The sequence below is a fragment of the Triturus cristatus genome, chromosome 2_2 (assembly GCF_964204655.1).
Source record: "Triturus cristatus chromosome 2_2, aTriCri1.1, whole genome shotgun sequence".
Taxonomy (NCBI): Eukaryota; Metazoa; Chordata; class Amphibia; order Caudata; family Salamandridae; genus Triturus; species Triturus cristatus.
Genome location: NC_140582.1, coordinates 678237799 through 678309887, shown reverse-complemented (window position 1 = coordinate 678309887; position 72089 = coordinate 678237799).

Sequence of the window (72089 nt, the reverse complement as noted above, 5' to 3'; positions counted from 1 at the left end):
CTGGCCGACCCACTTCCATGGGAGGCGCAACCTTTTGGGGCCGCGAATCGTCCGGTGGAGCTGGTGATGTCCACTCCGGGACTCTGTCGGCCGTGCGGGCCTGCCCGACCTGGCGACGGCTGTCTCCGCCTCCTCCTCGGTGCCCCCGGACGCCGTGTTGGTGGCGTGAGCCAAGGTTGAGACGATCCAACGGGCCCTGGAGACGGGGATCTCCGGCATTCGACCTGAGGCCTAGCACCCGAGGGAGTCATAGCCGGGGCCTGAACTCGGAGGCGCCCGCTCCGAGACCTGCACGGAGAGCGGCCGGCGACATGGGGAAACCTAGAGGAGCCAAGGGGACTGCCCCAGCTGTCTCGGACTCGGAGACCCAGGACAAGGAGGAACGCGGGGGCCCGAGGATGCCGGCGGTGCACCACTGCAGCAGCAATTTGACCGAGTCCTAGAGGCAATAGCGACCACGCGCTCGGCCCTCCAGCAGGACATTGCCCAGGTAGCGACGAGCCTGGGTCTCCTTAGAGCGGACCACAGCAAACTTTCGGACCGGGTCAAGGAAGTGGAGGGCTCGGTGAAAACCTTGGAGCCGGCACAGCGGACCTTGGCCGCGGATATGAAGGATGCCTTATCCCGGATTACGGTCCTGGAGCAGAGGGCGAAGGACGCGGAAGGCCGTAACAGGAGGAACAACATCCGCGTGGTGGGCCTGCCAGAAAAGATTGAGGATGGCGACTTGGTGGCATATCTGGAGGCCTGGCTCCGAGACACGGTGGCCCCGGAGGGTCTATCCTCCTTCTACACCCTGGAGCGGGCCCATCGGGTCCCGGCGAGGCCACCGCAGCAGGGACGTGCCCCACGACCGGTGATGGCGCGATTATTGCACTTCAGGGACAGAGACTTCATCCTCAATGTCGCCAGACATAATGGGCCATTTAAAGTGGCGAACAGCCAGGTGAACATCTTCCCGGATTACACCTATGAAACTCAACGCAGACGGTTTTCCTTCCTGGCGGTCAAGCGCGAGCTCCGGAGCGAGGGTATCCAATACTCGCTCTTCTATCCTGCGAGGCTCCGCATAATTGTCGATGACAAAACTCAGTTCTTCGATACCCCAGAGGACGTTTGTCACTGGCTCGAACTATATAGAGCGGGGAAAGGTGGATCCGGCTCTTCGCCTCGACAGGTGGCGGAGCCGGAGCAGAGACGGAGATCCAGGAGGATTCGGGGTCGCCGTGGCCGCTCGGGGGGTCCCTCAACTGTAGAGACATCGACGGAGCGGAAGGGAGTACTAGAGGTGTTATCAGTGCTGTCTGGTTCACGGGACGCTGCCATTGCGGAGGAAGCGGTCCCTGAGGACGAGGAGGGTCCAACGGACTCCGAGGAATCCGTGCCTGACAGTGACCATACGCCGGTGATCACACCGCAATCGGCGGAGGACCTTCTGGATGGACAGGGGTAACGGGGTGAGCTTCTTCACTTTGGGTGGGGGCCCGGCGAGGGGGTGGCGGGTGTCGATCAGAGATGCTGACTACCGGGGTAGGGAGGGTGGGGTGCCCTGGATTTGCCCCGAGGGGGTTTATTTGTGACACTGTTTTGGGCTTCGGTTAGTCCTGGTGGCCTGAGCGTCGAGGGCCCACTGCCTCCGCCCGGCCTGCACCTGGCCCTTAAGGCCTTCCTGCGGTGGCGACTGCAGGATTAGTAGGGTATAGTTGGAGAATATGGTTTGGATGGGAACTAGATGGTGCTATTTGGGTCCTGTTCTGGGGAGGGTGGATGGGGAGTTGATTCATATTTGGGCTGTTAAGTTATGGTTGGGGAAAATGGCCGCCATCAGTGCTGTGAGGATCGATGTCCTGTTATTGTTGGGACCCGGATGGGGAGACTTTACGAGAACAATATGGGACAATGGCTGAGGTAGCTAATCTGAAATGTGTTACTTGGAACGTACGGGGGCTTCACACTATGTCCAGGCGCCACAAGGTCCACGCTTACTTAGTGCGTAGGGGAATACAAATGGCGCTGCTGCAGGAGACTCATCTGAACAAGGCGGAAGGGGCGGCCTTACAGCGTAGGTGGAGGGGGCAGGTCTTTTGCACTTCGTACTCTGCGTATGCCAGAGGGGCGCTGATCTGGGTTAGGGCTGGGGTTCCCTTCCAGGTCACGAACACAGTGATAGATCCAGAGGGGCGTTATGTGGCTATTTCGGGGACTTTGGGAGGGAGAGACCTAAACGTTTGCTGTGTGTATGCTCCTAATGTAGACCAGACTGCCTTCCTTTCCAGGTTATCGGGCTCGTTGGCCCATTGCCTCTCCGGACCCCTCCTGCTCGGTGGAGATTTCAACTCAGTAGTGGATGTAGATATTGACCGCTCGCATCCACCCCTCCCCGATTCTCCGGTTCGTCGCTTGGCTAGGGATCGTCGGGACTGGCAGACTCACTGGGGTCTAACGGATATTTGGAGGGCGCAACACCCCACAACCAGGGATTACTCCTACTTCTCGAGCCTCCATGAATTGCACGTTCGACTGGACGGATTTCTTGGCTCGCCCGAACTGGTTTCAGCAGCGGTCCGGTCTGAATATTTGACCAGGACCATTTCTGACCATAACCCCCTCCTGTTGGACCTTGGCTGGTTTCCCGGGGTGCCGGCGGTGCCCACCTGGAAATTACGGCCCGAGATCCTTGAGGACAGTGTCTTCAAGGCGGACCTAGGTGATACGATTTCAGAGTACTTTGCGTCCAACCGTGGCACCGCGAGCTCGAGAGCGCTAGAGTGGGACGCTTTTAAGGTGGTGGTGAGGGGGTACTGCATTTCTAAACAGGTCGGCGTGAGGCGAAGTATCCTCGCCGACCTAGAGGCAGCGGATCGAAAACTCCGCGAGTTGGAGTTACGCCGCCCCGGGCGCCCCGAATTGCAGGCGCGCACGGCGGAGGCGAAGGAGGCGGTGGCGGCGGAGGTCGAACGGCTCCGCTGTTTTGACTATAAGGCCTATACGGTTCGGTCCATCGCAGAGGGGGATAGGTCGAGCGCGCTGTTGGCATGGCTGGCCAACCCTACGCGGCAGTCCTCACTGACGACGTCCATGCGCAGGGCAGACGGAACCCAGGTGTACACCCAGCCTGCGATTCTGAGCTGCTACCGCCAATATTACGAGCGCCTATACCGCAGTCGCTCGGTCCGAGACCCTGACCTGCTCGATAACTATTTGCGGCCTTTAGAGATCCGAACAATGGAGCGGGACGTGGCGAAAGCCTTGGGGTCCGACACAGAATTGGGAGAGATCCGTAGCGCCATCAAAAAGATGGCGAGAAATAAGACCCCGGGCCTGGACGGTCTTCCTGTGGAGTTCTATGCGGCCTATGCCGATCTCCTAGCCCCTAGATTGTTGGTAGTATACAGGGAGGCGAAGAGGCTTGGGCGTCTCCCAGGCTCGATGTGTGAGGCATTGGTGGTCCCGCTCCTCAAGCCTGGAAGGGATTCCTCCGATCCGGGGTCGTACCGTCCCTTATCGATGCTGACAGTGGATTATAAAATACTGAGCAGCATCCTGGCCTCGAGGCTGCTCGGCCACATGAGCTCCTTGGTACATGAGGACCAGGCTGGCTTTATCCCCAGGCGTAACACGACCATGAATATTCGCCGGTTGTTCCGCTTGCTAGGGGAACCGCTTGTGGACGCCCCGTGCCCGGTTGTCCTCTCAGTGGATTTAGAGAAGGCTTTTGATAGCCTGGAATGGGACTACCTTTGTACTGTGTTGCGGAGGTTCGGCCTCGGGGAGGGCTTCATCAGCTGGACCAGGGTTCTGTACGCCTCGGCGTCAGCCAGGGTTCGGGCGGGACCGCTGATTTCCTCACAATATCCGGTGGAACGAGGCACGAGGCAGGGATGCTCGTTATCCCCACTGCTCTTTGCGCTGGCGGTGGAACCTCTTGCGCTGCATCTCCGGTCGGGAGCCCATTACACGGGCCTGTGGACTCCTTCGGGCCCGCATTACATCTCACTGTATGCAGACGACCTGTTGCTCTTCCTAGAAGACCCGCTAGATGCCCTACATGGGGCTGCGACGGCGCTCACGGAGTTTGGGGAGGTCTCGGGCCTCCGAGTGAATTGGACTAAGACCTGTCTTTTCCCGGTCCGCAGGGGCACCCCTACCCCTACTCTGAGTAGGGAGATTAGATGGGAACCCGACTGCTTTAAGTATCTAGGGGTGTATGTCTATCATGAACCTTCTGGCCTCCTGGATGGGAACATTGCCCGGGGCATTCGAGCACTTCGAGGCAGTATGAGCTTTTGGGCCACGCTACCGCTCTCGGTGGCTGGGAGGATTGCTTTGCTTAAAATGGTGGCGCTCCCCCGGTTGATATATTATTTCCGGACACTACCGATCTGGGTCCCACCGACCACGTTTCGACTTTTACGATCCATGATTGTCGGATTCCTTTGGGGTTCGGGCCGCCGGCGGGTGGCCCTCAAGACCCTACTGAGGCCGAAGGAGGAGGGTGGGCTTGCGGTGCCGGACTTCGAAAAGTATTATTTAGCGGCGCAGCTCCAGGCCTTCACCTAGGAGATCGCCCGGGAGTTCCGGGGCCCCGAAGAAAAGAGGGGAACGGGCATGGCCAGGCATGTTCTCTCCTTCATAGCGATGAGACAACGGTTGGCCTTGCAGGACTTGTCAATGGAGGAGCGGACTATCCGCCTGTGCTGGAACCGAGCTCACTCCCGGGGCCACCTGCGAACACCGTACGCGCCCGAAATACCGCTGGGGATGCTAACGGCTCTGCCCCATGGGGGTGATTGGTCGCGGCTGGCGACCTGGGAGGACGCCGGTTTGCAGCTAATCGGGGATCTATACGAGGACGGGTCGCTCTTGCCCTTCCAGGAGCTCATCGAGCGCTTCGGGATTCCCCGCGGCGACTTTTTGCTGCACTCGGCCCTTGTTCGAGCGATCCAGGCGCACTGGAGACGCGGGCAGGAGGAACCTCCTTTATCCCCAGTATGCCAATACGTGATGATGTCTGCGGGCACGGTGAAGGCGGTCACTTGCCTTTACGGCAGACTGATCAATGAGGGGATGGCTCCCCTCACCACTTTGAGAAACCGCTGGGAGGAGGACATTGGCAGGGAGATCCCGGAGACGACCTGGGCCCAGCTAGTGCGGAGGGCCTGGAAGGGCACACGCCACGCCCGCTTTCAATTGGTCCACTACTACGTGCTCCATAGAGCCTATTTGACCCCGGTGAAAATCAGGCGATATTTTGGTACGACTTCGGCGGAATGCCCCAGGTGCCCGGCCCAGGAGGCGGACCTCCTCCATATGCTGTGGGCCTGCCCGGGATTGTCATCCTATTGGGAGGAAGTGGGGAAGACCCTGGAGGAGACGACGGGGAGATCTTTATCGCTTGACGCGGCGGTGGGTCTCCTGCACTGGTTCCCTCATACCCCCAAAAATAAAATTTCTAGCAAGTTCATTGATCTGGGGCTACTCCTTGCTAAACGGGAGGTGACCAGGAACTGGAAGGCACGAGCTGGTCCGACGGGAAGCCGGTGGCGCAGCGAATTTGTGAAGTGGGCGGCGGGGGAGAGTACGCTCAGATACCAGCTAACTTGGAGGCAGCGTAATGAGAAGGCACAGGAGGCAGCGCTGGAATGGGAGATGTTGGTGCAGGCCCTTAGGGATTATGGCGCCCCCAGCGACTCTGAGCTTGAGGAAGAGGCTCGCCCTGAGTCCCGATAGACGATTGCACTTTTCAGATCTATTGCTTTCCCCGTGGGTCCTTTTGGAGATCCTGTGGCGATTGGTGCCGCGCGCTGATGGCGGGGGGAGGGGGAGGGTTTACCTGGGTTTGGGGTGTTTTAAGAGTGGGGTGTTATTTTGGGTTTATGGGTTTGTTTGGAAAAGCAGATGACGGACAGCGGGTTCTCCGGGCCAGCTTCGACATCCTCCTGAGCCCCCATTGAATTTCGCCGCCCGACCCTAGGGTTGTGGGCTGAATGGCTGTGTAAGTAACTTACGGTGGGGGAACGGAGGGTTGCGTCTCATTGATCGGGCGTGATATATAATGTTGGCCGGTTATGTAACGATTTACGGATTCCTGCAATAAAAATATTTTAAACAAAAAAAAAAAAATGGAGATATTTCCTCATCGCAACAACAATTACTTCACTCGTATCCTAGCATAAAGTGCGTCGTGCATACTCATAATGACGAAAACCAAAAAGTTTACACACTGGCCTAATCTATGATCTATGTGATGTTCTGTAGGCTGGACAAAAAAAAGACAAAATGTTGAGAGGTTTCCACTGCTTGATTACAGAATATTTTAGAACTGCAGTACTTGGTACCCCATTTACCACAGTAACTATTCAGCGCCAAACCCCATACCTCCATTTTAAAAACAGTTGCAGAGGGATTAGATCTGGAAGAACATTAGAAAACACTTTGTAAGCAGGAGCAAGCTTAATATCTAAAATACGATCGGTTAGACTAGCTGCTTTCAGAGTTCAGTTCCCTCAACCACATGTGGTCTTTTAAATGCTCTTTAACAAGTTAGCGAGGTACTCATGTGGCTGTAGAAGGTGTATCCCAGAGTGAAGGAAGGCCTATCTCATATAATGTTGCCTTGATATAGGGAGACCATGCGATCCTTTCACAACCAGGAGATTTCAAAAGTGCCGTGATCACAATTCTATATGATTCTAGTTCGTCAACGGACCACAGTCTATGCCAGTATAATATGAGATGAGCCATAGTTGAATGATTTATGGGGACAGTCCCTAAATCCAATATTTAAGGGAGGCGCGGGGCACCCTGCCGGAGTTTGAGAATACTCCTTGCAAACCTATTCTCAGTTTTACTAAGATGGCCCAAAAATTCTACACCACACTTAAAAGTGCTCTTAGCTCTAATATTATATATCTCCTGCAGGTTCCAAAGAACCCGTGTGGACTTGCCTGCACAATTTAGCTATTGCACCAGCTTCTTGTTGGAGTTTTATACAACATCTCCTAATCTGCATGGTCCAACTCATTTTACAATTCAAACAGACCCACAAATACACAAACTCATTCACTTTTTATTAGACACGGTCACTACAAAAAGATTGAAAATGGTCAGGAAGAAACTGAAGACCACGCTAGGTTTTGGAGATTAAAATCGTATTGTCTTCAAAAAACAGCACAGCTCTTTTTTCAGGGCCAAGTATAGATGAGCCGTCCTCGGGAAAATCAAGTGCATGAACTAGATCATAATATAAACAGTAAACACTGTTGGTGCCAGTACACAACCCTGGGTCAGTAAGTGAACCATTGTTGCCATAACTGACTCTGATCTTGTTGTATGCTTGCAATCTATTGTGAACCGACAAGATATTACTGGGGACACTCATATTTTCCAGAACTTCCCATAGTTTGCCCTGGGGATAGAATCAAGTGCGGTATTTACATTAACAAAGACCACTTACAAGTTGCCCTTGTCGATTGTTACTGTTTTCCATTATAGAGCACAGAAACAGAGGATTTGATCAACAGTGCTGACCCTACTCCTGAACCCTGCCTTCAGCTTACAGAAGATGGTGTTGTAATTAGCCCACTCAAGCAAAAGATCCAGAATCAGGCTACAGTTGAGTTTCTAGGAAGTATGATAATGCTGCTTTTGCTCAACCTGATGGACACTCTTCATCTCTGCAAATTCAAGTGAAGAATTGGCTGTCCACCTGAATAACTAAATAATCTGTGTAATATTAATGCTGAATCGTCTGTTGCCATTTTCCTTTTTTATTAAGAATTTAACATTTATTTGTCTATATTTTTTTAGGTGAGGGCAAATTTGCCTTAGACTCTGACAGCTACCTAAGTGGTAATATATTTGAAATTATACACTTTTAACCAGCTGTGCTAATATCTTGTAGCCCACGCCCACTAGGGCAGCATTGTAAGCATAAGCTTTTGTGTTAAGAATTCAAGGCATAAACGTTGTCATTTTGTAGGATTTTATTAAATGAGGTATTGAAACATACGCCCACTGGGGCAGGAATGTGGACACTCTGTTTATATTTTATATTATATCAGATTATGTTATTTTATTTAACTATTGAAGAGTCGGCCTGCCCACTGGGACAGTATTTCCTCTATGTTTGTCTACTTGGTGTAGTCGGGTGCAGAACCATTCCAAAATGACGTTTTCATGCTGAAAAATTACATTGGAATATATGTGTGTACTTGCTATCTGGTTTGCGCACCAACAAATTCAATGAATTCGACATTAAGCACCAATGCTACAATCCATTTACAATCGTATATATATTTATGCTTTTTATTTGCTTGCACTTTATTGGTATTATGTTTTTATATAAAGCTGGGCAGCATTAGCTGGTTATTTGTGTTGCATTTGTACTCCGCATTCATTACTGAGAAAATTACAATGTACATTGCACTTTGTTAAAATGGCTGCCATAGTAATCCACAGTTGTATATACCTTATTTGGGTGAAGTCCTTTTTCTATCTTTAAAGCACTGTTTATAATAACTGAAAAGATAACAGTTTGTTATGAGCGTGAGCAAGGCAAAAGCTGCAATGCGTCATTTGTAGCCATTAAAAAAACTTTATTTGGAGCATGCAAGAGTGTTCGAGCATTTTTCTGCTACAACAGAGAAGGAATTTTGCAAGTGTGGGGTTGCCGGTCACCCGTGCTCGAACGGCCCATCTCTGACAGCCTTTAATCTAACCGGGACTGGTGTAACATATATATATATATATATATATATATATATATATATATATATATATATATCATTCAAAGGGGTCCACAAGCGGAGATGCACTCAAACACAGGCAGGAAACCGCAAATCCCAGCAGAGTCCTTTATTTAGACAGCAACCAGCATCAACCCGAACAAAACATAGCCCTACGCGTTTCGGAGCTTAAATGCTCCTTGTTCACGGGCTGTATGCAAATTGGCAGTTTTTGCGCAAGCACTCGTCGTGTAGTTAATTGCTTTTATACCCTCAGGTGCATAGATGACAACGGCCTCCTGGGATTCGTAGTGCTTGCCCCATTACTCTGTCTCGAAGCATACATTATTATTCAACAAGCCCCAATGAGCATTTAAGCTCCGAAATGCGTAGGGCTATGTTTTGTTCTGGTTGATGCCGGTTGCTGTCTAAATAAAGGACTCTGCTGGGATTTGCGGTTTCCTGCCTGTGTTTGAGTGCATCTCCGCTTGTGGACCCCTTTGAATGATGTATTCCGGCCTGTCCAGGTCGAGGACGATGCACCGCCATGCTAATCAAGTGGACTGCTGAATCTAGATACACTGGTGGGATTTGCGGTTTCCTGCCTGTGTTTGAGTGCATCTCCGCTTGTGGACCCTTTGAAATATATATATATATATATATATATATATATATACATATATATATATATATATATATATATATATATATATATATATTCATATATATATATATATATATATATTCATATATATATATACATATATATATATTATCTACTGGCGGTCGCCAGTAGATAGTTATAGTTAGGACCGTGTTACCATAGGAAATCTCAAAATTCTATTTTGAATAACTTTGGCGCCGGTTGACGAATCCTCGCAAAATTTTCAAAACTAATGGGGCGCTCGGTTCAGCTCCTACCCTGAAAGTCTCGGGGTGATTCGTCAAGCAGGGGCCGAGAAAAAGGGGGTGTCCCAAAACACGTTTTCCCCATGCATTTTGCCATAGGACCTTTAGACACAGCTACAGCCCAAATGGCTGAACAGAATTACTTGAAATTTGGTAGAGAGGTAGCCATAAGGTCAAGGAAGTGCCTGGTGTAAATCTGTTCAGTATTTCCTGAGAAAATAGCATTTAAAAGCATATCAATATCTATACGCGCGCAGGGTGCGCGCACTAAGCAAGCCCTGTGCGCGCACCCTGCCGTGTGCGAGCGTAATTCTGATTGGTTGTTAGATGTCAGTAAACATTCAAATCGGTCGAAATCAGGAAGTGTCAGCCGCCATTTTGTCTGTCGCACTGAAAAGGAAAGGTGGAGGCCATGAATAGGGGGCAGGGTAGGGAGTTCTTGACCCCCTAGCCATTGTAAGGGGGTCACAGTAGGACCACGAAGGGCAAAAAAAAGATTTAATTTTTTTTAAAAAACATCGCGAGGTGCGCGCACCCGAAAAAAAACATTAAAAAAATAGAATTAAAAATCACGTTTAAGTGTTTAGATATTAGGTGGCTCTAAAAAGAGCCCTTGTGTTTATTGAGTGTTTTTCGGTACGTACAAGTAAGTACCGATGCAGAGTCTAAAGTTCAAGAGGAAGACTCTGTTCCCTTCATCATTGAAATGTACACCGTCTCCTCTATAAATGTCTTGCATGTTGTAACGCAAGTTGTTGTGGTATATAGAACCCATACCATAGTCTCTGAGGAAAGCAGAAACAGACTTATTGACGTGCTTTCTTGCTTTGTCAATCTGTGGACAATAATGGTTGGACCAGTTCCACTTTTGCCTTTGGCATATATTAGAATATACAAAGGCAGTTTGTGGAAAAAGTGACATCAATTGCAGAAAGGTGTCCTTAATAAGCATTTCCAGACCTACCCCAGTTAAAGTGCCTAGGTCATTTCCACCACAGTGCACAATAATAAGGTTAGGCTGTGGGAGATGTAGAAAGGTTTTCACCAAAGGCATTAATTGATGCCACTTTAACCCTCTCTGACCAATCCATTTAATGTCTACATTTGGCAAAGCAAGGTCTTTGAAAATACCTCTTTTTTCTGCATACTTTTCACTCCAGAAGACATAGCTATGACCTACAATCCACACTGTAAACATCTTCCAAGGAGAACAGGATGCACTCAGGAGGTGTCTTTCAGTAGAATGGCAATATGAAAAGAAAGACAGTTGAAAAATGGAGGCATACATACTTTTTTTTAATAAAAAGAACTCATTGGCTGATTCAAACCATTTTACAGTTAAAACTAGGCTGTATGTTTAAATTTTTAAAAGCATGTTTTGGATTGGTACAGAAAAATGTGTTCTCACTGAACATTACTTTGGATTTGCTGTTAGGTTTGAAAAGTCAAGCTCTCTTGCTCTTTGGATTTGAAACATTGTGTGCTGAACTTCTGACCTCTCTGCTCACACCTGTGTTCCATGAGCTGTTGCTATGGTAGCAGGCAGAAGTCATGTTGGGGGAAGGGATGATTTGGAAAGGGGTTGAAAGTTCCAACCAATAGAAATGTGTGATTCCATTTGAAAAAATGTGGGAAGGACTGTGATTTTACATTAACATGTATATGTGGGAAAAAAGAGAGGGAAAAATTGCCATTTACTGGTTGTGGAGAGAGGAGAGAGGTGTACAGCTCTCAGATTCTGGCTCTGATAATCTGCTGTTTGAGTGCCACATTTCTTTCTCAACTAATTAATTTTAATGGTGAGTTATGAGTTTGAGAGGGGAAGTATGTGGTGTATTTTGATATAAATAATAGAATTGTCATTCTTGTTTTAAAGTTGTGTTTTACATTTTGTGATTTAGGAGAAATTTAACTGTCTTCAACTGGTAAGATATTATGGAGTATGTTTTCACTGTAAGTTAAGGTGTAGTGGTATCACTGAGGAATACTGTTTTGTGCCTAGAATCACATCATGAGTGTGTCTGCACACAGGATTTGTTGTCAGAGATTTAATTTGTGTTGCTGTTGTTCTGTTAGCCTTGCACTCGTAGAAAAGTGGCAGTTTGTTTGCTTAAAGTGTGATGGTTAGTATTCAGCAGAAATTAGTTACTCACAAAAAAGAGGCAAATGCAAACACATTTGAAAATTGCATGGTACATTTTCCTACCACTTTAAAAGTTGTGTTTTACATTTTATGTTAAGGAAGATATTTAAGTGCCTTGAACATGTTAGATATTATGGAGTATGTCTTCACTATAAGTTAAGGTGTACGGCTATCACCCAGGAATACTGTTTTCTGCCTAGAATCACACCATGACACAGTGTGCACACAGTAATTGTTATCAGAGATTTAATTTGTGTTGGTCTTGCTCTATTACCCTTGCACTTGTAGGAAAGGGGCAGCTTGTTTTTTGTAACACATGCTGATGGTCTCAAGTAGCTGTTAGGACATGTGCTCTTTTTTTGCCTCTCTAAAATATATGTGTCAGGCTGTCTCAGTAACTATCACTTGCTCCATCCACAGTACTAAATGTGCTTTCAAATTGCCAAAGGAAATATCGTTTTCTGCCTAGAATCACAGCATGACTCTGTGTGGACACAGGAATTGTTGTCAGAGATTTTATTTGTGTTGCTATTGTTCTGTAAAACTTGCACTTTCAGGAAAGGGCCAGCTTGTTTTGTTCAAATGTTATGGTTAGCACTCAGCAGAAATCACTATCTCACAAATGAGAGGCAAATGTTAACACATTAGAAATCAACAGGGTAGATTGTCCTTCCACTCCTGCAATGGGTGAGGTAGTTCCTACATGTACAAAACTCTAATTAACCTTTACCAAAGATGTACTCTTACTCACATATCTGCAGTCTTCATGCACTTGTAAAAGTCTCCATGCAGATTTCTCTTGCAACTGACAATACACAGTCACCAGAAACACACTGTTTGCACACATGCAGCAGCTTCTCCTATACTCCCATGCATAATACTCAGCTCTGTGTTGTATTTCAGATAGCAGTGTGTAACGCAAACACATTCAACGTCATCAAGGCTCATTTCCTTTGCTCTACTCTAATCACTCACCCTGTAACACATGCTGATGGTCTCAAGTAGCTATTAGGAGATGTGCTCTTTTTTGCCTCTCTAAAATATAAGGGAAATGTGTTAGGCTGTCTCAGTAATTATCACTTGCTCCATCCACAGTACTAAATGTGCTTTCAAATTGCCAAAGGAAATATCGTTTTCTGCCTAGAATCACAGCATGAGTCTGAGTGGACAGAGGAATTGTTGTCAGAGATTTTATTTGTGTTGCTGTTGTTCTGTAAAACTTGCACTTTCAGGAAAGGGCCAGTTTTTTTTGTTCAAATGTGATGGTTAGCAGTCAGCAGAAATCACTATGAGAAAAATGAGAGGCCAATGGTAACACATTTCAAATCAACAGGGTAGATTGTCCTTCCACTCCTGCAATGGGTGAGGTAGTTCCTACATGTACAAAACTCTAATTAACCTTTAGCAAAGATGTACTCTTACACACATATCTGCAGTCTTCATGCACTTGTAAAAGTCTCCATGCAGATCTCTCTTGCAACTGACAATACACAGTCTCCAGAATCACACTCTTTGCACACATGCAGCAGCTTCTCCTACAGTCCCATGCATAATACTCAGCTCTGTGTTGTGTTTCAAATAGCAGTGTGTAACGCAAACAGAATGAACGTGACCGAGGCTCATTTTCTTTGCTCTACTCTAATCACTCACCCTGTAACACATGCTGATGGTCTCAAGTCGTATTAGGACATGTGCTCTTTTTTGCCTCTCTAAAATATAAGGGAAATATGTCAGGCTGTTTCAGTAATTATCACTTGCTCCTCAAAAGAAGTAAATGTGCTTTCAAATTGCCAATCAAATATCATTTTCTGCCTAGAATCACACCATGAGTCTATGTGCACACAGGAATTGTTGTTAGAGATTTAATTCATGTTTCTCTTGTTTTGTAAGACTTGGACTCGTAGGAAAGGATCAGCTCATGTGATAGGATTTGAAAAGTTGAAAAAAAAAATTGTAATGAATTAAAATTACATAAATGCTGAGCAACACTGAAAAAATATAAAGATGCCTATAAAGTCAAGAAAGAGAAAAGAAAAGAAACAACAATTATATTTGAAGACGACTGGTAAAAAAAAAATAGGAGGCGAAGCGTGTGTTGGAAAACAGAAAAAGTCTTCTGGTAAGCAAACTAAAGAAATTTTAAAAAATATCTTCCAAAAAAAAAAAAAATGATCGAAACATAAATTCAAACAGTGTTTCAAGTACAAAACAACAACAGAGTCGACAGCAAAAAGAAAATGCTAATGTAGACTCAGAAGTAAGAAAGAGTAACTTAACATGGAAAATAGATTTTAAAAACATTCGTCGAAAAATGTTTCAGAGAAGAGTGATGTTAAATTTGCTAAAGGATGTGAAAAAGTATAAGAATAAAACCAAATTTTATAAGAAAAAAAATTAATAGAAAATATTGTTACCAAGGCATTGAAATAAAAAAAAACTATTCATTTTAATTTTGAACAGGATGCGTAGATTAGATAAATTAGTCAATGCAATGAAGTCACAAAGCAAAAGGAAAAGAGAAGTAAAAAAAAATTACTTTTGTAAAGTGTTCTTAGGAGAATGGAAGCATAGTTCAAGTACTGAACCATTTTTTAATGAAGAGAGTTATCTTCAAAGTAATAGTTTGTTGCATGCAGTTGACACCAATGGAAGAGCATATGAAGTTAAGGATGGTTGTGTAATGGAAAAGGAGAAAATGGTTCCAAGAAATGAGGAAGAAGTGATGGCTGATGAGGTTATGGGGAGACGTCCTAAAGCCCCAGTGTACACTTGGAATTGTAGTAGTATTTGTACTGTGCGTCAGGAATCTATTGATAAATTACGTGACTTTCTAAGAGAATATAGTAAAAAGAGTGTTAAACAGAAAATTAAGGTGCTTCAAAGACTAGATCCATGCAGAGTGAGAGAGAATACTGGTTTGCAAGGACATTCTCTGGCTTGTCTATCTAGGAAAGTGTGTCAAAGTGTTTTTCACCATTTTAGGATGCTCGCTGTTCATCATACTGAAATGAGAAAGTTTGTGAGAACATTGTATTTTGCTAAAAGTCCAGCACTAAAGTTGAATGAGTTGAATAATGCTCTGTTCCGTGGATCTGTATCAGATGTAGTGAAGGTTACTGATGAGATTCAGTTTTGTTACTTTGGTCCAGAACAAGAAAGTGCAGAAAATGACACAGTTATTGATGAAAATCTAGAAGAGAATGTAGAACTTACTGTTAGTAAAAATTTTGATGATGAAATGACAAAATTTGCTATCATCTCTAATGAAAGACCAAATATTACGTATATTTGTTGCCGGAGAAGCCATTACAAAATTCAAACAAGGAATGTTGATCTGTATAAAAAAAGTGAAAATGAAGATAATTATAAGTGGAAAGATTTTGCAACATATATATTTCTGGAAAATTGTTTTGAATTGGGTGAAGATCAGAGTATTTGTAAATACTGTTATAACAAGTTAGAAGAAAATAGAATGCCAGCAAGAGCTGTACATAATAAATTAGAATTGGTTGAAATTCCTCCAGAGCTTTCGGATTTAAATACGTATGAGTCTATACTTATTCAATGTGTCCATCCGTTTCAGACCATAGTGCGTATGGAGCCAAAAACTGGTAAATTACCACCTTCGGATTTACAAAGAGGTTTAAAAGGAAGAGTTGTCTATTTGCCATTGGATTTGAAAAAAAATATGGAAACAATTGATGCAGATACTTTGGAAACTGAACCATTAGTTATTCTGGTTAATGGTGTACCTACGAAGAATAAGAAAATTTGGCAGGAGCTGGTGGATGTACGAAAAGTGCAAAGAACAAATTTGTATTTGAAAAAAAATAATAAATGGTATGAAGCCATTTATATGTATGAAGATGAAGAAGAAATACTAGAAGACACAGGAATACCAACTGGGCAAATTGAAAAAGTGGATAAGTCAAAAGAAGAAGAAATTTATGAACATTTCAGCATACATCCTCTTCATTCTAAAGAAGTTATGGGAAATGCTATTGATCTGTTTCAGATGAAGAAAGCAAAAGGAACTCCTGTGAGTGTATGGGAGGAGAGCTTGGAAGCTCGTTGTTTTCCCCAACTGTTTCCTACAGGAGAAGGTGGACGATATGATGAACGTCCAGTACATATTTCTGCTTCGGAGTATCGGACTACAAGATTATATGCAGAAGATCCCAGATTTCGTCAAAGTATTCCTTATTTGTTCCATCTTTTATTTGAAAGTGACTTGTCTGCACTATCTTATGCAGTAAATCACATTTTAAAAACTGGAGTACATCTACATAATGTGTCTGCAAAGGATTTTATGAACAAAGTGCAACAGCGAGATGATCATTTGGAATCTCAATTGATCAATCTGATGGCTTGTCAGCGTGGAACTAATGAATATTGGTACCGACGCCATGGAGAATTGAAGTGTATGTTACGGAATTTAGGAACTCCTACATGGTTCCTTACCCTGAGCTGTGCTGAGTACGCTTGGGATGATTTACTGGATTTTCTGCGAGAGGCAAATTCAAACATTGAAAACATCCAATACAAGACAGCAGGAGAATTGTGCTCATTAGATCCGGTTAATGTTTGCAGATATTTCAATCATAGATTTGAGGCTATGATGTCCTTCATCTGCAATAAAAAAAATCCACCTCTTGGAGAAGTTGTGGATTTCTTTTGGAGAAAAGAGTACCAAGCAAGAGGTGCTCCACATATTCATATGCTGTTGTGGATCAAGGATTCCCCAAAATTTGGACCATATGCTGATGAAGCAGTTTTATCTTTCATTGAAGGATATGCAACATGTGCTATACCTAAAAGCACAGAAGAGAAAAACTTAAAAGAGAAAGTTTTACGTTTCCAAAGTCATCGGTGTGGAAAATACTGTCGACGAAAGTACAAGAGTAAAGATAAATTCTACACAAAATGTCGATTTGGATTTCCACGACCTGTTCTTTCAAAAGGAAGAGTAAACAGTTTTATGTCAGCTATGCGACATACTATTACAAGAAAATCGCCTAAGAATACCTACAACCTAACAAGAAAAGAAGAGTCAAAATATATACATGACTACAACCCAGTCATTTTATCCATGTGGAATGCTAACATGGATATACAGTATGTGGCTGACAATTCTATTGCTGTTGCTCGGTATGTCACATCTTACATCACTAAATCTGAGAAAACGGAATTGAAGGAAATGTGGGAAGAGATTTCTCATGAGAAGACTGTCAGTAAGAAGCTATACAGTTTCAGTTTAAAGATGTTATCGCATCGAGAAATTGGATCCTACGAATGCTCAGATAGGTTATCATCTGCAAGCCTGTACTCGAAGTCCAGAAGAATAATTTGGGTAAGTTTAGGCCTTACAGGAATGCGAAATCGGGTACTGAAATCTATTCGAGAAATTGAATATTTAGCAGAGTTCGAACCAAAAAGTACAGACATTTTAAGAACAAACATGTTGAACACATATTATCCACAAAGAAGTCATCACCTTGAGAACATGTGTCTCTATGAAGTGCTGCAGAACTTCATTTTTAAACGGAATGCCACAGAAGATATCAACAATGGAAAATATAAAGTCAGTGGTGAGGAAGGATGTTTGGTGAAGCAAACAAAAGGAAGTTTGATAAATCACCGGAAGCTGAGTTGCGACACTCCTGACAAAAAGGAATTTTACTACTTGGCACTTTTGCAGCTGTTTAAACCATGGCGTTCAGAGGACGAACTACTTGGAGAATTCCAGAGTTATGAAGATTTCTTTAGTGCTAGCAAAGACAGTATAGAATGCAGTACTTTCACAACTTATGTTCAAATGTTAAATGAAGAAATTGAACAAGAAGCAACAATTGCAGCTGAAGTAGCTAGAGACAGTTCTCAAGACAGTCAAAGTTCTGGGACATTCAGTCAAGATCCTCTAGGACAACCAATCGTAGAAAATGAAGCAGCAATAGCCATGAATGAAGTGGAAACAGCTATGCATCAAGCTCAGGAAGAATTAGTAGACTTAACATATTTGGAGCAGCAACTGAATGAAGAACAAAAACAAATTTATGAAGAAGTCAGGAAAAAAATTGATCACGGATTACTACATGAAAAGAAAGAGTGCTCATGCGCATCATTTGAACCAATCAGGATGTATGTGAGTGAACAAGCTGGAACTGGAAAAAGTTTCTTAATTAATGTAATTAGAAGCTACCTACAGAAGAAAATGGATTCCATTTTGTCTTGTGTTGTTACTGCTCCAACTGGGTTAGCAGCGTATAACATAAAAGGAGTTACCTTCCATCGTTTGCTAATGTTACCAGTAGAGCATGAGAACAAAATACAGTACCACAAACTAGCAGGAGAAGCATGCTTGGAAGTTTCAAGAGTATTGAAGAAATTGAAAGTACTCATTATTGATGAGGTAAGCATGGTATCAAGCTTAATGCTTGCCTTTGTGCATTTAAGAATGCAGCAAATTCTGAAGACAGAGTATGACGTGTTATTTGGAGGAAAACACGTCATAGTTTTTGGGGATCTTTTGCAACTTACTCCAGTTAAAGGACAACCGGTATTCCATACTCTTACACATGAAGACACGAAAAAGTCGTTAGGAAGTATAGGCAATGTAAATATTTGGACATATTTTGAGTATAAGGAACTCATTACCAATATGAGGCAAGCCAATGATGAGGACTATGCAAGTATTCTGAAAGATATAAGAATTGGACTACTCACAGAACATGGCAGAAAAGCATTACAGAGTCGATTGCTGAGTAATTTGTTTACAACAGAAGAAATAGTTCCTGAGAAAATATACAAGAAAATTGCTGAAAAAAATACTGTAATCTGCTTAATGCCAACACTACATGAATGCTCTGTATTCAATCAAGAACTTTTGAAATTGGAAAATGAAGAGATCATAAAACTGGAAGCTGTGGATAAAATTCAACATGAACGAATAACTATTATATTGACAGGCAAATTGGCTACTAAATTGGATTCTCTGGAGAAAAACATTTCAAAAACAGCTGGTTTGGAAAAGAATCTTTATGTGTGTATGAACTCTAGAGTAATTTTAAGACGCAATTTGGATGTAGAAAAAGGTTTAGTGACTGGAGCTATGGGTAAAGTTGTGGGTTTTGTAAAGTACCAGAAAAAAGATGGAATTGAATTCTTAAAAATAAAATTTGATCAGATTGAAGAGGTTAAAGTGATTAGTCGTTGTTCAGTTCGTTTTTTGCTAGTGAAAGACTTATATGTACGTAGGAAGCAGTTTCTGATTTCTCTAGCATATGCTGTAACTATTCACAAGTCTCAAGGATTAACTGTTGATAGTGCTTTTGTAAACATTGGGTCTACTGTGTTCAAAGAAGGTATGGCATATGTTGCTTTGTCACGCGTGAAAACATCTGGTTTATTCATGATAGACTTTGATGACTCAAAAGTAAGTGCTGATGCAAACTGTGTAAAGGAGTATAATAGATTAAGAAAAATCTATGCTCCTCATTTAGGTCAGTATCCTGTGTTTGAAAAACGTGTTGTTTGTCGGAAAAGGAGATTTGAGGATATCTGTAATGAGGATGTACAGAAGAGAAAACAAAAAGACAGTGATGGGACTGCAAGCAAAAAGAAAAAGGACAGTGTGGAAGAGGTTGTTGGTTGTCATTTTGAAAATAGCTCTGGTGTCAACTGCTACGCAAATGTAGTGCTGAATGTTGTATTTTATCTTGAAACTTTGCAAGAGCAGATAATACTAAATCATGAAAAAAGATTCTGTTCTTTGCTGAGTCTCCTTTATGAGAAGCTGAGTAATGATAAAAATAAAATAGAAAGTGCTTCTGATGTTAGAAATCTTTTAGATGTATGTTCTGGATGTACACAGTTTACACAAAATGCCCAGCAAGATGCACAGGAATTCATGGTGTATATCCTGATGGTACTGGAAGATGAAGGAGTAGAAGTAGAAAATTTGTTTGGTGTCTCTTATACATGGGAACATTGTTGTGATAACTGTATGAACACAAGCAGTAGTAATGTAGATTCTGAAAGGTTCATATATTTACCATTACCAGAAAGTAAAACAGTGACTTTTAGTAAATTAGTTAAAGATGCTAATCACAACATGGAATGTTCTGAATGTAAATTTGAAATGTTGTCAACGTTATTTTTAAAGAAATATGGACAGTATGTAATTTTAATGGTGCAACGTTGTAGAGCTGATGGAACAAAATTGGAAACTTTACTAAAGAAGTTTGTTGGCAACCAATTATCCATATCTGGGAAAACTTTTGTTACAGTTGCAATAATTTTTCATGATGGTCCTTCTATAACTTCTGGTCATTACACAGTTTATCTTAAATGTGAAAAAGGATGGACACTGTGTAATGATTCTCAATTGATTTTCAAGCAACGTTTGCCTTATGATTTACCCAATTCTTACTTAATTTTTCTGAAACCCAAATTTTAAATACTAACATCATCATCGGAAGAAAGCATTATTAAAATTTAAAAGGATTAAAATTGGATATTTCACTCAAAAGGGATTTTAAACTTACCACTTGGCCTTAAGGAAAGGTAAAACAAACAATTGTGGACTTCTTTGACAGATATTATTTTGGAAAATGTTCTTTTGCAACAAGGTTTACAGACGTTATTTCTTGAAAATTGTTATTGTTCTTAAAAGGTATTTTTGACATTTCTATTACGGTATGTTTTAGTGAGGATACATTTGGGGCTTTTTTAAACAATCTTTCAGATTGTTTTTTTTTTGCCCGCTGTTAAATGATGAATACAATTGATTTCACTATTTTCAGTGAAAATCAAAACATTCTGAAAACAGCAAAAAAAGGGCAAAAAATTGCTTTGTTAATTATGAAAAAACATGTACTGTTTAATAAAGTGTATTGTTGAATATTAATACTTTTTTTCTTTTTTTCAGAACTAGAAAGAAAATTTAGAAGATGTTATTCAGTTTTCTTTGCAATTAAATAAAAACATTTATTTCTAAATAATTTACTTTGATGGTCAGGTAAGTTTAACATATCTGTATGTGTCACTGCTTTCATTTCATGCTTCCTTTTCTTCACCTCTCCTTACTCTGATTTTCTCATTTCTCTTCTCACTCTCTCTTTCTGCTTTACTACTCTTTTGTAACTCCCTTACTCCTTCTCTACTAGTCCCCTACCTCCATCACTAATTTTTCATCCATGTTTCTTTCTCTGTACCCATATGTCTTAGTCTTTTTAACTGCCTTACTCCTTCTCAGTTGTTTGCTTTCTGTCTCTGTATCTGTCACTCTCTGTTTGTCTGTTTTACCCTTAACTTCCTTAACATCTCTGGGGCAGATTTACAAGCCACCTGCACCACCACTACGTCACTTTTCTTGACGTACTAGTGGCGCAGGGTGCTCTTCCATATTTGCAAGGAGAGGATAAGCCACTCTGTGTGTCTTTTCCTCTCCTTGTAATTACAGCCAATTCAAATGCAGCATTAAAATGAGCTATTATCTTTTTTGATAGGTTTAGGGTACCTATAGGTAAGTACTGATGCAGAGTTTAAAGTTTAATAGGAAGACTCTCTTCCCTTCATGTGTGAAATGTACACCATCTCTTTTTTAATTACTTTGCCACTCCCCTCTCTTTGTCAGGGAGTCCCTGAAGGTTTACTAAAGGTGAAAAAAGTGATTTTTATTTTTTAAAAAAACCCCATTGGGTGCGCGCAGGGTGCGCGCACCCCAAAAAAAAAAATGACAAATAGATTCAAAAAACAAGTTTTTGTGTTTTGATTTTAGGTGGCTCTAAAAAGAGCCCTTGAGTTAATGTAGGGACAGAGGAAGAGAAAAACGAAAAAAAAATAAAAAAAATATGGCCATTCGCAAGGATGCTCCTCAAATTTTCTTTGAATGAGATCAATACTGCTCTCACCCAAAGTAATGAGTACCACAATCCATGCAGTGTGTACTCATCCTCCCAAAACAAGGACGAATATCCAGAGGTGTGGAAGAAGGTGAAGGCACCATTGCAGAAGAAGTGCTCGCCTGAGCTGCCGAAGATGTGCTCGGCTGAGCTGCTGCAGATGTCGTCGGCTGAGCAGGTGGAGGGTTTGCTCCAGAAGCTTGACGAAAAGTCACAGGATGCATTGCCTCAACATGCCTCATCATAGTGTGAATACTAAAAGAGTACTTCTTATTAGCATTCCCACGTGACAAAGTGCGCTGACACAGTATGCAGGTGACCTTTGGTGCATTCACCTTCTTTTGTCCCTCAGGAAAAGTGAAAAACTGCCATATAAAGGAGTCTTTCTGCTTCCTCTGCCTCTGTCTCTCAAGAGTGTCCTGTTCACTCTCAGAAGGTGGCTGGTGCTCTGCCATTGTCTCACAAAAACAGAGTAGCTCCTTCTCCAAGGGAATCAGAACTAACAATGAGGGGGGTGGGTGTGATTTTGGAAGAATCTGGAACTGAAAGTACTTTGAACCAATGAAAAGTGATGTTTCTTGATCACATGACTTGCCATGAGGGGATTGGGTGTGGTGTTGAAACAATCTGAAACTGAAAGTAATGAAAACCAATTAAAAGTGTTGTTTTATTATTCACATATCCCGAGGTGCGCGCACTGAGCAAGCTCCGAGCGCGCACGGTGCAATTAAGCATGCGCGAACGCGTACGCGCGCATGCGCATACGTATTATAAGCGTACGTAACGCGCATACGCAGCATGCGCGTATGCGCGAACTTCAGCGTGCGTACTCTACGCGTATACGGAAGTGTACCGTGTGGAGCATGTACGACGCACGCATGCGTACGTACGCATGCGTACTGGGTGCGCTCTGCGAGCTCGCACTAAAACTTATGTATGCGTACGTAGATAACGTACGCCTGCATACATGAAAAACGTACGCAAACGTACTAGGTGCGCGCTCTGAGCGCGCACCCTAAGAATTTATAGAAAAAAAAAAAGTGGACATAACTTAATAGAAGATATTAACTATGCTGTTCAACTTTATCCAAATTCAAAGTAAAAAAAAAAATGAGCCACACCAAATTAAAGGATACAGATAATTTATAAATGTATACATAGGGAAATGTTTTTTAAAGAAATATATAAAAAATATAATAAAAAAATAAAAAATTAGCATTTAAAAAACCTTTGAAATTCAATGAAAAAACCAAAGGTTTCACACACGTTATAGTTAGGAATTAGCATTTAAAAAACCTTGCAAATTCACTGAAAAAACCATAGGTTTCACACACGTTATAGTTAGGAATTAGCATTTAAAAAACCTTGCAAATTCACTTAAAAAAACCATAGGTTTCACACATGTTATAGTTAGCTGGTCATTTTACTCGTAAAAAACCAATGAAATTCCCCCGTTATAGTTAGTTCAGCTAACTATAACTCGTGCGCCCGCAATCCACTGCTGATGACGTCACATATTACATCACTCATGACATGGTCAGTGACATCACTCATATATATATTACCTACTGGCGGTCGCCAGTAGGTAGTTATAGTTAGGACCCCTTTTCCATAGGAAAACCGCAACATTCTATTTGGAATAACTTTGGCGCCGGTCGACGAATCCTCGCGAATTTCTCAAAATAGGTGGGGCGCTCCGCTCCGCTCCTACCCTGAAAGTCTCGGGGGGATTCGTCAAGCGGGGGCTGAGATAAAAGGGGGGTCCCAAAACGCGTTTTTCCCATGCATTTTTCCATAGGACCTTTAGACAGGGCTACAGCCCGAACGGCTGAACAGAATTACTAGAAATTTGGCAGAGAGGTAGTCCTCAGGTCAAGGAAGTGCCTTTTGTATGTTTGGTGTAAATATGTTCAGTAGATTTTGAGAAAATAGCCTTTAAATCAATATATATATCTGAGCCAGCTTACGGTACGCTTACCGTAAGCTTACCGTACTGTTACGGTGGCGTGCGCGAGCGCGATTCTGATTGGCTCTTAGATCTTAGTAAACATTCGAATCGGCCGAAACCAGGAAGCGGCGGCCGCCATTTTCTCTCTCGCACTGAGAGTTAGGTTGTTAAATAAAACCAATAAACATGTAAAGGGGCTGTTTAGACAGCTCCCACACACATAGCCATGTTGAGGGAGTCCCCAAAGACCCCCCAAGGCCAAAAATTGAATTTTTATTTTTTCGCTAATTTCGGCGATTACGCTTACCGTACGCGTACGGTAAAAAATGTAATAAAAAAAACACTATCCACACTCTCCCCACCCCCTGTGTTTTTGGTGGCCGCAGGCCCCCAAATGTGCAAGGCTTATTAGAGGTGTGAAAAACCACAATATTTTAAACAAAAATAATAAAAGAAAAAATTATCCACACTCTCTCCACCCCGTGTGCAAATGGTGCCCGAAGGGCACCATTTGTGCATGGCTTATAAAAATTACGAAAAATTAAAATATTACCTTTCAAAACGAAGTGCATCATATGTCCTCCATGTGCGCACGGTGCGCGAAGCGCATCGTGCGTACATGGCCCATCTAGCGTAACGTGGGCACGCGGTGCGTGTAGCGCACCGCGTGCCCACCGTGCGTGCACGGCACTAACTGCGTAAAGTGGGCGCGCGGTGCGCGAAGCGCACCGCGTGCTTACTGTGCGCGCACGGTGCGGGAAGCGCACCGTGCGCGCACGGAACGAACTGCGTTAAGTGGGCGCGCACGCCACGAATGGCTTAAAGTAACTTAGCATTTAAAAAACCGTACAAATTCACTGAAAAAACCAAAGGTTTCACACACGTTATAGTTAGGAATTAGCATTTAAAAAACCTTGCAAATTCACTGAAAAAACCATAGGTTTCACACATGTTATAGTTAGCGGAAATTTTACTGATAAAAAACCAGTGAAATTCCCCCGTTATAGTTAGTGCAGGCAACTATAACTCACTCGACCGCAATCTTCTGCTGATGACATATGTGTCTTTATGAAAAAAAAATATTTGTAATATATGTATAGCTAAAAATGTATGGAAGAAGACATGGGCAAATAAGTGTCTAAATACAGTATTAGCATCAGCAGAGGACTGCGGTCGCGTGAGTTATAGTTGCCTGCACTAACTATAACGGGGGAATATACATATACATATATATATATGTATATATATATATATATATAAATATATATTTTTCCCACGGACAAATACAAAGGTTACAGAAACATCATTCGGCTCAGGTGTCACTCATACAAAACCAGAGAAATTCAGTTGTTAGTGAGCTAACTATAACTTGCACCCCCGCAGTGCACTGCTTATGACCTCACATATTACATCACTCATGGCATGGTCAGGGAAATCACTGATGATATCACAGATGACATTGTGGCCCCCCTTCTTTCTTCGAATTTGACCGCAATGGACCTCCTTCATTATTTTATTTGTGCCCCGGGGAGGTGGCGGTCCCCGGGGCAGCGGGGGAGGTCATACAGCCCCCTGCATTACTTGCAAAAAATAAACGCTGTTACTCGGGGAGGTGGCAGTCCACAGGGCAGCAAAGAGGGGGCGCCCCCCTACTTTAATATTAAATCTAGTCCCGGGGAGGTGGCGGTCCCCAGGGCTGCGGGGGGCATGTGCCCTCTTGCATTTAATATCTTGGCAGCCCACGCTTAGTTTTTAAAACAAATTTCAGCAGGAGTCGCTGATCCAGTGTGACTCCTGCTGAAAATGTAAAAAAAATGCTTTTTTGGCCCTGGGCCCCCTCGAAAAGGCCTAGGGGGTCAGGGGGTCTCTACCCTGCCCCCTTTTCTTTTTTCTAATGTTTTTTCTTGTGACTCAGTTCAACCGAGTCACAAGGTGGCTGACAACACTTCCGGTTTGAAGTGTTGGCAGCCAATCGGATCTCAGGCACAAGATCAGGAGGGTTCACGGATCCTTCGTGTCCCTATATATACAACTGTGATTTTCTTTAAATTTCTCCACTATATTTTTCATTTATTGCTGGATCTATGTAGTTACTAATTGGTTTCCTTCGGCCCACCATCCAGGTTGCTCCCTTTCCGTCCTGATAAAGACCGCATCCCAAGGTTCAAATGGCCTCTCTGCCCTTTAATGGTTGAAACATCAACATTTCCAACTATACCTACCTGGACTGGGAATAGTATCCACATCTTTATATCACAGAATTTATATGCTGTATCTTATAATTGTGGAAAAACAAATTATACAAAACACTTCCAGACAGGCTCTAATTGAATTATTTGTATACACTGCATATATTTTCACATGAATTTCGTATTCTCTTCTTATCTACTCATGAGCACACTTATCTACACTTACTTTCAACCCACTGTGGAGCAACTGTGTAATATGATTTAATATAATTTCTTGATATTCAGTATTAAAATCTTGAATTTATTCATGAATGTGTTTGTGATTCGTGATAATGGGTGCAACTTATTTCATGATTTGAATAATTCCCGTTGGGACCATCTGTGTTTTGTACCATAGCTAACCCAGGTCCTACAGTCTACTGGGTTTCCCCATTGTTTTGTAATGGTAATGTCCTTCTGCAGTCAATCGGAATAAACATATGCATTCAGCATGAGCATTTTTGCTCCAGGATTCTATGGACTGATACATGCCCAGAATGTGTTACTACCCTTCTTCTCTTTCACAAAGTTTAAGCATGGGCTCTTATAATTTACAGCTGAGATCCACGTATTTAACATCTGTGATAACAGTTTTTTGTCACCATGAGGAATCCATCCTTTACCCTCCACTTTCTGAATCTTTGTCACTGTCTATTTGTCTCTTTCTCCTTATGCTTTTTTGGATTTATGTTAATACAAATAGAGCCTTTTGCAAAGCTTTGCTAAAAGTAAAGATAGAGAAGAGGTAATGTAGGGGAAAACGTTATGGATACACCATCATATTCAACACCCAATTAACTTTAAATACTCAGTTCAACACTGACTGGAAAAAATGGAAATATCTGTTAATCATTTTATGCTTGGGTTAAGTTCCAATGTGGAGTCATTGTTTGTAGATGTGGGAGCTGTGACCCAAAATGAAAACGTGATTAATCTAAAATCTCATAATGTAATTTGAAGTAGTCAAGTGGGGAATACACACACAAGAAATTAGAAGAATAGCACACAAGAAGGTTTATATGTGGAATGAGGCATATACATTGCATATAGGAAGGTACAAATAAAGATTGGAACCGTACAAGCAGCAGAAATCAAAAGTTGATAGGGATATTGCGGCTTGAAAGTGGGCACTTTTCATAGAAGAGAGACGGTCCTCCATTGGGAACACCCTAATAGTGGTCTTGACACTGTTAGACTGGAGCCTGATGCCTTTCCAAATGTAGTCATTCCTATCAGTGTCTTGTCTGTAGTAGATCACCATTAAAGGTACGATGATCTCAGATAGAAAGCATTCAGAGGTTTCTGTTAATCAACATTCGGAGGTGGTCTTGGGAAAAGCAGGTACTATTGGGTCTCAACCGCGAGGTTGAAGTCATTTGCATCTGATGTCCTGAGGTCCTTTCTATTATAACTCTGCAAACTGGACCAAGTACAACCCATTCAGCATGTGAATCTGTGGTAGGCAACAGTAACAGGATTCTTGGAGGTAATGTGGGGGGGCTCCGGCTCAGGAATCAACAATCACACAACAGCACAATAATTTATTGTCCAAACAAGTTCTTTACTTTAAAGAAAGAAAAGTACTTTAGTGCCACTAAAAGCAAATACAACACACACATAGCATATGCAAGGTACAATTTAGTGTCCTTGGCATGGACATTAGCCTGTGCTTCCATCTGCAGTCCCTGCCCAGTTTCCCCATTCTTCATGCTGTAGGTGATTCTCCATGGGATTAAAGCAATAGTGAGATTTGACTTAGATGCACATCTCTCACTCTATTGTGATTTTTCACAGTTCAGTTGCTCAGTTTTAACTTAGTTCAGTTGCTCAAATATAACCACCTTTAGTGTATCAGTCCATTTGGTCAGCTACCCAAGCTTGTCTAAGTTTCCCGCTGATTCCGCTTCTGGTAGGGAAAGTGCATGAACCGGCAGCTTCATCAAAGTCTCCTCAATAACTGCATGCAACTGTAGACAAGTTCTTAGCGATGCTGCTGCTGCATGTCTCTAATGAATGCAGTGACTGGTTTCGTATGCAAGGAGGGTAGTCCCCATAAACACTGGATCTCACAAAGAACAGGTTGATAGGTACACCAAGATTGGCAAAACTGCTCACAGGACAATCTCCTCCTTGGTGGGCAGCCTTGCTCAGGCTGATTTCTAAATACCAGTGCAGCCACGTGCAGGCTGATCTCCGACTAGCCACACACAGGTCGCTCACTGACAAGACATGCACCTGTCTAACTTCTTCTGGTCAATACTGCTTAGTTCAGGCAACACACAGGCCCCACTTCTTCTGAGCACTATGGCTTCGTACAGGCTGCGCAGGATTCATATCACAGCCCCAACTGGGCTTCAGTAATATTCAGGTTGCGTCATTATAGTTTCTGTCAGGAACCACTGTTGGGGAGACTGTAATTCACCAGCATCAGATTACAAAACTCTCTCTTTGCTTTCCTCCTCTCTTAGAAACACTACCAACTCTGAGGCCACACTGCACCTCACACATCCTGGACAGTCACTCATCCTGTAGGTGTGACAGGCTCCTTCTCTCTAACAGCAGGCAAGTTGCTTTGGGGTGCTTCAGGTTCAGGCATACAGCAAGAGATACACCCAAGTTATATCCCCTCACATCTGGGAAGCTGGGTGTCAGGCAGATACCATCTCTGGTTGCATAGCTGTCCCTCTGAGTACTCTGTGGATTCCTCCATTCCTTGTCATAGAGAACAAGGAAATGGAACAACATGTTGGGTTGTGGGGCCTCTCTTTTATATAGAAATAGCAGGCAGGAATGAGTATCCACTGTCAACACATTTAGTGGGGTGGTTTCCTTTTTTAGATGACCTCTTGAGTCTGCACTCTAGACAATGCCTTTGTGTAGAATGATGATTTTCACAGGAGGGTTGCCATCACACTGAAGCACCCATAACAGAGGCACAAAGAGGTGTGAGCTTTCTGAAACTGGCTGTCATCATCCACACCGCAAGAGTAATCAGAGAATGACAAAAGGCTGAACCTTGCTTAAGGGGTCCCTTTCAATTTGCAAAACAGTATCTGCAGTTCCAACCTTACCAATAACATTCACTCAATGGCAATGAATCAGGAAGATTAATCAGCAATTTCTGGCTCAGCACAGGCCTAATATAATTTCTAAGGGAGCCTTGGCCTCACTTCTCTCACTTCAATGTGTAAGCCTCCTCCCTCCAGCTTCAAGAAGGTTAGCAACACTTTTACCAACTGTAAAAACAACCCCACTTCCATTTTGTGCAAAAATCAAGTACGGGGACATTTAAAAAGTTTATTAAACTTGTAAAAATGATAGCTAACATATTTTTATGTTAAAAGTTCATGTAAATAAACTACGAAATGCTACAGCACTATTAACTCAATTTGGATTTAAATAGTCAAGTAGTTTAAAGTAAACTATTTTAATGTACGTATTTACAAAGTCTAAATGAGGTAATTTAGTTTAACATTATTTCCTATAGAGTTCTATTTTTAGTCCCTGTCTCAGTGTTGTCAATGGGAGGATGTTGCAGTATCAGTGGTTGGCCAAGTGTTTAGCTGTAGTAACTTTACACTCAAAAATGTGCCTCTATTCGCTGTTTCACTAGGTACAGACATGTTAGTCTAACCTTTTGGTTAACTTTACACTTGGAAATGGTGAATAGCCCAAAGTATTAAAGTTACTCAAGGGTGTAAGCGTAAACTTACACGTCTAGATTTACTCACATAAAAGCTTACCTTTGTAAATAGTCCCCAAAGAATGTACACTCAATGCACAATGAATCTGAGCATATAACATAAATATATATTGGCATTTAACGTTCTTATCTCCACTGGGAATGATGTTCACCTACAACAAACCCCTTTTCCTGAGAAAAACCGCTAGGGCCGGACCCCTATGAAATATGGGGTTGTTCTCATTCCACTCTGACAAAATGGTTCCTTAGACCATTTTGAAAGTGAAATTTCAAGTGTTTCCAGAGTGGGAAAATTGTTAAAATCCACAAAAGTATGAGACTGTGTGTATTTCATACTTTTTGCCTGACTACCTACACATGCCCCCGATTTTGCACTCTTACCCCCAAACATCCAGTGTCAGAATGTCCACCATAGTGACATTTACCATAAACACACTTCCCCTTATTATGATTCCATGAGTCTGGCTTTATAATTAAGAACTGTACATGTCTTTACTTTTGCCCATAGTTGTGCAAAGCAGTTTGACTATGGGGCCACTTCCATCTTGTGGGGCAATATAACTAGGGAGTAATAACCACTGCTAGGCGATGGGGCACAGAGGTGAATAGGAGAGCTGTGAATTAATTCTCGTGAAATCCACTGACACATTTACAATGCTTTGCAAGACTTTGCATCAATGTATAACCCCCAATACATGACCCTAAGTGAGGTGCATGTTTCTGAATTGAAGAGAGTACATTGTGGACATACTAACACTTGGCCAGGTATCTCCCAGCCCCTCCCAATCAGATGAGCCACATAATTATTCAATGGATGCTGCTCACCCTAATATAACAAGTGTGCAATAAGAAAACACTGAATCCACATGTATGAAAAGAAAACATACTTCTCTTTGGATGCACAATGCAGGTGACATTGCATAGTCTCTCTGAAACCTTTTACCTAGGCATTTTTAAGTGCCTTTCTCACAGAAGTCTACTGTAAAAAGAACAATGTGATTAAAGGGATGCTTGAGTTATTCATTCTATCAGGGCCACATTCCAGACCATAATTTTAAACCTGGGGTGTCATTCAAGAAAGTGACCCATCTTATGTAAATCAGTCTTGGTCCTGCTCTAAGAGGAGCAGTTCAGCCCAAACAGCCAGGCCAGGTCCCCTCCAGATGGAAATACAATAACCCCAGACAGTTTTGACCTATTTAGGTCTCATCAGTGAAGTATAGCTAGAGTCCTATGGCACAGTCAGCATGGGACCCACATCTAGGCAGTTCCAGCTGGGCATGTATTTGTCTCAAGCTGCTGCCCATACAGAGATCATATTTCCGCCCCTTGTTTAACAATGCTACAATAAGAACAACAGTAAATGGCCTTTCAATACTGTTTCAGGCTCAAAAAGGACAGTGCAATAACAAGGATGGCAATTTTTTTAGATCATGCCTGTAAAGCATTAATTGCTTAGACTGCATTTTATAACTGCAAATTATGTATTTTTTGACATTACAGACCGAACCAAAAATGTTTAGGACTAAATAGTATGTGCAACTCTTGAAGGTGAAGGACTATAAATTGTATTTACACCAGGGAAACGCCTGTATAGAGTCCCCTGTGACAAATCGGATGGAAACATCTTACCAAATAGAAAATTGCACTTTATCTTGGCAAATGAAATAACTTGATTTAAAGAATACATTGATACAGTGGTAGACGGACTTACAATGAATGGAAACCATAATGTGATTTTGTGTAAATACTGTGTTACGAAGTGTGTGTGACACTTTATAGTAAGTTTTAATTATTAAAATCATTTTGTCTTTTAAATGCTTGCATTTTTTATTGTAATTATATGATTAAAGTAATAAAGTATTTTACTACTAAAAAACAAAAAAGTTCCAGCTGGGGGGTTCCAATTGGAGCAGGAATAAGACTGATTTGCATAGGGTGGGTCTTCTGTCTCGAATGGCACCGTGAGCAAAAAAAAATGGTTTGGAGCGAGGCCAAGAGCTATCACGAGTGGCTGAGTTTAATGAAAGCATTCCTTCCATCAATGTGCTGTTTTTCACACAAAAGTCACAAATAAACAAGAAAGCTCTCTTCTAAAAACATTGGATCAGATTAAGAATGATTTGGCTGTGAGTAGGTGTCATGTACTCTTGTAACACTCAGCAGTAAGAATTACTCCTGAGTGCTACGAGGCAAAAACACCCAAATCTTTGTGAATTGGGCCCATAATATTCCAATAATTAAACAGTTGCCTTGATGGAGTTTCGTCGAATATAAACTATATCAACATATTTATTTCTATAATATTATTTAAAGAATTTCTTTTCAAAGCTCACCAATAGACGATTTGATGTTTGTGGTAAATCTCTCCCTCTAGAGAATTCAAAGTACATTATTTTGCTGATTTGTCGATTAGCATGAAAACAATTCCCTTTCACTTAAAAACCTGTTACTTGGAAGAATGATTTGACTGTTCAGGTAAATGATGCCTTTTACCAAACACCCTTTACAATAAATACAAATCCAATTTAAATGTCATGTTAAAGTAAATTTGACAGTAACACAATACCAACCAATAAAATCAAGGAAATTACAGACTGACTAAGGGCATGCTTAGAACGTCATACTGTGCTTGGGAACAATATAATCATTACTCATAAATGAAAAGGTTAGAAGAAAATGTATTAAAAATAATGTCTTGTTATAAGAGAGACAGGTTTTATTGACAACTTTATACTGAAATAAGTTCATAAACTTCTCTGAATGGTTTAAGTTTAGTCTAACTGTTAAAAGGCTAAGGGGCAGATTTACAAGCCCATTGAGCCACTTTTGCGTCACTTTTAACATAGGAAAAGTGATGCAAAAGTGGTGCAAGTGGCTTGTAAATCTGCCCCTAAGAGGCATTTCTTTTCAGATATTCCAAGATAACCAGGGGCATATTTACAAGCCCCTTGCGCCACTTATGCGTCACTTTTAACATGGGAAAGGTGACGCAAAAGTGGCTCAAGGAGCTTGTAAATATGCCCCCCAGTTCCTAGCCGGGCGCAATTTGCGCATCACTACTTTTCAAACGCTGCTTATTGGCAAACGTGCGGATCTGTCATGCTCAGGCACTAGTACTTTACGACTTGAAAATGATTTGAGTACTCCTTTTGTTCCAAAAAATATTGAGAAGAAACATTGTCCAATAAAAAAACACTTGTTAACCCCTAAAAGCCACGGAAAGAGGAATAGCGATCAAACTTTATACCTCTTACATTTTGCCATGCTCTTCAAGATCAGATGTGAATCGTTGAGTAACTCTTAACATTTAGAAAGGCTTTATAAAGCCTCCTGTAGCAATATTCCAAATGATAGATGAGGAACAAAGTAATAAATGCGAAGTTGGTAGATATGAATCCAGTATTTAATCCATAGGAACTGAGTACAACAGGGACAAGCAGCTCACACAGCACAACGGATAATCAGTACAGAACATCCCTTCAAGCCATAACATTCCAATTACATGTGTAGGTTCTAGTCCTACCCCATGAACCCACTTAAAGCTATACACCATCGCTACACATCTCCCTTCTTAATTATATTTTGTTTAACACATAAATCTTCAACGTAACTCACATGTAAAATTGTTAAAAATAAAAACAAAAGAACTTGCATAACACATTACTTAAAAACCAAAAAACCCTCAAGTTTCCTGGGAGCCGTAATACACCTACCAAACCTGCTTACCCTGCTCCCAGTGGTGCATTCATTGATTGGCTCTTTGTTCTGTGTTTCAACTTCACTACTCCTTCCCTGAACTTGACCATCTTTTAACTCCACACCTTCAGGGGTTTGGTCACAGATGTTATCATGATCACAAGAGACAACTTCACCTGCTCTGCTCTGCACAGTTTGAGAACCCAGAGGGGCTGTAGACTGTGCACTCGTGCCCAGATCCATATCCCCTAATCTCTCATTGCGTTTTTCCAACGACGGAAAAACATCCATCCACCAATAGTCTCTTCTCCCCTCTGAAACACAATTTTTTGCTATACCAAGATCATTTGAAAGAGCAATGCGACTCATATGATGAATACTGCCATCATCGAGCTGCACTGTGTTCCTCATGGCCTTTGTAATGGTTTTAGGATCCGAAAATCTGGGTTGTAACTTGCTTGATTTTTTTGCATGTTTAACCCTTACGCTTTGTCCTACGTGGACACATGGTTCTTTCGTACCATGTTTATTGTCAAAATAAACCTTATTCTTTCCTTGTGAAATCTTCATATTTTCTCTTATAAGATCAGCATCCCAATCATATTTCCTGCTTCTGTCAATCCATCCAGGAATAATTTTACAATGGGGAAATCTTCCACGCATTAAACAAAATGGACTCTCCCCAATTGTGTCATGGGCGGTAATTCTATATGACCAAATCAACTTGTCCAGTTCATCATCCCAATTTTTATTACCTTTCTTTGCTAAATGTAAAATGCCTTTCAAAACTCTATTAACCCTTTCCACTACTGAATTACCTCTCGGATGATACAACGCTGTGAACTTCTGCTCAATACCCGTGTTTTCCATAAATGTTCTCATCAAGTCAGACTTGAATTGAACACCATTGTCAGTCAAGATGCATGCTGGAAAACCCTCTCTCAGAAAGCATTTCTGCAAAAAACAAATAACTGTTTCTGTGTTCACTTTCGTAACCACTTCAACCTCAATCCATCTTGAAAATAGGTCCACAAGAACTACCATGTACTTGGTAACGCCATCCTGCCATTCTAAAGGGCCCATAATATCTAAGGCGACTTCTTCCCAAGGTAAATTTGGACAAGGAAGTGATGACATAGGGGGATTAAGTGTTTTCTGTGCTTTATCAGAAGATTCACAATTAATACACTCCCTTACAAATCGTTCAATTTCCAAATCAATTCTCGGCCACCAATACAGTGCTTTAATGTTCCTCTTAGTACGAGAAACTCCCGGGTGTCCTTCGTGACCAATAACTATAATTTTATTTCTCATACCAAGTGGAGGTATAACTTTCCCACCTCTACAAACAAATTCCCCATCAAGGCTCAACTCATCACGCACTTCCCAAATGCTCTCAGTGCCATATCCCATTTGCAATCATTTGACCAACCTTGGATGACTCTATTTCTAACGGTCTCCAAAATTTTGTCTCTGCTACACTCCTGGTGCCAATCCTTCTTATGTAGACCCGTTGTGTCGTCGAATACACCTGCCACTGAGAATTCGCACCAAGGATCCAAGTCAATTTCCTTCATGGGTAAAGGAAGTCTACTAAGGAAATCCGCTATGATATTCTTTGCGCCAGGTACATACTTCAACTCATACACAAAATCTTGGAGTCGCTTAGACATCCTTGCAATTCTGGCTGAAGCTCTAGTCAAACCCTCAGTCATCAATAGTTTCATCAGAGGCTTATGGTCTGACCGTAACAAAAATGTATTTCCCCATATGAACTTCCTAAAGTGTTCCATTGCCCAAACACAGGCTAAAGCTTCACGTTCTATTACTCAATACTTCTCTTCCGTTGGAGAAAGAGAACGAGACGCGAACGCTATGATTACTTCTTGCCCATCATCCGATAATTGAAATAATACTCCCCCTAGACCAGTTCCGCTGGCATCAGTCGTGACGATAGAGAACGCCTGTGGATCAAAACCCTGTAAGGTGGGAGCATGAGCAATCGCCTCTCGAATGCTAACGAATGCACTCTGACATGCAGGCGTCCACTCAAATACAACTTTATTTTTCAATAAAGTACGCATTTCGTACGTTTTTTTTGCAAAATTATAGACAAACTTGGAATAAAATTCAGCCAAACCAAGAAAAGAACGGAGTTCATCCTTTGATTTAGGTGGAGGAGCATTAAGAATGGCTTCAACCAAACTGCATTTGGGTTTTATACCAGAACAACTAATTTCATGGCCCAAATATGTAACTGACTTTTCAGCAAACCTACATTTGCTGCCTTCAGCCACTAAACCATTTTCACGGAGAATGGACAATACCTCTCTTAAGATCATATCATGGTGTGTTCTATCCTTCCCCATGATTAAAATGTCATCCTGGAAGATTGCAACTTCTTGGATGTGTTTGAAAAAGTTTGTCATGAGCCTCTGAAATACAGCAGCGGCTGATGCCAATACAAACGGCATGCGTTTAAATCTGTAGCACCCAAATGGGGTGCAGAAAGTGGTAAGATGCCTGCTACTCTTCTCTAAGACAACTTGATGATAAGCTGCTGATAGGTCCAAAGTGGAGAACCACTTTGCGTTCCTTGTTACAGACAGCATTTCATCAATCCTCGGAAGAGGAAACTGGTCCACTAGTATGTTATCGTTGAGGTATCTCAAGTCCACGCATAAACGGGCTTTGCCATTCGATTTGCGTGCTACGACTAATGGAGAAACCCATTCGGCAGCTTCCACCGTTTCGATTACATTATTTTTTAACATTTTCTGCAACTCTGCTTTCACTTGATCTCTTACAATAAAAGGAATGTTCCTTGCCTTGTGAATTTTGGGAATGGCCCCTTCTTTTAAGTGAATGCGATGTGTAAATCCCTTTAATTTGCCCATACTATTTGTGAACCCCTAAAAGCCACGGAAAGAGGAATAGCTATCAAACTTTATAGCTCGTACATTTTGCCATGCTCTTCAACATCAGATGTGAATCGTTTAGTAACTCTTAACATTTAGAAAGGCTTTATAAAGCCTCCCCTTAAGTTGTGCAGTTCGTAGAGAACGCAGAGCTTGGATGCGTGTTTCAGGTTTTGGGTTCTTTAAAAATAAAGTTCAGGATTTGGATTGAGGTGAAATGTTCTAGAACTCTGGGACATCATATACGTGAGGTAAAATGACAAAGGAAACGTGAAGACACTCCTGTTGTTTAAAGCAGTAAAAGGAATGTGAGAGACAGAAATATTGGCACTCTGGGCCTCCATTAAGAGTTTGATGGAGAGGAAGTCCCTTTATGAACCAGCAGCAATAGTGCCGATATCAGCAACCCCTCTGCTTAGCAATAATAGTCGCGCTGCACAAAATAAACAGACCACACAAGTTTTTGTTTATGTCCGTCGTCATATCCGAGGCCCCCCACCATGGCATGCTCCATAACCTCCAGCAACACGCGGTTACCAGTCCTTCTAGCTGGGCAATTCACTTCTACCTCTGACAGGTGTCCCCCATCCCTATCGGGGGAACCATGTGATGTATGCACTAAAGAGACCATGCCTTATTTACAAAGCCCTTATTATTATATTTGATTTGAAGTTAGAATTGAACCAAGCACTCCTGTTTGGTGGGCTTGTGCATGGTGATATACCCTTCCGTAGGCCAATTCGATGGACTTCACTTAGATTGGAAACTACTGTTCTCTGTGTAAACCACAGCTTTATTTACCCTTCCATAAGCATGTTCAATGGCCTCCCCGGAATTAAGAACAAATGTTCTCTACTTTAACCATGGTTCAGGGTGAAATCCCTATGATGCCCTCTGTGCCAATAAGGGCCTACTTGTTAGGTGTTGCCAGGTCATGAGTTTTCCCCTCACCGCCCAGTCCCTGATTTCAGGATATGCTGGAAAACATGTTGGAGTTCGCCTCCCAGGCCAACAGTGTATTTGTTAACAAGGTATTGTATGTGGCCAAGACCATACCCTTCCCTCTGCCAACTGGCCTCCTCCTGTATAGGAGTACCATGTCGGCAAGAATTCTTACCCAATAGGGAATGCAAAACTACTGCTCTTCATAACTATAGTTATGTCTGATTTCATCCATTGTGCACTGCGTGCAATATGTGCCTTACATTTAGGGTTGACTAAGCCCTCGTTTACCGCCCGTACATGATTATTCCCAAATATGGGGGTTCAACTGATAACTGTGTGCCGCACTAGCAGTGGGAAATTTACCTGCTCTTTCCAAATTTGAATGCACAATATTCCAATATTTAGTTGCTGTGTAGCCATGCTGATGTCCCCTCCCTAGAGTAAGTTGGGCACTTCCCAACTTCTGCTAATGTGTACCAGGGAGCAGACAAGTGGGTGGGAACAGGAGGGGAACAATATGTACAGATACCTACACTTTCCTGAATAATGGAAATGACAAATGTTCTTTAATACATTGTAGCCTTGTTGTGCTCTGACCCATTGTTTCCTCAACTTTTGGTACCACAGCACACTTGTTAGATGACAACTTCCACAACCCACCTAGCTACCATGGCTATAGGGTGGGTAATTTTTAGCTTAACTCAAGCAACCTGTAACATGCACATAATTTGCTGATTTTTACTGGCCATTTGCAGACATTTTTATTGCTAAACCTTGGTGAACACATTAATGGGTTTAAATCTGGTTTCAGGGAATTTTTGAATTGTGCACACTATGGGAGTCACAGCACACTCTTGGAGTGACAAACATACGCAGCCCACCAATCTTGCTTAACTGCGGGATCCCGTTACCCCTCCTCTCACGTTTACATAATGCACATCTTTTATAGACCTGACGAAAAGGGAAACCTTTTGAAAACCCAATCTATTGATAAGGCTAGTGAGATTTTGCTCAACACTGGTTTACGGAGTGCACCTTTTCTGCTGAAATGACCAGCCATCTCCACAGACAGATTTATAGTTAAAGCTAATGTCAAATCTGGTTCCAGTGAATGTTTGTCTATTGTACATCTGCCAGTATATAAAGCAAGCAAAATTTAGGTAGCAGGAGAGACCTGCAACAAACACTGGTTTACAGAGTGCACATTTTCCACTGAGTGACCAGACATTTGCGCAGTCAGATATATTGATAAACTCTGGCGGATAGTGTCAAATCTGGTTCCAGTGACCGGTGTCCGCTGTGCATCTGCCAGTGAGTACTTAGATATTTTTTGGCTGGGGTAAAATTATTGCTTCTTTCCCACTTCAGGATTGTAGCAATGACCTGCTATTTCGCTTTCTTCACGGCTGCGTGTGCCCAGTCCGATTACAGGTACACACTCCATGCTAAACAGCTGTGACCCTTGTTGCTTAATCCAGCAATAGACCTTGTTCACTTTGTTATCCTCAGAATTGATGCCCTCTGCCAGAATCAGAGCCGTGCCACAGCTTACCTTCTAGTAACTTTGTAATTCATGTTCGCACATTTTTACCCATTTCCAGGGCCTCAGGATTCCATGTACCCGACCGTCCTGTGATACACCCGCTGTGATAACATATGCTCCCTATCCATGGTTCCTTGCAATAATTCAATAATGACAACAGCAGGATCCTACTGGGCTATAACCATGCTTGCTTGATCCAGGCATTGGACTCAGACAAAGGTTTGTCCCCGGAATGAATTGCCCTCCACCAGAATCAAATGGCCTGCCTATCTACTGGTGTGCCACCTAGTATTCTTTCGTTTGACTATACAAGTTGATCTACTCAGCATGGGCTGACAGTCTTGAGGTTGCCATTGCCATCACCCATCCTCTGCCCTTTGTACTCGCACTCCATCCTCCTGAGCCGTGTTCATTTGGCAGAAGCCATGTAGACCCTGAAATGCTCTTTAACCCTCATCTCCTCTGTACTAATGTCAATCACCATTCACTGTTTCCTAACTGTGGGCTCCCATTAGGGGCAAACGTGTGAAAATGTCTTGCTAGAGTAGCCACAACTGGCTATTGTACGTTTGCACATCCTCCCCAAACTACGTGCCTGCCCAGCTTCTGGTACGTATTAAAATGAATGGCCTTGCGACATGCATGTCTGTATATTTCAATTTGTCCATTTATTCCCTGAAGGGATTTTACACGTGAAGTTGAATCCTGTGCTGTTCAGCTGGCCATCCTCTAACGCTGTTTCACTGTTACCAATGTAAGTGTGCGGAAACATTATGGCGGAATCTACCAGATGCAGTTTCATGTTCTTGTGCAATCCCTGTTTGTGTGGATCACTGGAACCCCTCTGCCTAATGTGCGTAACATAAGTACATAGTCCAGCTCACTTGACCCACTTGCCTGTGACTCAATACAAACTAGCCCCACTGGACGTACTGCTGCTGGCTGAGTCTTGTTGCTAAGGGTGGCAGCAGCATGTCCTACCATCGATGCTCCCATTGATGTAAGGTGTGTTTACATGCCCTGCCAAAACCGATATTTTTGGTGCCTGTCCCCCTTATTATACCTGGTGGCACAACTTCAAATGGGATGGCCTTATGCAGTGGATGCCCCTATACCCCGCTTGACTACATTTTGTGGTCCTAGGCAGTTGTCTGAATTTGTACCTGTTCCTTCCTTTCTCATAAGGGCACCTTGAAATACATGGAGGCAAGATATTCACTCTATAAAGCTTTCTCTTGTATTTGAATTATTGAGCTAAGGATTGTTCATCTCTCATAAGTCAACTCATGTGACTTAAGCTCCTGATGGAGCTGAAAAAACTGGGGCCTGGAGATCACCTCCTCCCTTCATTTTGGATGATGTAATGGAGGAAATACTAGCATTAAAACCCTTTGTTGTTGAAACTAATGATTCCCTGTTATGCATTGAAGCGAAATGGTCCTCACATAAACAAATGTTGAAAATCCAATTGGAATGTGGAACCTCGCACTCCTTGTGAATAGGTAATCTTGGTTGAATTAATTTGGGGTGCCTGGTAAGCAACACTTTCCTGGGCGAAAGGGCGAACCGAAAATGAAAAGTTGAAAGCGTTATCTCCCGCGGGAGTAACGTCTCTTACTCAGCACTCCTATATTTGTGTCCTTTCAAATGATTTTGCGACAACCGTACGTTGTGTGTTTCAAACACTTTCTTTAATTTCTTTTATTTGAATATTTTCATATAGTGTTTATACTATTTCACTCATAGTATTCAAGAACTGTTTTTTTCAATCATCATAATTCAGCCCAATGCATTTCGGGCGGGCCCTTCATCAGGGGACTTACATTCTGAAAGCATTAAACACATTTTCAGTAAAAAAGTGAAATAAATGCATATACAAAGTATCCAGCAAACATTTACAATGTCACTTTCATAATACTAGCGAAAAAAGTAGCCACTGAGTTATCATAGGTGATGACAGGTTAAAGGAAAGGACGCCGGGCTACGAAATGAAACTGTGCTTTTGTTGCATTACGTTAAGCTCGGGTGTTCTGAGATTAAACGAAAACGACCGTAAAGTGTGTCCCAAAGTGAACGGTTAGGTGCACAACTTAAAAAAGTTCTAATGAGCGAATTTTCGAAGTGACCTTAAGATCATGCACGATCGTGACTGTTGAAAAATTCATGCGAGGTTTCTGTGACAAAAAGTGAGTTAGCGGTGCATCTCCACTTATAAACACTTCGCAAAGAATTGTGACTTCTTACCTTTCTAGTTCGTTTCACTACTGTCCAAAGTAATATTCATTCTAGATGGTGGCGGAACATCAAAAGTATACTTTCTGTTGAAAAGAAAGTCACATGTATGGTAATGAGTATTACGAGCATGCAAACACGCGAAAATTAATCGCCGTGATTTAGAGTGCCGGTGGCTGTAACAACGACAGTCGTCATATCATAAAAGCTTACCGCGGTGTTTCGATTCAACTGTGTTCCACTGAAGAAATTCCCGTCCGTTCAAAGATGTTTACTTCCTGAGTGCAAAGAAGTACCGCGAAGGTTTAGTCACTTGATCGTGGAATTCGAAAAAAGACTATGATGTAGGTCCCTGTGTAAATAAAGTTAAATACGAACAAGCTATGTTCTAAAATAACGGTGTTTAGAGATGATTAATGTGTAAAATAATAAAAACTGGTGTATTAATGAATTAAACCCAAAGCAATAACGTGATTGGTAAAATTTGTCGAGACGAATCAAAAAAGAAGAAAAATGACGATGTCAATAGGGAGGAGGAGAGGATTTGTGGAAGAGAAGTGTAATAGTAAATAAGACATTATATGTCAGAAAAACTAAATGCGCAGGTTAATCAGTGTAATTTGTACAGCCAATTTAGGAGGAAAAAACAATTTAAAAGGAAAAAGTAAACGATCCAAGTGATAATTTCATGAAAACATAGGTGACAAGAGATATATCAATGCATTAATCAGTGCCATATCAGCTAATAGCTATATGCTTACAAGAAGCAATTAAAGTCAAGCCGTTCATTTAATCCTTTTGCCTGAAGGGTGTTAAGATGGGTAATCCAGAACATCTCTCTTCTTAAGAGGTGTTGGGAGTTTTCTCCCCCTGGGAGGATGGGTACATTCTCAAGTATACAGAAACGCAGTTGACTGGGGTTGTGATGATGTTGGTTGAAATGTGTAGCTACTGTAGATTTTGTGTTTTTCAGTCTGATGTTACTCTTGTGTTCGATAATCCGAATCTTTATTTTTCTCTCAGTTTTTCCAACATACGCCTGACCATTTCAGCATATATATAACATTACTGCTGTCACATGTGCCTGTGACTCGTAGTTTTATCACAGATCCTTTAGTTGGATGTAAAATTTGATTGCCCTTGATTATGGCGTTGCAGTTACTGCAGTTATAACATGGTAACATACCCCGATGTTTTACTCTGGAATCATCCTTCTTAGGTTGTAATAGTTCCTTGAAGTTGCGAGTGTGTTGATATGCAAATCTTGGGGTGTTGGAAAAAATTCCTTTAAAATCTTCTTCAAGCGCCAGTAATGGCCAGTGTTTGAGAATGATTCTCTTGACTTTGTGACTTCTTGTGGAAAATTTGGAAATGAAAACTGATCTTTGTGCTTCATCTTTGTTGTGTGGAATTAATAGTTGTTTTCTTTCGAGTTTCCGGACCTTTTCCATGGCTTCATTAAGGGTGGCTTTGGGATATCCTCTCTGTTTAAATTTATTGATGGTGATGGTTTAAGATTCGTTATAGTAATCATGTGTAGACGAAATTCTTTTGATATGGAGAAGTTGCGAAAAAGGTAAATGTTGTTTGAGTGATGGTTGGTGGAAACTGGTAAAATGAAGGAAATTGTTTCTGTCGGTGGGTTTGGTAAATACTCTAGTGTCCAATTATCCATCATTGTTAATAACCAGTACATCAAGAAAAGATATTTCCTGTTTGTTGATGTTGAATGTAAAACCAATTCTATCATCAACTCGGTTGAGTTCTTCAATGGCTGTCATTAGTGCGAATTCCGTACCTTTCCATAGTACAAAGATGTCGTCTATGTACCGTTTATACAGAATAAGATTTTGGTTCCAAATTGGGTTGCTCAAAATGTGGTCCTGTTCGAATTTGTGCATGAAAAGGTTCGCATATGCCGGTGCGGCACAATTGCCCATTGAAGTTCCCAATGATTGAACAAAGAAATGTTCACTCCATTTGAAGTAACTGTGGTACAAGGTGAAATGTAATAATTCCATCAGAAACACTTTGAACATTTCTTCATTATCCCTTGATATTAAGAAAAATTCCACTGCTGTTAGACCCATTTCGTGGGGTATAGATGTGTACAGAGATTTTACGTCGATTGTACACAATGTCATGTCTTTGGTAAATAATGGTTTGTGTGTTTCCAAAATGTTGAGAAATTGAGTAGTGTCTTTGATGTAAGTACTCATCCGTTGAACAATGGGTTGAAGATGTCTATCTAAGAACTTTCCTACTGGTTCATGAATGGAATTGATAGTGGAAACGATAGGACGAAACGGTGGTGTGTTGATGTTTTTATGAATCTTTGGGCTCATGTAAATGTACGGAATTGCAGGGTTGACTTTGGTCAAATAATCTCTTTCTTTAGTACCAATGATTCCTTGATCTACAGCTGTGTCAACTATCCGACTAAGAATATGCTTGAATTCATTAGTTGGATCCGTATCCAATTTCAGGTAAATGTTGGTGTCGTTGACATGTTCATTGACATTTTTGGAGTAAAATTCTGTGTCCATAATGACTAAGGCACCACCCTTGTCCGCTTGTCGAATGATTATGTCTTTGTTCATGGCAAGTTGGTTCAGTGCTTGTTTTTCCTTTTGGGTTGTATTAGTTATTTTTGGTCGAGGTTGTTGAATGTGTTATGAATGTCTTTTAAAACGATTTTTTCAAAGGCGTCCAGTACTTTGTGGCTAACGGGTGAAATGAATTTGCTCGGATTTCTTAAGCCCAATAATTTGTTCTGTGATGGTTCTTCTGTAGTTTCCAGAACATTTGAAAAAAAGTGTCTTAACCTCAATGTTCGAAGAAATTTATATATGCTTATTTGTGTCTCCATCTTCTTTTTTGACCTACCCCTCCGCACGGCGTAGACAACAGAGACCAACTACCGGTAGATTTTCAGAAGACACTTCATCCTCGGATGAATTCCAACACAGAAGACAGCCTCCACCCACTAACACCCATCCAAGAACGGATAAATCAGTTCCTTCAGCATCAAAGGATATCGAACCTTCTACATCCAAAGATACGTCTTTTTTAGAGAGAGAAACTGTTCAACAAGAAGAACCCGGAGGGGGAGGTCAAAAAAGAAGATTCATGCCGGATACAATTGCCAAGAACACAAGAAGCCAGAAACCTTAGTAATTAACATATCTAAACAACCCATCTCAAGTTTTCAGCTGCAAACCTTACAAAAAGGAACCTCGTATGTCCCGACATACCATTCTAACATCGTGGAGACACAAATAAGCATATATAAATTTCTTCGAGCATTGAGGTTAAGACACTTTTTTTCAAACGTTCTGGAAACTACAGAAGAACCATCACAGAACAAATTATTGGGCTTAAGAAATCCGAGCAAATTAATTTCACCCGTTAGCCACAAAGTACTGGACGCATTTGAAAAAATCGTTTTAAAAGACATTCATAACACATTCAAAGAACCTCGACCAAAAATAACTAATACAACCCAAAAGGAAAAACAAGCACTGAACCAACTTGCCATGAACAAAGACATAATCATTCGACAAGCGGACAAGGGTGGTGCCTTAGTCATTATGGACACAGAATTTTACTCCAAAAATGTCAATGAACATGTCAACGACACCAACATTTACCTGAAATTGGATACGGATCCAACTAATGAATTCAAGCATATTCTTAGTCGGATAGTTGACACAGCTGTAGATCAAGGAATCATTGGTACTAAAGAAAAAGATTATTTGATCAAAGTCAATCCTGCAATTCCGTACATTTACATGATCCCAAAGATTCATAAAAACATCAACACACCACCGTTTCGTCCTATCGTTTCCACTATCAATTCCATTCATGAACCAGTAGGAAAGTTCTTAGATAGACATCTTCAACCCATTGTTCAACAGATGAGTACTTACATCAAAGACACTACTCAATTTCTCAACATTTTGGAAACACACAAACCATTATTTACCAAAGACATGACATTGTGTACAATCGACGTAAAATCTCTGTACACATCTATACCCCACGAAATGGTTCTAACAGCAGTGGAATTTTTCTTAATATCAAGTGATAACGAAGAAATGTTCAAAGTGTTTCTGATGGAATTATTACATTTCACCTTGTACCACAGTTACTTCAAATGGGGTGAACATTTCTTTGTTCAATCATCGGGAACTTCAATGGGCAATTGTGCCGCACCGGCATATGCAAACCTTTTCATGCACAAATTCGAACAGGACCATATTTTGAGCAACCCAATTTGGAACCAAAATCTTATTCTGTATAAACGGTACATAGACGACATCTTTGTACTATGGAAAGGTACGGAATTCACACTAATGACAGCCATTGAAGAACTCAACCGAGTTGATGATAGAATTGGTTTTACATTCAACATCAACAAACAGGAAATATCTTTTCTTGATGTACTGGTTATTAACAACGATGGACAATTGGACACTAGAGTATCTACCAAACCGACCGACAGAAACAATTTCCTTCATTTTACCAGTTTCCACCAACCATCACTCAAACAACATTTACCTTTCTCGCAACTTCTCCGTATCAAAAGAATTTCGTCTACACATGATTACTATAACGAATCTCAAACCATCACCATCAATAAATTTAAACAGAGAGGATATCCCGAAGCCACCCTTAATGAAGCCATGGAACGGGTCCGGAAACTCGAAAGAAAACAACTATTAATTCCACACAACAAAGATGAAGCACAAAGATCAGTTTTCATTTCCAAATTTTCCACAAGAAGTCACAAAGTCGGGAGAATCATTCTCAAACACTGGCCATTACTGGCGCTTGAAGAAGATTTTAAAGGAATTTTTTCCAACACCCCAAGATTTGCATATCAACACACTCGCAACTTCAAGGAACTATTACAACCTAAGGAAGATGATTCCAGAGTAAAACATCGGGGTACGTTACCATGTTATAACTGCAGTAACTGCAACGCCATAATCAAGGGCAATCAAATTTTACATCCAACTAAAGGATTTGTGATAAAACTACGAGTCACAGGCACATGTGACAGCAGTAATGTTATATATATGCTGAAATGCCCATGTGGTCAGCCGTATGTTGGAAAAACTGAGAGAAAAATAAAGATTCGGATTATCGAACACAAGAGTAACATCAGACTGAAAAACACAAAATCTACAGTAGCTACACATTTCAACCAACATCATCACAGCCCCAGTCAACTGCGTTTCTGTATACTTGAGAATGTACCCATCCTCCCAGGGAGAGACAACTCCCAACACCTCTTAAGAAGAGAGATATTCTGGATTACCCATTTTAACACCCTTCAGGCAAAAGGATTAAATGAACGGCTTGACTTTAATTGCTTCTTGTAAGCATATAGCTATTAGCTGATATGGCACTGATTGATGCATTGATATATCTCTTGTCACCTATGTATTCATGAAATTATCACTTGGATCGTTTACTTTTTCCTTTTAAATTGTTTTTTCCTCCTAAATTGTTTGTACAAATTACACTGATTACCCTGCGCATTTAGTTTTTCTGACATATAATGTCTTATTTACTATTACACTTCTCTTCCACAAATCCTCTCCTCCTCCCTATTGACATCGTCATTTTTCTTCTTTTTTGATTCGCCTCGACAAATTTGACCAATCACGTTATTGCTTTGGGTTTAATTCATGAGTACACCAGTTTTTATTATTTTACACATTAATCATCACTAAACACCGTTATTTTAGAACATAGCTTGTTCGTATTTAACTTTATTTACACAGGGACCTACATCATAGTCTTTTTTCGAATTCCACGATCACGTGACTAAACCTTCGCGCTACTTCTTTGCACTCAGGAAGTAAACATCTTTGAACGAACGGGAATTTCTTCAGCGGAACACAGTTGAATCGAAACACCGCGGTAAGCTTTTATGATATGACGACTGTCGTTGTTACAGCCACCGGCACTCTAAATCACTGCGATTAATTTCCACGCGTTTGCATGCTCGTAATACTCATTACCATACATGTGACTTTCTTTTCAACAGAAAGTATACTTTTGACGTTCCGCCACCATCTAGAATGAATGTTACTTTGGACAGTAGTCAAACGAACTAGAAAGGTCAGAAGTCACAATTCTTTGCGAAGTGTTTATAAATGGAGATGCACCGCTAACTCACTTTTTGTCACAGAAACCTCGCATGAATTTTTCAACAGTCACGATCATGCATGATCTTAAGGTCACTTCGAAAATTCGCTTATTAGAACTTTTTTAAGTTGTGCACCTAACCGTTCACTTTGGGACACACTTTACCGTCGTTTTCGTTTAATCTCAGAACACCCGAGCTTAAGGTAATGCAACAAAAGCACAGTTTCATTTCGTCGCCCGGCGTCCTTTCCTTTAACCTGTCATCACCTATGATAACTCAGTGGCTACTTTTTTCGCTAATATTATGAAAGTGACATTGTAAATGTTTACTGGATACTTTGTATATGCATTTATTTCACTTTTTTACTGAAAATGTGTTTAATGCTTTCAGAATGTAAGCCCCCTGATGAAGGGCCCGTCCGAAATGCATTGGGCTGAATTATGATGATTGAAAAAAACAGTTCTTGAATACTATGAGTGAAATAGTATAAACACTATATGAAAATATTCAAATAAAAGAAATTAAAGAAAGTATTTGAAACACACAACGTATGGTTGTCGCAACATCATTTGAAAGGACACAAATATAGGAGTGCTGAGTAAGAGACGTTACTCCCGCGGGAGATAACGCTTTCAACTCCTCACATGAACAACACATCTCTGCTGTGGAGGAGAGGATTAATGATATGGATGACTCTCCCAATGGTCTCTCAGTTAACAAAGGAGAGAGAGCTCCATAAATGGACTACAGAGAACCTGGAAAATCGGGAAAAGCGAAGAACTAAACAACACCTTTACTGTATTCCAGAGAACTCAGAAGGAAACAACATGATTTTTTTTTTGCAATGCATCATTCCTAGTATAGTTAATCTACCTGACCACTGCCAGCCTAATATCCAACAAGCTCATTGACTTGGTCCCAAGTCTTCTGGCATAACCAATCATCAAAGACCTAGAAGCATTATTATTCTGTTCTTGCACCACACCAATTTGATGCTCATCTTCTCTGCGGCTAAACAAGCTGGTCCACTCCTGTGATCTGGCCATAGGATTTTTTTTTCTCACGATGTCTCCTGCACAATGGCCACAAGGAGGAAAGGTTTTCTTGAACTTCATCCTCAACTAAAATTTATGAATATTAGATATTATCTTGTTCATCCTTGTTTTAAAAAATCACTTATAAGGAAACTCTTACACCTTTGGGTACCCAGCCAAACTGCAGGACTTTCTTAGACAACATCACCTTGGGGATATGGAAATGGTGCAAAAGCAAAAACTTAACTGTTAACTTTACCTTGTTGTTATCTCTTCTTGATTAAAATGTTGTTCTTTTTTATTTAGTTATTATATCTACATAATTTTGTATATTCAGCTTCTGTTTCATTGCCTTTCAGCCTCGAGTATTTAATGGCATTTGTTTCCTTTCATAGTGCGTCATACCCCATTTTTGTCTGTGCAGTTCCCACATAATTCTTCCCCTTGTATCTACCTACTTAAAAATTGTCGTACGTTAGACAGTCCTCACTTGCTTGTACACCTCTTCCCAATGGATGTTCATTCATATTGTCTTCTTTTTGTTTTCTGTGCTCCCTCCATGTATGTTGGAGTCGCATCTGGTTCCATCTTTTCTTAGGAGCTCTGTATACTACTCATCCCTCTGGAATTATTTTCTTCTCTTGTAACGTCTTTCATGCAACTAAGGCTCTTTTACCTGAGTTGCCTATATGGCCTACTCATTTTTCAGGGGCATTTTACCCCCTTTTGTTTCCTTTTTCTCCCTATCCTCTCACTCTGCTCTACATTTCCCTCTCTGCTCTTACTGCTGCCTCTTCTGTTATGAAACAGTACTAAGTATATGTATTACCTTGATGTTTATAAATGCCTTCTTCTCCAATGCTGATTAGATTAATGACGTGGAATGTCAAAGGTCTGAAAAACCCTATTAAACGTCAACATGTTCTATCTCACCTGTCTAGATTGCATTTTCAACTAGCTTTACTTCAGGAAACACACCTAACCGACACAGATATCAACAGTGTAAAAAAACAATAGGTGGGCCAGTTATTTGTTTCTTCCGCAGTGCAACATAAGAACGGGCTGGCAATCTTGTGCCATAAAAGTCTAAATATTTCTCTTGTTACACAAGAACGTGATGAAGAAGGTAGATGGGCATTGGTAACACTTATGATCAATGGTATCCTTATTTTGATTATTAATATTTATGGTCCAATTCACCCTGACCTCATTTTTTTGAAGATTATTACTGAGAAAGTCACTCAATATTAAACAGAAAATGTCTGATAGGGGACTATAATCAAATCCTTGATCCCTTTCTGGATTGCCACTCTTCCTCTAGGTTTCTAACACATAAAACTCACACAGCATCCAAACAGGCTATCAAACATAATGCGCTATCAGATTCACAGTGATTAGCACATCCGCTTCTTCAAGAATTCTCTTTCTATTTGGCTCCCCATAGTCCCCAGACTAGAATTGATTACGTATTCCTTAGAAACAACCTAATCCAACATCCAATTAACTCAGAAATAGGACCAATTTTGTTCTTGGATCATGCCCCGGTCAGTACCGATATTGAGCTTCTGCCATATAAGGTATCTAGGTCTCACTGGAGGTTCAATAATTATCTTCTTTCTGATAAAATGTTCATAACTTTGTATGAGGCATTCGTTCATGAATTCTTTAAAATTAATGATACAAAAATGACCTCTTTTCATTTTGTTTGGGACACATTTAAAGTGGCATGTTTCCAACAAACAGAAAGCTCTGCAGAAAGAATCGGATTCCTTTCTAAATGAAATTAGGTGAATAGAACACAGGTATTTTATGCCTAATATAAATAAAGATGACTTAGATGCTTTAAAGGCAGCCAAGATCGAATTCAAGAAAACTTCCACGGAGAAAGAATATGGCACTCTTCTTAAGATTATAGGCAGATGTTATGGAGGCAGAAATAAAACTGGTTTTCTGTTAGCAAATTACCTAAATGTAGCAAAGAAAAATAGTCCATCAAAACTGTTACCAATCCATCTGGTAGAACCCTCTTTCGAGACTCGGATATAGCTGAATGTTTTGCCTCATATTATCAAACCTTTTATACTCCCAAATTTACACCTTCTGAGGAAACTATCAAGCCATATTTCTCTCATTCTCCAAAGCATAAGTCCTCAATTATCGATCTTGCTTCTCTCAAGAACCCATTGAGCAAGGAAGAATGGTATTTAGCATTTAAAATCTTCCAATAAGGAAATCACTTTGACGGGACAGGTTTGCGGTCGAATTTTAGCTCCAGTTCTCTAAATTGCTTTTTCACAAATTATTCAAATCAATTACTCATTTCTCTTACTCAATAAAACCTCAGGTTCTTTTACAGAAGCTATGTTTTGCCTTATTCCGAAAAAAGACTGGGATCTTTCTCAATGCAGAAATTAACATTCCATATCACTAATTCTAAAATCTTTACTAAAGTTTGGCTCTTCAACAAACACATTTATGCCTGATCTGGTTGATGTTGAACAATCAGGTTTGTTTAAAGTTGGAATATTGTGGATAATTCGAGGGTCCTTTTGAACATTCTCAGTAAAATACCTAAATTCAAACACTCTCTTGCGCCAGTAGCTTTGGATGCATAGAAGGCTTTTGATTGGGTGGACTGGAATTTTCTTATGCATGGTCCCCACTGGCATGACTCCTCATTACCTTATTACATTCCTCTCCCTGTTCCTCTGTCTTGGTTAATGGACTTCAATCGCATACTCCCCCCTTAAAAGAGGCACAAGGCAGGGATGCCATTTATTGCCTTTATTATTTATTCCAACCCCGGAGCCTTTCTTATATAGCTTGAAGCATTTTAACACTATTTTAAGTTTCCAGCTATATAATGTACATATTAAATTTACAGCATATTCAGATGCCTTCCTTCTTTACATCTCCAAAACAGAATGCTCTCTTTCTCATTTCTTTGAAGAGTTAGGTGCATACTCCAGAGTGTCTAGTTACAAACCAGAATTCGGCAAGTCTGAAGTGATGCCCTTAAATTATTTTTTTTAAATCCTCTTTTGCTGGAACGGGCATCTTATGGACCCGGATAAGATCAAATGCTCAAGAATCTTATACTGCAACAATCTTAGGAATAAACTTCATTCTAATATGGATGTCTTCCTTGCAAAAATAAAAAATAAATCATGCAGGCTGCTCACCTCTATTTTTGTCATGGTGGGGTCGCCTTGATACAATTGGTATTAAACATGGTCATGATTGTTTTCTCGACTCCTCTAACTCTATATGCAAACTGTGGCACTGGTTGTAGCTTGATCTTACCTTTCTGTTCTCTCATACGCACATACTACATATGACTCATTCCCCAGTACTGGATACAAGCAGTCATATCACATTCCTGCTCTCTTTTCAAGCCCTATTTAGTAGCTCGCCTCTCTCCATTTGAGCACTTTGTGCAGAGTCCTATTTGGTATAATAAAAGGATTGGGGTAGATGGCAAATCTCACTTGGTTAAATAAAGGTCTATTTACAGTTTCTTAGTTACTTTTCAACAATAACGAGACCCTCTCTTCTGTTTTTTAAATCTTTCTCTGAAATACCTCATACAGTATCAGCTACTGGAAACACTGCTGGCTGCAGCCCTAGCCTCTCCCCCTATTTATTCCATGCAGTAACAAAGTCAACAACTTTCTCTCACTTACATTACTTCCCTCTCCAAAGCATCAGTGATTTATAAAACACTGATTACTCCCCCTTCTGACAGAGCAAAAAACCAAGTTGGAGCTGATTTGGGAATTAGATATGTTTCCAGTTGGCCTGTATCAATCTGGCAAATAATATGGGAAAAAATCATTCTGTCGCTTGCTCAGCCAATCTAACTCAAACATTATATTATTTTTATATCACACTTTATCATACACCAGCACATATGTTTAAGCTCATATTACTCAAACAGGACACATGTTGGTGTTGTAATATTAATCCTGCTACCTACCTTCACATGTTCTTTTTGTGTCCTAAGGTGTCTCACGTTTGGTTTCAGGGCTAGACAAGAAAAGGAGACGTTACTCATTCTCCATTGTTGGGTTGTTTTCTGGGGAAGCTAGTAATTCATGGCCTCCATAAAGAATGCTTTGCAAACTTGTTGATTTGTTGCCTGTGAATGGCTTACAGGTGGTTGCATCTAATTGAAAATCATCATATAATTTTACCCTTCAACAGTGGTGGAATCTGGATTGTCAGAACCATAGATTGGATTGCTACAACTTGCATTCTACATTGCTAACAGCTTAACGTGACACATTTTGGGAACCTTTGACTTGATATTTAACTTTACATGCTAGTAATACAGTTTACTACCTTTCTATTTTGTTATATAATGCTTGGACCATTGTTATGTTTAACACATTATTATTTTTTTTTAATTATTTTTTGCTTTTAGCATTGTATAATGCATTTATTTAATGTTTCTTCAGGAAGTTCTTTTTGCTACAGGATATTAAAAGTGTAGTATCTTCTCATCTTCTTTCTCTCCCTTCCCTCTAACTTATTTTCTCCTTCACTCTTTTCTTACAATTCTTTTCTTTTTTTCTCTCCTCTACTTACTTGTATACCGTCCAGCTTTTAATTTAAGGGTTTTGTTTATAGTCTTGTTGTTAGCATATCCTTCCCACTTTACTTTACTTATTAAATGGAATGTTTTGTTGTCATTCATGTATTGCCATTTTGCCTTAATAAAAATACTAAACAAAAAAAAAAAATGGGGGAACAGCTAGGTTTCCTATGGAAAAGCTCCAGTCGGTTACACTGTCAAAACCTGTTATGCAGCAGGCCTCTGCACCACAGGGCTGCTGGGTCAATGCATTGGAATACTGGCCCTATTTAGGGCAGGCAGCGTGGCACACAGTTTTTCCCTCTGCGGTTGTCATGGGAGGCATGCAAATGTGGGTGAGAAAAAGCGATATTTGCCCCCCTTGATGGGGAGAAACTCTGGGGTATATTCACAAGAACGTGTGATAACTACCGCAAGAATAGTTTAATGCAACTCTCAACATCACAGCCTATCACGGGAAAATTATGCCGTGCCAACCAAGTATTCACAGCGCAGCAGTAGCATGCAATAGTCACCACATAATGCGTCAAATGGGCGTGCAAAAATCAATGCCATGCCGCAAAAATGCGAAATGTGGACGCTAAAAATCATGCGATGAGGCCAATCGCGGTACAAAAAGTCACGAAAACCAGCCACAGGCTTGCAAATCCCACGCGTCTGGTGGTAAAACGCACCATAAAAACCACAGAAAACACCTGCCAGAAACAAGCCAAAGCACGTAGCAACATGGATGCACCCTGACCGAGCGCAGAGGCCAATGTAAACTCCACAACCCCCACAGACCACCAGCAAGGAACAACGGGGACTGGGACGGGGACGGCCGAGGAGAAGAGGGAGAGGAAGACGCGGTGCAGTCCGCAGCGAAACCAGATCAGCGTCACGGAGGTGACAGCACACTACCAGCAATTTGCCCACAAGTAGACCACCTGGAATGCATTCGGAGTGCTGAGGAGGCTAATCGAGGAGGCCAAGAGGTGCTGGCATGATGTGACAACCTAAACCAGGCACAAACCCGCTGCCAACAGGAAGGCTGCAACAGGAGGTGGCAGTCCTGCGCCACAGGAGGAGCTGGAGGAAACCAAGGCCACTGTCATCAGTGTGGAGACGGTGCAAGGAGTAGGGAGTACGGACACAGCTCGAGAGGACCTGTGTCATGATCCTATACCAACCAAGGATTAATCCCTATCAGAACAGACATAGTGTCTCAGCCATACATGGTTCCTGCACTTTACTGAACAGTTTTTTTTCCCTGAAAGAAACCCTCTTCTGTCCCGTGCATCCAGCACTCCAAAGTGTATTGTGTATAATTAAAAATCATGCGTGATTTATATTGTGTAAAATACTAAGTGTTAGTCTTGCCAATGCTTGTTGTCAGGAAATGGGAAATGTGCTGTGTATTTTTTAACCTTTCGCCAGCGCTTATTGTTGTTCATATACATTTCACTTGTGCAGTATTATAATCCTTTTGTGCTTCGAGCAATATGTGTTTACTTGCAGACATCCTCACAAATCAAAGTTTTGGACAAACGTTTAGAAACACTCGCGCTGACCCGCATTCATTCAGTTTACCGGAGCAACTGCATGACACAGCGCGTCGGGACACGCACGCCGTAGCGGCCGCTTTTGGTTCTGGCATGGCTATAAAATGCCACACCCAAGTTCTAGAAGGCGCTTAGCCTTCCGGTTTTTGACTTGACAACATCTGTGTTTCGATGCTCGGCTTACCTGAGGACGACGAAAACTTCAGTTTTCTTCAATTGGATCTTCATCACCGGAGCAATGATTCCTGAAAAGAAAGAAAGAAAGCTAAGTGCATATTTCTATAATCTAAAGGCGCCCAATGCAGGAAAGCAGCAAATAGAAGCACAGCAGTTAGAATTTAGAGACAATTTTTGGAAAGACTTTTCTAATTCAAGAAAAGATATGTAAAACAATAAGAGACCTCAGCAACAAAAGACAATACGAATAGTTATCATTCATAACTACGTTTTGAGCATTTTTTGTTTCATTTTCTTTTATCTAAAAACAGCATGTCGTGAAGCAATCAATACAAGGGGGAAATTGGAGTAAGTGAATATTAGAATGTAGTCCTAGAATTTAAAGTATACTAAGAACACCTTTAGACTAAAGGAATAGAAATACTTATCTTATGTTTCTTATTTACAGGGAAGACTCATCATCATCTAGAAAGCCAACACTACATCACTTCACCTATCAAGCCAGCAGAAGACAACACCCTGACTCACGATTTCTACTCACGACGACTCCAAGGACGCGATGCCCATTCCTGTAGTTCGCAGGTAGGACAATTATGCTAAATCTGTTCCCAAATTAAATAGGAATTATAGTGCTATGTAGAGACGTAAAGTTAGTAGATTTAAAAAGGTTAATAACATAGCTCATAGAACCACGATATAAAACTTCTTCTTGTTGCCTCTCAGGTCAACAACAGAAATTCCACAAGCGTCCAAAACCGGCCCTCCTCCCTGAGTTCTATCAAAAGGCCATAGTGTATCATAAAACCACTGGTTATTGGATGGGGATCTTGAGAGGTTGACCCATAGCTTCTCTGCGAAACCCTACCAAGCACCTTATGGATAAGAGTACAGTACCTTTCAGGTAAGAGTGCATTGGGGAACCTGACAGAAGGCTAAGCCCACGTATTCAGTTTCACCCATACGCTATGGATCCATCATCACAGGTCTCGCTACAGGATATCGCTAGTATATTAGCATATATTAAAGCAGAAAACGCTGAATTATGTAGAGACATTTCTGTATTACAAACTAATATGCAGGCAGCTAATGTCTCCAGTTCGTCTACATGGAGTTTTCCATCCTCAAAGAAACCAATACTTGAACCGCCCACTTTTCAGCCTCCTATGCAGACTTTATATAGCAGCAGTAATACAAACCCCAAGCCAACACAGATATAGGTTGCTGTTTCTTTGGCACCCCCAGAAAGATTTTATAGGTATAGTAGGAAATTTACTATCTTTCTAAATCAATGTCATCTCCATTTTGTAGCCAAACCTGCTGCATTTCCTGATGATTCCTCCAAGATAGCCTTTATTTGATCTTATTTAGGAGGAGATGCGGCTTTATGGTCAGTATCTTACGTGGAACTAGATGATCCAATTCGTTATGATCTTAGACGTTTTAAAAACACAATAAAAAGATGATTTTCAAAACATGAGTTCGTGCAATCAGCAGGATCTTCAGATTTTTTGCATTACATTTCACTGTTTAATAGATTAGTAATCGAAGCAGAATGGCCCAAAGAGAAATGTGTTTCTCTTTTTTATCGTGGCCTTAAGGACGAATTAAAGGATCTTGGACCCCCCAACTGATTGTGAGGAATTCATAGATTTAGTAGTAAAATTAAATAACCGTATATCTGAACGTAAGGGTGAAAAAGGTAAAATCGATCACAAAATGGTCCTTATTAAAGAAAGACCTAGCATGAAAAAAGAACCAGTCAAATAACTTGATATGGGGGAGCCCATGCAAATCGGGTCTGTTAGAGGTCCTCTAACTAAAGAGGAGAAAGATAAAAGCAGGAAATTAAATCAATGTCTTTACTGCTGTAAAGCAGGTCATTTTGTAAAAGAATGTCCCACCCAACCTAATAAGATAAAACAAAGAAGAATCGAAGTGGCGATTACACAACAGTCGGAAAACTAAAGGACTCATTTCATTTCATTAGTCTTTATTGTCGATGCATTTCATCATAAAAGACATTTACAAAGCATTAAAAGATAAAAATACATATTTTAAAAGACACGATTTTAAAAAGAAACATGAACAAAGTGCTTAAAAATGGACCAATGTCTTAATGCCTCTTGTTTCTAATAAACCAAACCCAGGCCAAGAACTTAGCAACAGCAATAGCAACATATTCACTAGGCTCAAATCTCAACATTTCTAGGGCTTCTGACCCTTGTCTAGTGCCCAATGTTCGACATACAGGCTTGAGCCATTTAGCTCGGGGTGCAGCATAGGCAGGACATGCAAAGAAAATATGACCAGCAGAATCAATACAGTCAGGGCAATTTTTACATGAGTCACTAGACATACCCTTCCACTTTTTGGTGAAAGAGTTAGTCTGAAGTGTGCCTACCCTAAATTGATGATAAAGTTTCCTGTCACAAGGTCTGGTGATGGTATCCCAGTATACTTCGAGGAATGGGGTTCTTTTTTGGGCCAGGAACCTTCCTGTCAAGGACTCTGCAGTAACTGAATTAATATGTTTCTGCTGCACCATAGACCAGTAGAGACTCTTAAAGTCTTTCTTAGAGGGAAAGGGGTTGTTAACCGGGTCGGTCCATAAGTTGACCAACCCCATGGATTTCAGGAGCTGCCTGGTCTGTTTGAACCAAGGAATGTTGCCAGCCCCTAGAATAGAGCGCACATCAAGGAAGGCCTTTGCATAGAGGTCCAGCTCAGGGACTGTCCATAGACGCCTCCAGAAGGCCAGTGGCTTAAACCTCGCGATATCTTCAAACGAATGACAGCCAAGGTCCAGCAGGAGGGGTTTAACTGGGGTAGAACATGGAAGGCCCGTAAGTAATCTAAAAAATTTGTATTGTGCCTTAACCAAAGGAGAAAGATCTGCAAAGCCCCAGAGTTCAGCACCATAGAGGATCGCAGAGTTTATCCTCGCATTAAAGATTTTGATGGGGGGGCCTATCATTCTCGACTGGGATTGCTTATGTTCTTTAACTAGGCAACCAGAAAGCTGGGCAAATTTTAAAGATAGAACATCAATTTGCGGCCTCCAGTCCAACTTATTTTCAAAAACTACCCCTAGATAGGTCATAACGTGTGTACGCTCAAGCAAAGCTTTGTCCATAAAAACATGTCCCTTTATGCCTCTCCCTTTATTAAAAACCATATATTTGGTTTTGGACACATTGACCGCCAGGTCAAAATCAGAACAGAAATGCGTAAAGACATTAAGTGCCGCCTGTAGTCCAGATAGGGTCTGAGAGAGAAGTAGGGTGTCATCAGCGAACATAAGGAGTGGGATTTTAATACCTCCAAGCGTAGGAGCGTCCGTCGATGTGTTGGAGTAGTACTTAACAACACTGTTGATAAACAATAAAAACAAAGTGGGAGCAAGGACGCACCCCTGCCTGACACCCCGATTGACCCTGAACCGTCCAGTGACCTGGCCCTGTTTTCCCCAGCGGACTTGTGCGTAGTTACTGTCATGGAGCCTAATGATGATATTCAGAAGATCTGGAGGAAGCCCTAGCTCCGCCAATACGCTCCATAGTTTAGTTCTATTGACTAGGTCAAATGCTGACCGGAGATCTACAAAGGCAGCATATAAAGTACCGCCACACAAATAGACCGTTTTCCAGACAATCAGTTGGAATTTGAATGCCTGGTCGATGGTACTAGTACACGGTCTGAAACCGGCTTGGAGAGGAGAGATGATGTCCTCCTGCTCAATCCAAGCCTGGATTCGTGCCAAGATCATTCTAGCGATAATTTTCTGGACCGAGTCAATAAGACTAATTGGGCGGTAGTTCCCCGGGCATGAACGATCACCTTTTTTGAAAATGGGGAGAATCTCAGCCCCCCCCCCAAGAATCGGGAATATCTGCCCCTCTGGCTACGGCATTGGCAAAATGTGCGATGTAGGGCACCCAGTTCACTGTATCAGATTTAAAGAGATCCGCAGGAACACAGTCCATGCCCGGCGCCTTGCCACTTGAAACCTTACTTAAAGCCTGTTTGACCTCAGCGCAGTCAAAAGTTAAGGTTATGGGAAGGGAGGGGTCCCCCGTTATAGCTGGGGCAGGCCCCTCGACAACTGTGGGATCTGAAAATTGGGATTCAAAATGGGTCACCCAGGCTTCCGGGGGGACATGATTAGAAGGAACCTGGCTATTCTGGGAGTTACCCCACTTAACAGTATGCCAGAAGAGGGTTAGGTTCCGGTGCTTACTGGCAGCCAAAAGGTTGTTCCAGTGATCATTATCCCACTCCTGTTTGGCCTTGGCCTTAGCCTTTTTATAATTTATCCTGGCCAGTCTAACATTATCTGGTTCTTTATTAGCAATGGCAGATTTTAATTTGCTAAAAGATTCTCGGCAAGTTTTATTGTACCAGGACGATGGTTTTAGAGTGACGGATTTCTTGGCCTTACAAGGTTTTTTTTAAAAAAGGGACTTAAGGCCAGTGAAAAGATGATCATGTATGCATGTGGCTTTACCAGTCACATCCTCGGTGTACTGAAGAGACTGAATGTCAACCAGGGCACCGGATACCATAGAACTAATCCTGGACAATAATTCAGCATCCATTGCAACTTTGTCCCAGCGTACCCGCCGTTGATCATTAGTTAAAACGGCTTCCGCAGTGACTATTTCTGAGGGTTTGGCTCTCTGGGCTGGGCAAAGTAAAAGACTTAAAACCAACGGGTTGTGGTCACTCTCCGGGCGGTCTACTATCGCCATATCACTTAGAGTGAACCAGAACTCGATTTTAACAAGGGCATAATCAATTCTGCTGCTACAACGTCGGCCATCTGAGAAAGTCATCTTTCCACCCCTATCAGAGGCAGTCCTCCCATTGGAGGCCCTGAATCCCCGCTCCATACATAGTCCCATCCACTGTGTGGCTGACTCTGTCCACCTCTTGATAGGTGGGAGATCGAGGGGAGGAATATTTAAAATTGCATCTACTTCCCAGGTTAATGAGTCTAAAGTAGAGAGCAGAGGTTCAAAACAGCAATTTAGATCACCCACAATCAAAACATTTGTATGCGTGTCAATAGTGTCCAGAAACCCATCTAATAATAAAAAGGTGTTTGTGCCACGTCCCCCGGGGAGGCCTCTGTTATAGACGTTTACAATTAGGACTACAGGATCATTGTCGTGTTGCAAGGAAATAATTAGTAGGTCAGGGCTATCAATAGCTATTTCCTTGAGTGAATACCCAAGGGATTGCTTAACCCAGATACAGAGCCCACCAGACGGGCGGCCCCTTGTGCCACGAATTGCCCCCTTAGAAAAGTTCACATACCCTGGAAGATAGATCGGGTCCACAGCCCATGTCTCCTGGAAAACCAGGATATCTTGGGTGTCGACCCAGCCTACCCATTCTTCAGAGGATACCCTGGTACCAAGGCCCGCAACATTCCACGAAACCAGGGTCAGGGGCATAGAACTAAGTGGCATTGTACATGGTACTACAGATGTTGGGGTAGTATCGATATTAATGGGGCCCCTAGTCTCGCTATCAGTTAAGGAAGGATCAATGGGGGGGAGGGACGAACTAGTTGGGTGGGAAAACGGGGTACTGGAAGACATATTTACCAAGCCAACTTGAGCCCCCCGGAAACACCCACTCCCTGCTTGCACTGGGTTAACTGAGCCAAAACAAACTTCCCACAAGTTATTCGAATCTACCAGATGGGGTAACTGTCAGTCAACCCCATCTAAAGAACTCAAGGGAGTGTAGAAGTTTGACAGGGGGAGATGGAAATCCGGCCTTATCTGGTGGTAGGGAGGCCTATTTACCCTTTCCCAAACATAGGACATATCACGTGTAGTGACAGTGGGTTTGTGTGGAAAAAAATATGACAAATCCACTGTAGAAATGCCAGTCCCTCTCAGGGTATTGGAAAAGGAACAGATATGCCTGACAACCCTCGGGTCGCGAAAATTTATGATCACACAATCTCCCTGCACCTGTTTAACTCTATTGCCCAACCAACATACCCTACGGACGGTCATTATTTCGGTCCGTAGACCAATAGGTAAAGGCCTGTTGGTATTTAGCCAGTGTGAAACTTTATTCTTTAGGTCGCTATGACACTCGGACTTTGTCTGAGGAAGCCGGGGTACATCCAACAATATAATGGTATATGGCTGCGACTCAGGTGGGAGATTGATAGACGGAAAGTTTTGATATGAAACAGCGGCCTCAGGGTTGATATTACAATCTGTTTCTCTCGGGACCTCAATGTTAACCTGAGGACATGGAACGTCCACCGCCTGGACATTGTGTGTCGGGATACTGGGTAGTACTCCATCCAAGGGTGTGTGGGCAGTGGAGGCAAGCCTAGATTTATCTACAATGTCATTGTTAGAGGAAGTTGCATGGTCAATAGAAGACACTGCAATCTTTTCTAGCAGGGACGTGTTAGCAGATACCATACCCTCTAGCTTCTCAAGGGAGGAGGCGAGACGCGTAACTCGCTCTAATAATGGGAGGAGTAGTGATTTAAATAACTTCTCTATAGGCTTGAGAAGATCAAAGGTAAAAGAGTCTGCGTTGGATTGAACGGGGGGAGGGAACGGGGACTTCAATCCACCAGATGCCAAATGTAAACTAGCAGACGTAGCGGGATTTTGAGCTTCACAGGTAGGTGCAGATTTGTGAGGATTGGACACTTTGGGGATTTTGGCTCGTTTCCCCTTAGGGGGTGCTCCCATACGTTTCCTTTTACTTGGGATGTGCCTGGGCTTGGGGACCTGGATCATTGTTCCTGTAGTTTGCTGGTCAGTGGTAGGTTGCGGGATATCAGTACTGTCATTGGTTTGGTCACCACTGGTATCAGGGATGCTGGTTATCTCCTGAATATCCACCAACGGGCAATGATCAAGGGTGTCCGGCAGTACATTTAAAGTATCACCAGATAAAATGGAAGGAAGTTGAGGTTGGCTGTTTTCAGGCGAGGCAGCTAACATAATATTGCCAAGGGATGATCTTTTGGCAGAAAGTTCTAGGGACAGTCTTTTTTCCGTTAACAAAATTTCGTGTTCAAGAACACGAGCAGCTCTAGTAATAAAATTGTCAAGGGTCCCTGTAACCTGACCCCCTACGCTGTTTCTTGCCACCTTCCTGCCAGACCTTAAGGAGGTCATGATTTGGGGAATGAACAAACAGGCGAACAAACTCACAAAATAGGAAAATGATGAACCTCCGATTGTAACAGGAAGATAAATGTCACTACAAATGTCCAGCACACACTACAATGTTTATACACAAGATATGGGCGACCAATGCTATGTAAACAGGACACCGGTTGGCAAAGGTGCATGTACTCACAGTACCAGCTGGGTATGTGACCTGTTCGAGTCGGCTCACATTAGGGAGGGGGCCCGCCCCGACCACAGCCGCCCACGAACGGCCACAAACGGCCCGCTCTTTGTCCGGTCTTCGTCCGGGCTGCGTCCCGCGCTGCGGGAGTAGGATATTGTTTTAAAGCCTCAGGAGGGCGGGGGGCGGGCCAGCAGGGAGAGCGGACCGGAAGCTCTCCGTCGGTCTTGCAGGGACTTCTGGGAATTGAAGTCCCCGCACGCTCGCAGCCCTGCTGCTACTACACGCCAGATGCCGCTTTTCTTCCACGGTGATTCTCACAGGAGTCAGATGAGATCCCCTCCAGGAGACGGGCGAGGGGGCACCCGCGAAGCGGGTGCGCCGAGAAGTAGACAGGTTCCAAATAGGTGACAGGTGAGCCGGCAGTTAGCAAATTGACCAAGGTGACCCACTCGACTATCTACAAACTGGTGTTTTGAAGCCTCAGGAGGGCGGGGGGCGGGCCAGCAGGGAGAGCGGACCGGAAGTTCTCCGTCGGTCTTGCAGGGACTTCTGGGAATTGAAGTCCCCGCACGCTCGCAGCCCTGCTGCTACTACACGCCAGATGCCGCTTTTCTTCCACGGTGATTCTCACAGGAGTCAGATGAGATCCCCTCCAGGAGACGGGCGAGGGGGCACCCGCGAAGCGGGTGCGCCGAGAAGTAGACAGGTTCCAAATAGGTGACAGGTGAGCCGGCAGTTAGCAAATTGACCAAGGTGACCCACTCGACTATCTACAAACTGGTGTTTTGAAGCCTCAGGAGGGCGGGGGGCGGGCCAGCAGGGAGAGCGGACCGGAAGCTCTCCGTCGGTCTTGCAGGGACTTCTGGGAATTGAAGTCCCCGCACGCTCGCAGCCCTGCTGCTACTACACGCCAGATGCCGCTTTTCTTCCACGGTGATTCTCACAGGAGTCAGATGAGATCCCCTCCAGGAGACGGGCGAGGGGGCACCCGCGAAGCGGGTGCGCCGAGAAGTAGACAGGTTCCAAATAGGTGACAGGTGAGCCGGCAGTTAGCAAATTGACCAAGGTGACCCAGTAAATTATGAGGTCAGTTTATCGAGTGAACAATCCAGTTTGGCCTCCACAGCTCCAGCAGCTTTACAGTGCCATCTTAGTGTCAGAGTTTTATTACAGTCCCAAGAATATAAATCTCGGTCGTGGTCTGTAGACGCATTGATAGATTACGGAGCTACTGGCAATTTCACAGATATGCACTTATTGCAAGAGTTAGGCTTAAAAAAGGTATTGAAAGAAAACCCAGAAATAGTATGCGCTGTAGATGGGAAAGAGTTAACGTCAGGACCCATACGATATCATACTGAGACACTTAACATGACTTGCGCCACGAACCATTCTGAAGAAATATCCTTGACATTATTGATGCACCCCAGTTCTGTCTTATATTAGGAATTCAATGGTTAGTATTACACTACCCCTACATTGACTGGACACAAAAAACTATATTGTTTAAATCTGATTACTGTCACTCAAAATATCTTCAACATCAGATATCAGAACTCCTTATACAAGGTTATACATTTTATTGATAGAAGGAGTCCCAAAAGAATATGTCGATCTTGTGGATGTTTTTGACAAAAAAAGACAAACACCCTACCACCACATAGGGATTACGATTGCCGTATTGACTTGATGCCTGGGGCAACATTACCATGCAGTCGCATTTATGCCTTTACAGAACGTGAGAATGAGCATTTACGCGATTATCTTGATGAATACCTGGCCAACGGATTCATTAGGCATTCTAAGTCCCCGGTCTCTTCTCTCCTCTTTTTCATTCCTAAAAAAGGGGGTGAGTTACGCGTGTGTATCGGTTACCGAGCTATCAACAATGTGACCTTAAAAAAATAGATATCCATTACCTTTGATACCAACCTTACTAGACCAGAGCAAAGACGTAACCATTTATACCAAGCTGGATTTGCGCAGAGCATACCATCTTGTACGAGTCCGTGAAGGCGATGAATGGAAAACAGCTTTCGGCACTAAATTTGGCCTTTACGAATACCAAGTCATGGCCTTCGGACTCTGTAATGCTCCAGCAGCATTCCAGTTTTTTTTTATAAATGAGGTATTAAGGGATTTTTTGGACATATGTTGCATTGTATATATTGATGATATACTGATTTATTCATAGAATATTGATGAACATGTAAAACAAGTAAGAGCCATTCTCCAACAGCTTTTCCGAAAATTCCTTATATGTGAAATTAGAAAAAAGTATGTTTCATGTCACCAACGTTGAGTTTTTGGGGTATGTCATTAGTCCTTCTGGAATTGAAATGGACCCAAAGAAGATCCAAGCTATCCTTACTTGGCCAAGTCCTTCCTCTGTGAAACAAGGCCAAAGTTTTTTAGTATTCGCCAACTTTTATAGGCTTTTCATTAACAACTTTTCCAAACTTATAACCCTAATTACCAAAATTCGAATGGAATTCAGTAGCGGAACAAGCCTTTCATTCTTTAAAGGAACAATTCACCTCGGCTCCTATCTTAATGCATACTGACCCCTCTCAGACCTACATATTTGAAGCAGATGCCTCGCAATTTGCCATAGGAGGCATTTTATCTCAAAGACACAAAAAAACAGGCCAAATGCATCTTATAGCATACTACTCTAGGAAACTTTCTCCTGCAGAACAGAACTACGCCATAGCTGATAGGGAATTATTTGCCATAATAACTGAGTTTGAAGAATGGCGACATTACTTGTTAGGTTTTCGACACCCTATTACCATCTATACTGATCATCGTAATTTACAAGCTCTACGATCTGTCAAAGCTCTCACTGCTTGTCAATTACGATGGACCCTGTTCTTCAATGATTATATTTTTCTCAGCACATATCGATTGGTAAAAGATAACAACAAAGCAGATGCGTTATCACGCATAGGCATTAGCGATGATATGCATACAAAGCAAGAAACAACACATCCAATAATACCAACAGAATTTTTCCCGGTGGGAGTTATTGATACTGATGTAATACCGGATGTAGGAGAGTAGGATCTGCATCACATGGGTACCCCCACTTTTTGCTGGTGTTTCACTGTTTTTCGACCTTAGCCTGGCTGTGGCCCTGCTAATCAGGACCACAGCCTAGCTGCTTCCTCTCTAAAATGGTTTCCATGTACATTAGGTACATTTCTAATTGGATTCTGGAGTGCCTTATAAGCCCCTAGTATATGGTATACTACGTACCTAGGTCATAGGTACCTCAGAGGCCTACCAGGGGCTGAAGCATGTTTTATGCCACCCCTGGGAAGCACTCCAAAATTACACCTCAGATGTGCTACTGCAGCCTGGGTAAGGTGGTGGCTGCACCCCTTACTGTGGTAAAGGCTACCTATATCACTACCATTGCACACACATATAAAACCTATTAGTCACTCCTATGGTAGGCCTTAACAATCCTGAAGGCAGAGTGCTTGGTTTTTATGTGAGAGGGTGCCCCTGCATGAGCAGAGCCCCTCTGCAGCATTTGGAGTACCTCCTCTGATGCTGTTTGTGGTGCAGCCTGACCATATATTCTTAAGTGCATTATAACCTCGCGGTAAATGCTAACTTTGGACTGGCTGCACGGAAACATGTTGTGTTTGGTATCAAACACTTTGGAATACTACCCCCCCCACCAGTTCTGGCGGCGGGGGTAGCATTCCACCCTTCTAGAGGGTGAGACATGTTCACACTGGTCTACCCAGTAAAGACTTTCTAAAGCCCTGGCATCACAAAATGGATGCCACTGCCACAGACACGGGCCTGGCCTCCTGCTGCTGACCAAAACTCCGGCAGGGGAGGCCTGGACAATAGGTTTCCTGTCCCAGGGAGATGTAACCACCTCCCCAGACAGGCAGATGTGTATTGGGGCTGGGCGGGAGCACTCTCTGGTGCTTTGAAGTCCTGCACTGGGGGCACACTTGGTGTCCCTGTGCATAGTCCAGTTCAAACCAGTTGCAGGGGCTACCTGCCCCTGCTCTGGTGTGAAACTGGAGAAAGGAAATGGGTGTAACCACCCCTCTTTCCAAACACTCCCATAGGTGGGTCCCTAGAGTATGTCCAACCCCCAAACTTTGTATAAGTATGGGAACCCAGTCCTTGCGACTTTAGATTACCCTGCACGAAACTCTGCAACATATATCCTGGATCTTCAACGTTCTATTTCAACTAGAAGACTGAAGAAACCTCCCTTGGGGTCAAGGAGTGACTCCCCTGCTTGGCAGGCACCAAAGAAGCAACTGTCTGGTCTGCAATTCTGAAGCTCCCGCCAGATGCCAAAGTCTCTGCATCCCCAGAGGTGGATTTCCAGACTTCCCCGAGGCTACCCTGGGTCCGCAGCAAAGCTGAGGCCCATGGCTATCGTGGGTGATGTGGAACCATGACCCCTGGACACCGTGATCTTTTGCTGATCCATCATCTTCATGGTATTCCTTGAAGTTGTGCTTTGGGCTCCGAGTATCCCCTACCTTGAGCACCTCTTGCACTGAAGATCTCTGGCCTCCACTCCATGAGTGACCTGTGGGACAGTTTCCATTGCGACTGCTTGAGGCTCCTTCGCGATTGCTAGCCCTTTAGCTAGCAGGTCCCCACGAAGCCAACTCCTCTTCTTATTAGACTTTCCTGATTGCTCCAGACGTGCCCCGACTTACCTTTGCTGGGTGAGTCCCACAGACCTTGCTGGTCTACACCGACGTCCTTTCTCTGTTTCCAAGTGATTTGCCTTTGCTAAGGCTTGTTGGGTCCAGTCTGGTCGCCGACACCGCAGCACTCAACAGACTTTGTGAAACAGCTCTAATCCAGCTCCTGTTTGCCGTTGACGCCTCCTGGACCTCGTGGCTGAAGAGTCAAGACACCCATCAACTCACCTGAAGAACCTGACATCTGTGTGCATTGGACTATCGTGCCCTTGGTCACTGGTAAGTGACCCAGACTCTGTCCCCTCTGCTTTCAGGTTCCTTGCATCCTCGATCCGGGCTTGGATCGCTTCGGACACTTCTCCTCTTCACGGCAGCATCACTTCCTGAGCAGCTTCCATTGAAAACAGCGACCCGACCTGACACCATTTGACACGTATGCACCCGGCTTCCCTGGGTGAGGTAACTCGAGTACTCCAGTGCTCCCATGGGTGTTGTCACTAGACACCTCTAAGTCCTAAAGGGTTCACTCCAAGTCATCCTCTAAGTGTCCTTAAACTCTTAATTTCCAACCGCGACTTTCGCATAGAAGTTAATGGCGAATTGCGGCTGTGTTCTCACACTGCACGCGTCCCCGTGGGTCCCCTGTGTCACTACCTTGGGTGGTTCCTTGTGGTCCAAGCACTTCTAAAGGCTCTGGGCCTTGTGTCTAGTTCAGTCGTGGTTCTTATACCACTTTATTGGTATATGGTTTGGTACGCCCCTAGGGCCCAAACGTATATTTGTGCTTTTACTGTTTAATACTGACTTGTAACTTAAGTACTTTGAACTCCAGTCTCATAAAAAGACTAGAGGGGTGTGTTTTATCTTAAATACATATATTTTAAATATATACCTGGTGTGTTTACCCTTTCATTTGATCATTCAAGAGATTATAGACTGGTAAAACAAGCTGCTTTACATTCCTTCAAGACTTAGCCTGAAGGCTGCTCTCCATAGCTACCACTACGATAGCTTTCAATAAAGGTTGTCTTTACCCTATCACCATAAGGGGATTGTTTGGACTGGTACAAGGTGCACACTTTAATTAATGGACAGCATATACCAGGCCAACTTCTCACACCGGACATCAAGATAGAACTAAAGATAAAACAAAAAGAAGAATGGCACAAATAATTTCCATTGTTGCAATGAAAAGAAGACCTATTACGTATGAATGACCACATTTTTGTACCTGCCCTTACGAGACAAAATCGGATTATGCAAGCATACCACGATACACCATTGTCTGTGCATCCAGGGGTTACTAAAATGTACCAGTTAATTAAACAAAAGTTTTGATGGCCTTCCATGTTCAAAGATATTCAAAAGTATGTGGATACCTGTATAATATGCACACAAAATAAACCCATACACCATGCCCCTAGTGGTTTATTACAACCTCTTCCCTTACCACCACAACTATTGCATACAATCTCCTTTGATTTTATTGTGGTGCAACCTCGTACTAAGACAGGTTTTACTACAATTTTAACCGTCATCGACCATTTCACACGAATGGTTCATTTTATACCACTGAAAACAATACCTTCTGGATTGAATTGACTCAAATCTTCCTGAAAGAGATCGTTAAATTACATGGAATACCATCCATAGTGATTTCAGACAGGCATTCCCAATTTATTTCTCACTTCTGGCAACAACCTTGGAAAATCTTTGAACATGGAAGTGCGCACTTCATCCAGTTATCATCCTCAAACCGATGGATTAACTGAACGCACAAATCAAACTGTTGAACAATACTTACGTTGTATGTTAGCCACGTGTGAACATGAATGGTCAGATATTTTATGGGGCGTGGAATTTGCTTACAACAACATGGATCATTCTTGTATTGGAATATCTCCCTTTTTCTGTACACATGGTTTTCGTCCCAAAGCTATTCTAGGGGCAAAGTAAACTTTCTATTGTAATCCCAGCTGTCAATGACTATGTGCATAACCTAGTATTAGTTCAACAACAAGCACAATATCATTTGGCACAAGCAAAAAAAGCTCAGAAAAAATCAGCAGACTTGCATCGATCAGTACCACCGTCATATTCCATTGGTAACAAAGCATGGTTATTCACCAAAAATGTGAAGATTAAGAGCCACAAAACATTCTGTCCGCGATATATTGGACCCTTTCCTGTAGAAAAGGTCATTAATCCCGTCTGTGTGAAGTTAACACTTCCCCGAAATTTCGTTTTCACCCAGTCTTTCATGTTTTATTATTGAAACTCTTTAATCCCATGACACAAGTTTTAACACCTCCTCCGATCATGGATGTTGATGGAGTCCCAGAATTTGAGGTAAAGTCAGTACTCGATCCCAAGAGAATCCAGGGCAAATTATTAAATTTAGTGGATTGGAGAGGGTATGGTCCTGAAGAACGTTCATGGGAACCGCTTGCCAATTTCCAAAATGCTCTTAGAATATTAAGGACTTTTCATACCCAGTGCCAATGCTTGTTGTCGGGAAATGAGAAATGTGCAGTGTATTTTTTAACCTTTTGCCAGCGCTTGTTGTTGTTCATATACATTTCACTTGTGCAGTATTATAATCCTTTTGTGCTTTGAGCAATATGAGTTTACTTGCAGACATCCTCACAAATCAAACTTTTGGAAAAACGTTTAGAAACACTTGCGCTGACCCGTATTCATTCAGTTTACCGGAGCAACTGCATGACACAGCGCGTTGGGACACGCACGACGTAACCGCCACTTTTGGGTGTGGCATGGCTATAAAATGCCACACCCAAGTTTTAGAAGGCGCTTAGCCTTCCGGTTTTTGACTTGACAACAGCTGTGCATCGATGCTCGGGTTACCTGAGGACGATGAAACCTTCATTTTTCTTCAATCGGATCTTCATCACCAGAGCAACGATTCCTGAAAAGAAAGAAAGAAAACTAAGTGCATTTTTCTTTAATCTAAAGGCGCCCAACGCAAGAAAGCAGCAAATAGAAGCGCAGCAGTTAGAATTTAGAGACAATTTTTGGAAAGATTTTTCTAATTCAAGAAAAGATATGTAAAACAATAAGAGACCTCAACAACAAAAGACAATCCGAATAGTTATCATTCATAACCTATGTTTTGAGCATTTTTTGTTTGACTTTCTTTTATCTTAAAACAGCATGTCGTGAAGAAATCAATACAAGGGGAAAATGGAGTAAGTGAATATTGGAATGTAGTCCTAGAATTGAAAGTATACTAAGAACACCTTTAGACTAAAGGAATAGAAATACTTATCTCATGTTTCTTATTCACAGTGAAGACACATCATCATCTAGAAAGGCAACACTACATCACTTCACCGACCAAGCCCTCAGAAGACAACACCCTGACTCACGATTTCTACTCACGACGACTCCAAGGACGCAATGCCCATTCCTGTAGTTCGCAGGTAGGACAATTATGCTAAATCTGTTCCCAAATTAAAGTAGGAATTGTAGTGCTATGTAGAGACGTAAAGTTAGTAGATTTAAAAAGATTAATAACATAGCTCATAGAACCACACTCTAAAATTGCTTCTTGTTGCCTCGCAGGTCGACAACAGGAATTCCACAAGCGTCCGAAACAGGCCCTCCTCCTGAGTTCTATCAAAAGGCCATAGTGTATCATAAAATCACTGGTTATTGGAAAGGGATAAACAATTTTTGAAAACCGAGCAATAGGGTTCAAAGTAAAGTCCAAATAATGGTGCTAGTGCACATCAAAAGAAATCTCAAATAAGTTCCAGTTGTTCAAGTCTTGTCTTTATTTCTTGACAGAGCTTCTTCGGTGCAAGCCCCCTGCCAGCCAACACGTGTTTCGTCCTGACTATATTAGGTCATGGACTTCATCAGGGCTGCAGGCAAAAAAATATAATAACCAAAATCCATAAGTGTATATTACTAATCAGAAAAACATTTATACATCTATACTGACATCATAAGTTATAATAATATTATTACAATTAATTGTGCCAGTTAACCTAATAGATACAAATGATGGTCGGAGCAAAACATGTGATGTGTATATTCACCGAAAAGTGAAGGTTGTATTCTGTGATTATAGGAAAGGAAGTGAAACGCCAGAAGGGGAATAATTATATTAGGAAAGAACCTAATAAAGAACCAATAGATGTGAATATCAAAAGTAAAGTAAGATCAATAAGCTGTATAGACCTTAAGAGAACGACAACTACTATCCTAGCCACTAGTGTCCTAAGTAGAGGCAAAAGAAAGAGAAATATTTGATAAACACCTAATTATAGGTGACCCGCCAGTGAAGTTAGATCAATACCAGGTGTATCCTTGTTAACTTAATTAATGCTGCAAGATTCAAACAAATAATATATTAAACTCACCAATACTTGGTATGATCAAGGGCTTTTTCTAATAAATCCAGAAGCCTAATGCTGCGTCCACTTGCTATAAATGAACAAGAGATTATCGACATAAGTAGTATTCAGTCAAAAGTAAAGTCCTATGTTAAGCGCCAGTAGTAAATATACCAAAGAGCGTACCAGTAAATCTCAGGCGGTAGGCTTATTGCAAATTCTTCAAGTGTAACGATCTGTAGTATTCCGCGCTATTAATCAGTCATGTACCCTAAAGTAGGAAAAGAAAGCCGAACTTTAACTCACTTATCCGCTAATGCCAGGGACACTAGTTCGAAAAGGCTATCAGCAATAATCTATAGGCAAAGTTAATCTAGCCAGCAAACGGCCAAGAGAAAACCTAATATTGGTGTAATGCCGCTAATAAGATAAGTTAACTCGTAAAGTAATGGCAAAACAATTAAATGAGCCCTATAAGCTCCTATGACATATCCATCCCAAGTTAACACTTCAAACGGTAGATGTATCATAAATAATCTCATCGTACTAGAACTACGCTTACCTCATCGTGTTCAGAACGGTCCTATATCTCGACCCCATATAATCATCTCGGCGTCAGCAACGAGCGCCATCTTGAGATGGGAATAAATAGTCCAATTAGATAACGGACTATGTAGTGCAACTCTCATGTTTCCGATGAGCGCCATATTGGAACGGTAAACGAACAGCGTAAATCATAATAGTAAATTAAACTGAATATGGCCCAGCTAAATTGAACAATATATTATAAAGGAAAGGTTGTCAATACCTAATTTCTTCTCATAGCAGTTGCTGGCTACCAGTACATGGAAAATAACGCACCATATTAGATTGGGATCATCGCGTCAACATAAAAGTCTCTACGTGACGCGCCATCTTTAAGGGAACTGAGACGTCTGTAATGTTTGAATAGAGTGTTCACTAGCAAAATTAGTACTTAACAAATTATAAAGCTAAACCCACATATCTAAAGAGTTTATCTCAACTAAGGTAATTTAAGAGTGTTAAGCAATCGGTAGATATGCGATATATTAATTATTAATTATCTATTGAGTATTTTGTTGACTCCGAAGAAAAGAAAAAGAAAAGGAAAGGAAAAAACGAGTTACCAGAAACCAGAACCAGATTTAACCCCACCATAGCAGATTCACTGTGAGGCAAGGCATACAGTAATGGTCAACACAGTACTTTGTATATACTGTTATGGAACAAGATAATACAGTTCTCCAGTAAATACATTGAGAGGCTAAAAGAGGAA